This window comes from Littorina saxatilis, linkage group LG16 (assembly GCF_037325665.1).
Source record: "Littorina saxatilis isolate snail1 linkage group LG16, US_GU_Lsax_2.0, whole genome shotgun sequence".
Lineage (NCBI taxonomy): Eukaryota > Metazoa > Mollusca > Gastropoda > Littorinimorpha > Littorinidae > Littorina > Littorina saxatilis.
Genome location: NC_090260.1, coordinates 41,857,030 through 41,918,276, shown reverse-complemented (window position 1 = coordinate 41,918,276; position 61,247 = coordinate 41,857,030). Strand labels below are relative to the sequence as shown.

Here is a 61,247-nt window from a genome sequence, read left to right as displayed (position 1 = left end):
TTCACAATGCTGTGTACAGTTACTGTGTGTGTGTGTGTGTGTGTGTATGTCTTTGTGTTTGTTGTGTGTGTATCACAATATAATGGGCTTGACAACTGTTCAGGTTGCCTGTTTAATTTCTGCACGCAGATTCTACACACACCCACAGCGGCACCTCGATGAGGACTGACTATGGACTTGTGATGGCTTTATGCCCTGCTGCAACGAAGATACATCATAGTTCCATAATGGTTGGGTGGTTGTTTTCTCAGAAAGGTTTCAATTGTACACTCCCCCTTTTTTCTTCTTTTTCTTTGTGTTTCTCTCCCTATCGTTTTGTATCCTTAGTTCGAGATTATGACTTTATTCGGTTATTCTGCAGAAAAACAAATGCCGCTGCAGAAGAAAATTGTTTTTTCTGCAGCAACTTTGAATAATGTCATCATCCGCTGAAGCATTGTTTTTTTCTGCTAAGGATTTGTTTTGTCTTTCATATCGTATGTCACTAGCATCATAGTTGCATATTTTACATTTGGGAACTTTCAAAACTGATCCGGCGAAAGTATACGAAATTTGCGTGTGGAGTTCCTGGCCCGATCTAAAAGAACGAAAATTTTATATTTGAAATAAAAGTATAGTTTGGAGGGGGAAAAAGTAACAAAATAATTGATAAAGGCTGTATGCATGGTCAGTTTTACTTGCTTACCAATAGCCATATCATCTCACTTTAAACATACGAATCCTGGGACTGTCTGTTACATGTTTTCACACACACAAAATTCATAGGGAGAAAAATGAAGGGGAGGGGGGGGGGGGGGGGGGTGGGGGGGGGGGTGGGGGATAACAGTGAGGATGTACTGATCGGACCGTGCGTGGCCGATAAAAGGTCAGAGTAGAGCAACGCCCCATTGCCTCGCGCGCGGCTTCAGTAGCTGGCAGAAAACACACCACCTACTCGCCGTGTACCAATAAAAGTTGTTATATTTAGTCAAGTTTTGACTAAATATTTTAACATCGAGGGGGAATCGAAACGAGGGTCGTGGTGTATGTGCGTGTGTGTGTGCGTGTGTGTGCGTGTGTGTGTGTGTGTGTGTAGAGCGATTCAGACTAAACTACTGGACCGATCTTTATGAAATTTGACATGAGAGTTCCTGGGTATGAAATCCCCGAACGTTTTTTTCATTTTTTTGATAAATGTCTTTGATGACGTCATATCCGGCTTTTCGTGAAAGTTGAGGCGGCACTGTCACGCCCTCATTTTTTCAACCAAATTGGTTGAAATTTTGGTCAAGTAATCTTCGACGAAGCCCGGACTTCGGTATTGCATTTCAGCTTGGTGGCTTAAAAATTAATTAATGACTTTGGTCATTAAAAATCTGAAAATTGTAAAAAAAAAATAAAAATTTATAAAACGATCCAAATTTACGTTTATCTTATTCTCCATCATTTGCTGATTCCAAAACATATAAATATGTTATATTCGGATTAAAAACAAGCTCTGAAAATTAAATATATAAAAATTATTATCAAAATTAAATTGTCCAAATCAATTTAAAAAACACTTTCATCTTATTCCTTGTCGGTTCCTGATTCCAAAAACATATAGATATGATATGTTTGGATTAAAAACACGCTCAGAAAGTTAAAACAAAGAGAGGTACAGAAAAGCGTGCTATCCTTCTTAGCGCAACTACTACCCCGCTCTTCTTGTCAATTTCACTGCCTATGCCGTGAGCGGTGGACTACGAGTATACGGTCTTGCTGCGTTGCATTGCGTTCAGTTTCATTCTGTGAGTTCGACAGCTACTTGACTAAATATTGTATTTTCGCCTTACGCGACTTGTTTCATTTTTTTGCATCAAGCTGAACCAAGCGACCCTAATGTAATCATAGCAGAAGACATGTGATCGAAAATGTGTCATGTGACTTAGCAGCTGACAAGTCTGTCAAGAAAAGAAGCGTTCGTTGCGATTCGTAATGGCGACATTCGAGCGAAGTTCCTGTTCCTATTGAGCAGTTTTTCTTCTTTCATAATAATGGCTTTACTGGTTACAAGAGAGCACCGAGTCATTGCAGTATGTATATATATCTTGATCAAGTTGATGTCTTTTGTGCAGTACGCTTTATTTAGTTGTTGCTGGTCTGCGTTTGTGTTTTCCACAGGCACATGATCATCTTGATCTTGTGTCAGTTTGCATGCGCAGCCCGCTAAACACACCGCAAACCCCCCCTCCCTGTACGTTGGTCCAAGCGAAGTTCAGTTGTATGATTTACTCTTTGATTTGATTTGTTCTGCTGCATTAGCATTGCTTCGACAACGTAACCGTTCGCAGCTGTTGTTGTTTGTTGTTGCTGCTGTGTATGCAGATATGCATCCTGGCTGTTGGAACTGTTCTTTCTCAAAGGTGTTTTGGCAGTTTTTCTTTAGGAATTCGTTTTTGTTAAGTTTGTTGTATACGTACAGATTTCTAACTGTGTGCAGTTTTGATTAACAGTTATATTTGATATAATTACTACTTTAAAACACTCTTTTAGTTTAGATTTTTAATCTTTATTCTATTGTAGAAAGAGACTGAGGAGGAGGAAGAAGATCATTACCTTAGTTTGATTGTTATTTTGCAGGTTGTGAAACTGCAAAACAAGTAGGAATGATTGGGAGACTTCCAAGGGTGTAAAGCAAATGTCATGGAACAATTTGCACTCTTCTGTTTGACAGTGAACATGTGTGAGTATTTCAGTTTTCACTCTCTTGTAAATCACTTGAGAGACCAATATAATATTTTACACGGGAAAGGATAATCCTTCCAGGAAATATACCAACCTCAACGACCTGGCTGCTCTTTTTATGTGTAAAATGTTTAAAAAAAATATGAGATAATTTTGCATTCTGACACAGGTGTAACAAAAACCAATTGTGCACAGAAAGGAGCCTGGTTCAATTACAGCAGCACATACGTACAATTGTAGGATGCAGTATAACTTCTTCTTCTGCGTTCGTGGGCTGAAACTCCCATGTACACTCGTGTTTTTTGCACGAGTGGAATTTTACGTGTATGACCGTTTTTACCCCGCCATTAAGGCAGTCATACGCCGCTTTCGGAGGAAGCATGCTGGATATTTTCGTGTTTCTATAACCCACCGAACTCTGACATGGATTACAGGATCTTTTCCGTGCGCACTTGGTCTTGTGCTTGCGTGTACACACGAAGGGGGATAAGCCACTAGCAGGTCTGCACATAAGTTTACCTGGGAGATCGGAAAAATCTCCACACTTAACCCACCAGGCGGCCGCGACCGGGATTCGAACCCTCGACCTTCCGATTAAGAGGCCGACATCTTACCACCACGCCACAGCGCCCGTCAGTATAACAATTATCATGTAACAGGTTCAGCAGATGTTTTGTGATTTACGAGAGTGTTTAAAGAAAGGGAAGGACAGTCGATCTTCAACAAGTTTGAACTACATTTGGCCTACGATTTGATCTGCGATCAGCTCCTGATTGGATCGCGGGAATAAATCTCACGATTGAATCGCCCGTGTGACACCAACTTAAGTTTTCTTGCAGATCTGTGGTTTGTAATTCATGTAGTGAAAGCAACTAGTGTCAGTGCAGGGATGTTGCTACAAATTCATACCAAAAGGACAAATGTCCTAGATATATATTCAGCATCAATAGGACATTTGACCGCTTTCAGAAATTTCAATAGGACGTCAGGATTTTTTCATTTTCAAGAATGACACTCGCCGTGTTTCCCCCTGTTTTTGACCCTAATGTAGCACAGGATGCCGTTGAATAGTCAAATGTGTTCAGCTTTTGTTGAACTTTGGCAGGCTTTAGATTTTTTTTGGTGGCATAACTCAGTGCGCTTCGTCAAAATGTCTCGAACTGAAAGCAAAAGCAGAAGCAAGACTTAGTCAGTTGGAGTTGTCTCCCATACTCCTAACTTTAATGTGCTGCAGACGGGTGTCACCCAAACGCAAGATCCGCACTGCACAACTTCAGTGCACCTGTATGCGAGAGTGCTTGGTCGCTTTGGTCGCTTTTTGAAAATGTGTATCTTGAAAGGAACATTAACGAATATCGCGCTGTCCGAAGGAATTGATTTCTTATCGGACAATGCCAGCGCTTAGTTCAAAACCGTAGGACATCTGACCGCCATGCGGCTATGTGAATCGGACATTTGAGCCTCTAAATCGGTCTATGTCCGATGTCCGACGCCTAACGACATCCCTGCAGTGGAAGATTTGTCCAGTCTTTTCGGCCAATGAAGCACCATACATTTTATGCCGACAGAAGTCTTTTTGGGACAACATGATGATTGACTTCATTTATGTGCCAAAAGGCAAAGATATCGACAAGAATGAATGCTTTTGACATTAAATGAAACATTTATAGACAGTTTCCAACTCACCAGAGCTGCCAAAGAGCCTTCACTTGTGCAAAATGATGATTGTAATCAGACGGGTATCAGAAACAATCTCTTGGTAACCTGCACATCTCCCTCCATGGCGACGTGACAGCGCGCATTTGTTTGTTTATCGCGTAACAACACAGTTCAACTTTGTGTATAAAATATCATCAATGTGTGGCGTGTAATCTCCGAATCAGTGCGTTCCCAGGGTAATTCAGTGTGAGTTGAGGTAGCCTGCGCATCATGTGTGACGGCATGAACAAATTTGATAGCAATATTTTATACGGGAAGTAAATTTAATTGATTCTGGCTCAGTCTTATAGATTTTGAATGCAGTGTTTTGGTCGTGTATATGCTTTTCTACTTTGAAGCTCATTTGGAGCGTTACGCTGATCAAAGTTAGGTACTCAAAGTGTGACATCAGTCCTATGCAGGTTATGCCTTGAAACACACTCGCATTTCACAAAGACACTAATAAATGGCAACATTTCTGTTTTATTAGATAATATTTAAACAATAAGAACATAGATACGATTGTTATTAACAACATAAAACGTGAGGTAAGTCGGCAAAGACACTCCTAGTGTTCTTTTCCATTTTGGGTCGCCACATTTGCTACCATTTTCACAATAAATTTTAATATTACCATATGAGTTGTTCTTTGCTACTGGTCACAAGTGGGGGTCAGCTCACACGGACGCATTTTTCAATACATTCTAGGGGAGAAACTGGTCACAAAGCACCCAGTACATGACAGAGAGATAGGAGAATCGGCACAATCAAGAAAATACCAAATTCATTCAATAAATATGGAAATATTAAGATTTACTGTGAAAATGCTAGCAAAAATGGCGTCCAAAAACGGGAACGCACACTTGGTGCGTCTTTGAAGACTTACCTCCCGTTCTGTGTTGTTGTTAATAGTCGTGTTTGTGCTGTTTTTGTTTAAATAGTATCTTATAAAACGGATGCAGTCCTAGAAATGTTGCAAATTATTGTTGTCTTTGTGAAATGCGAGAGTGTTCTGAGGTGTAATCTGCATACGGCTGATGTCCCACATAGGGTACCCCACTTCGATCAGCGTTTCACTCCAAATGTGCTTCATAGTAGAAAAGCAGATACACTTCCAAAACACTGCATAACAGATCTACAAGACTGAACCAGAATCATTGAAATTTACTTCCTGTATAAAATATTGCAATTAAATTTGCTCACGCGGTCCCACATGCAACGCAGGTTACCTTCGCCTTCGATTCAAAGTAACTCCACGCTAACTGAATTACCATCGAAACGCGGATAATGAACTGATTCGGAGATTACACGCCACACATTTATGATATTTTACACACAATTTTCAACTGTGTTGTTTCGCGATAAACAGCCATAAACAAACAAATGTGGCGCCGTCACGTCGCTTCCGAAGGAGAAACGCAGCTGGTTACCAAGAGATTGTTTCCGATACATGTACCTGTCGGATTAAAATCATTGTTTTTCACGAATGAAGGCTCTTTGGCATATCTGGTGAGTTGGAAACTGTCTATGAATGTTTCATTTAATGTCAAATGCGTACATTCTTGTCGATATTGTTACCTTTGGGCTCATAAATGAAGTCAATGGTCGTGTTTTCCAAAAGTGACTTTTGTCAGCATAGAACTTACTGTGCTTTGATCATTGACTGAGAAGAATCTTCCGATGACACTAGTTCATTTCACTACGCGACTGCAGATCTGCAAGGAAACTTATGGCAGGGGAAATAAGCTTAACTGAAGACGAATAAGCGGAGTAACTGTTCTTCAACGGATTGCTCTCACTGATCTAAATATTTAGATCTTGTCGTCTGCTAGTAAGTAGTCTTCGGTCGTCTGAAAGTCACATCTATTTCGACTGTGTGCATCGATCCGTGTAGTGAAATGTTGATCTGTCATGATTTGGCAACATAACTTCGCTACATGTGCTTCGAGTGTATCTCCCCGTTAACCATTTGAAAACGTCTTTTAACAAGACCATGTTTCGACAGCCCAGACGGGGAGGATCCTCGATAGCTCACAGGGTATATAATGTTTTCCGCTGTTTTTTTAAAGAATCCTTTCAAATTTACTATTCCAAAAGTAGATCTACCTTATGACACGACTCGAGTGGCAAAGAACATTCTCTGCAATTCCTGTCTCAGTCCGTGCAGCCGTTTCGGGTCCTATCGTCATCATACAAACTTACACACAGACACACAAGAACCAGCTTTAAAAGTTAGATTATTTAAGAACCATGTGAACCAGTGATTTTTTCTTATGTACATCAGATACTTCTGCTTCTGCAGTATTTCTGCTTTCTGAAAAGCTATATTTCAAAAACAAAACTAAAGATTTGAATTTTGACCACTTTTCCCCCTTTCTGTCAGTAGTACTGAAGAACAACTCGCATGTATTGAATGATCGTAGTATTTTCTTTGATTGTGGTGATTTTACTATCTCTCTTTTATGTACTGGGTGCTTTGTGACCAGTTTCTCCCCTGGACTGTATTGAAATATGTGCATGTTTGTGTGAGCAGCATGACCCCCACTTGTCACCAGTAGCAAAGAACAACCTCATTATTATGCAATAGCAGATATTTTGTACAAATATTTGCTCTTCTTTTTAATAGATTTACTTTAAATATTTTTCAGAGTTCTAAATGGTTGGCTACACTGTAGCAGTGACTGTTGGGTGAAGGATCAACTTCAGCTCATTTTCTGACCTCATGGATGATCAACATGTATGCAGATTCTGCTGATCGCCTGAGCTTCCTGGGTGTGTACATATTTGTATCTATATTATTAAAAGGCCCACTTTGATCGCCTGAAAGTTTGTATGACACATGCAGTTCCTATACCCTCCAAGGATTGTTTAAACTAGAACGCAATACTAACTCTGGTTTAAGTTTAAGTTTAAGCCATGAAGCTCAAACTGCTTTCTTTCGCTTATGCCTCTTTGCTGATTTGTTTGCATTTTGGCATAAATTTAGACACATTTACGGCAAATCAGTAAGCTAAAATCCAGAAGAATCTGTCAAGAATCGCCTTAGCGAAAAGCATGCAAGTGCTTTACATAGGGCCACATTCAGAGACTGTAGAGTACACAGAGACCATTCATACTTCTTTGCGCCAAGGTAGGACTGGCTATGTCTTTAACACGGCTTTGTCAACATATTGTCATTTCTGTCCGGCCAACAGTGCTGCAAAGATTCATTGGATTGAAAAATGTGTCCGTTATCGTTTGTGAAATTTTTTTTTTTAATTAAAAGACCTGGAAAAAAGCCCCAGAACAGATTATATAATAATTGATTTTAAATTTTCGTTTTAAATCAGTGTCTTTTCACAAACTAGCCTTTGTTATTTTGAATGCATAGTTCAGTCTTAGAGTGAGAGAATGTGTGAGGCATAAATTGCTTTTGACAACAACAAAAGTTCCCGTTGAATCGAGAAGCTCCCCCAAAATCATTTTTATTACACATGCCTATTATAAGCCAGCATAGTGCAAGCAGATTTATTTGTGCATGTGCTTGTATGTACAAAGACAGATCATTTGTACAAGTGTTGGCTCTTCATTTTTAATTATTTTTTCAGGATCCTTAGTTGGGGGTTCCACGGTATCTGTGACTTTTGGGCAACATATCGAGTTCTGGTGGTTTTTTGACCTAATGGATCAACATGTGTGCAGACCTGCTGAGTACTTGAGGTAAATTGGTGCAATTAGATATATTGTTCTGCCTACCTGAGAGATACCACCCATGTGATAAATGAACCATCTCTTCACAGGCGTGTCTATCATGTAAATGAGGTTGGTTTAAACAACATGCCTGACAGGGATGTCATTTTCCACTGCTTATGCAAAATCTCCGAGACAAACTTCATTCTCATGGCAAGCCCAAAAGTGTTGCAAGAATGACTTAGCATCTGTGACTTTGTAATCATGAGCAGTGGAATATGAGGTCCCTGCCAGACTAGCTAAATTGACATGACCTCAATGATATTCCCACATGTGGGTGTATGGTTTAGTTATTACATGGGTTATCTCTCCGGTACATAGGATGAAAACAGAATACTACATGGCTTGCTGTGTGGCACCAGATTTACACTTATTGCTTTTCAAATGTTGAAATATTCACTTTTACTTTTGTAAACCTGGTAACACACAGTAGGCCATGTAGTGTTCTCTATTTGTATCATTGAAACGCTTCTGTCCGTCAATCACACTTTAAATTGCCTTACATTTTGGATGACATATATGCCACCCCTTTGGTATTCCTCTAATAGTTTTAGCTAAATAGAAAACTTAGTTTCAGCTAATCGCTATGGAGTATTCTTTCTTTCTTTATTTGGTGTTTAACGTCGTTTTCAACCATTCAAGGTTATATCGCGACGGGGAAAGGGGGGAGATGGGATAGGGGAAAGGGGGGAGATGGGATAGAGCCACTTGTTAATTGTTTCTTGTTCACAAAAGCACTAATCAAAAAATTGCTCCAGGGGCTTGCAACGTAGTACAATATATGACCTTACTGGGAGATTGCAAGTTTCCAGTACAAAGGACTTAACATTTCTTAAAAATTGCTTGACTAAAATCTTTACAAACATGGACTATATTCTTTACAAGAAACACTTAACAAGGGTAAAAGGAGAAACAGAACCGTTAGTCGCCTCTTACAACATGCTGGCAAGCATCGGGTAAATTGTTTCTCGTCCCAACCAATATGGGACTCCCCCTAACCCGCGGGGGGTGCTATGGAGTATGCAAACACTTGAATTATATGCGATGAAACACTCAAGCTGCTTTCTCTTGCTTATAGCTGAGAGCAGCACTGCAGCAGTGACTGTCGGGTGGAGGATCCAGTTCTGCCTGTTTCCGACATAATGGATCAACGTACATGAGTGCAGACCTGCTGAGCACCTTATCTTCTTGGGTGTGTATAGATGTATATACATTTATTGTATTAATAAATTGTCACACACACACACAGATATACTGATAAACACATTCACGCCTGCACACATGCAAGCACAAACACACGCACCAGCACGTTTCAAACGCCCACCACCACCACCGTCTCAGTCGGTGCAGCTGTTTCGGAGCCCTTAGTTTTATAAGTTAGATATGCACTGAAAGCCACAACACTTTTAAGTTAGCTTTCATTATCATTCTCTTAACTCATTGTCTCCCAGGTACGGATATATCCGTACCCACTCATATGGCTCAATCTGACCTGGTACAGATATATTTGTACACACAGTCACTTCCTGTAATGTCGATCTAACGCCTGCATTCCAGCACAGTTCCTACACAGTTACCACAATTCTGAGTGACCTGCTGCAGCACAGCTGGTCTCGGCTAAAGATAACTTGGTCAACATAGGTGGGGTAGAAAGTGTTAAAGTATGGCCCTATTTGCTTCAGTTAGCATGCTTTCTCATAGTCATACTGCTGTCATTGCAGGTTCCATTCCATGCTCTGGTGTGGGTGTCATATGCAAGAGAGCCTCCTGTTGACTTCCCGGCAGATATGTGCATGGTGAAGGACCTTGATACCACTTACAGACGTCAAAGCAGATACCATTAGAGAACAACCAGAACTGTTCAGCGGGTGCCATCGGCGAACATGAATACAAGTTACAGAACAGGAAAGCATATGTCACTGGCTAAGGGAACCGGACATCAGCTACTATAAACTTAATCAGATGCCTGTAGCAAATAATCTGGACACCAATCACAAATCAAACAGATGTGGAGGACAGAGAACATTGCATTTGATTATTGCCATATATGATTGTAACCCTGTTTGGAAAAAAGGGACATAAGCCACACTATATACTTTCTGGTTGCATGCTGAATACTCTCCATTGAACATTCAGTGAGTTTTGACTCACCTGGGCCAGAATGTATGTGTCGAGGATAGAGAACTGATAAGTCTCTTATCCCGGGGTTAGTTCAAAAACAACATGGCGGCGGTCGCACTTCAAGTGCTAAGAAACCGTGTTTTCACACACAGGAATAACCTGTTTGATGTATATGAACTGTTAAAAACTTTTCGGTTTTGCCGCGCTGATTTGTGTGACCACTGCCGGTGTTAAAAACGAATTTGAACTTCAAGTCGAAATGGCGATCCACCCAGCCCCTCCCTTTCCCTCCAACTTACTTCACTTGAATCCTAGAACAAATGTCCTTGTTGGACCGCATTTTGCCTTACCTAATGTGAATTTGCACAAGAAAACAACAACGCGAAGAAAACAATGGCACGAGAACAAGACCGGAACCCAGTTCAAAAAAACATTTCGTCACGCTTTTCATGATGTCAACGTCTACATTGATCATTTAGAACAGAGCGACGTCACCTTTCGAACGCGGATTCCTGAATTTAGAACAACCTTGACATTCTATCATGCGCAGAGATTCGGAAATCCCCATGCCAAAAATAGATTGAGGGGAATGCTTGGGTTAGTTATCTTTTCTGTAGTCTCGACTCATGCATTGCGCTAAAGTATCGATGATATCCTGGGGATAGATAGACCGAGCTAAGCTTTTATCCCGGGTTAAGATAGACCTGGACACATACATTCCGGCCCTGGTGACTAATCAGGCTGACTTACAATGGGTAGACAGAATTGAACATTGTTGTTTGCTTGGATGGTTTTCAAGGTAGAATTTACAAAGTTAACACACTGCTATGGTTTGATCAATTTCAAACATGACCACATGTGGCATTTTTTCAAAACCACATTTTTGACAAATATCGAGGATGTGTTGCAAAAGCATGTGTTCATATTTTTCTGAAATGTTTTTAAAGCTAGATCTTTGATACTTCACAGGCTATTGAAGTTGGATGACCTCTAGATGTGACCCATGTCAAGTTGACCCTCATAAACTTTAAAAAAAAAAAATAATAACAGAGAAATAGTATTATTTTCAATGTGTTTGAAGCAAGATCTTTGTAACTAAATAACTTTTTCTATGTAAAGTCACACACATACAGGGTTGGATGACATCAAGTCAGCTTGATATATTGCATTAATCAATTTCAAGGTCAGATTGGGGTAGAGTTCTGGTCAATAATAGTGACAATTATTGTCTCACTTGATTGTTCAGAGTTAGGTTCTTGTCACGTCCAGATGCAGGTTACAGGTTTTTTTCATGTACTGATGTTATCATGTAGGCATGGTCACTTTCAAAGCTAATCATAGAAATTAACTTGGCTGAAGGGGAGATAATTTTGATAAAATATGTGTTGTGCTAAAGATGAATTCCCACAAAGAAGAGTGCTATAATAATTAAATCTCTTTTGTGCATTTTATTGTTACTTGTTCTGGTTAACAGGGTTATAACAAAATTGAATTAAAACTGTCTCTGCTTTGGGACATTTACCAAAAATCAACAGCTTGGTAACTCACTGTGCAAGATAGACACCTTTTTTAAAATTATTATTTAATTGACAAATTGTGTCTTTTACATGTGAGTGGATATTTAGAAATGTTGTTACATAATTTTGATTATTAATGCTCGGCCGAAAAATTAAAATAAACGTGATGAACCTTTACTTTCTTGCCAAATGTGACAGAGTGACTGCAGCCACTGGCCTGATCATGCACGCACACATTCAATTCACACAAAACAATTGATTCAGCAAAAATTAGGGTCACAATTACGTCCCGTTAAATTTGGAAGGTTATGGTACTTTTACAAGAAAGTACTGCAGTATACTATAGTAAACTATAGTAAAAGTACTATAGTACAAATTTTACAGCTACGAAAATACCACGCTGTACTATAGTAAACTATAGTAAAAGTACTATAGTACAAATGTACCGCGGCGAAAATACCACGCTGTACTGTAGTAAACTATAGTAAAAGTACTATAGTACAATTGTACTGCTACGAAAATACCACGCTGTACTGCAGTTTACTATAGTAAACTGCAGTAAACTGTGGTACATGTACTGTAGTAAACTATAGTTTACTATAGTAAACTATAGTACAGTGTGGTACAAAAGCGTGCAAAATCCTATAGTACATTTAATTGTACTACAGTTTACTATAGTATACTATAGTACATTTACCACAAAGTACTATAGTACACAGTAATGTACTATACTATAGTACTATTTGTACTATAGTATACTATAGTACTTGTACTATAGTAAACTGTAGTTTACCATAGTACAATTCAATGTACCATAGTACTTGTACTATAGTAAACTATAGTATACTGTAGTACAATTCAATGTACCATAGTACTTTTACTGTAGTAAACTATAGTATTTCATAGTACTTTTACTATAGTATACTATAGTACAAAGTGTGGTACTTTTTTACTTGGGCATACTTCCCATGCAGACCATATGGTTTCTGCATGCAATGTATGTGCAATAGCTGTAAACCAGACCTGCACTGCCTTCGCACCATTCACATGATTTGTCAACATCTTTTTGTTCACTGCTTGACTATCAGCACTGACATGTGCATGCGCCCAAATATCGTGTTACATGTATCAAATATCTTTTTTCAAATGTGTGTGTGGGGGGGGGGGGGGGGGGGGGTCATTGTTGGGAAAATGTGAATAGCAGTATTTGAGTTTGTCATAGACATATTAATTTTGAATGTATGTTGTCTCTACAGATGCAGAGGTGGAAGCTGGAGAGGAGCTTCCAAAGTACCCATGGCATTGCAAGGCAATTCACAGAAGTCAACCCAAATACTGTAGTATAGAAAGTAAAGGACACTGCCATATGACTCCCTGATTATTCAAAGCAAGTCCAAAAGAGGTCCAAGATAAGAGGCTTCACTGCTAACAAGTTGGGAATTATGGATGGGCATACTTTACGCAGCGTGCACGTAACGGATAAGAGTTGATCATTGTGACCTTGGAACAGGTTCCTTGGTGCTTGCAGAACACTGGCTGTTTTTTTTTTAAATTTTGTTGAATTTTGTTTCCGTTTTTCTTGTGGAACTAAGCAATACCTGTTGTTTTGTTAGTGTTGTTTTGTTACATGTTTCATAAACGTTTGTGTAAAAAAAATACATTTTCTTCACGTTTTGTGTATTTTCTCAAAACTACTTTTTTGTCACTTCAAAAGCCTAAGGCTTTTTTTCTAATAAAGTTGCGTTGTTGAAACTTTGCATACATCTCGAGTGCGTTATTTCGCAGATTTTGTTAGAGCGTTTTGTTGAATTTTTATTTTCGTGAGAAGTTATACCATTTTTGGGGGCGGTTTTTCATAAAATTCAAGGTCACTCATTTTTATCACTGATATCTTTTGAATGACTGTAGATTTCAAAAAAAGCCTCTAACAAAAGTTGGGTATTGTGCTAATGTATAAATAACAAGCACCAAAACAAAATTCCTTTCGGTTTTGTAAAAGCCTTAGGGTTTTAAAAAGTGGCAGTTTGGTGGCCATCTTGGATTGCTACCAAGGCAACCGGTGATCCAAAAAAAAATAATTTTTTCATTTTCTCAGGAGATGGACTGAGTTCTTTAATTGTGCAACAATTTTTGACCCAACACTTATGAAACAAAAAAAATCACTTTTAACACCAGTGCCTGCCCTTAAGTTGAAATGTTAGTGCGTCATACCTTGATGGCATTGTGAGGTACAGCGTTACTCTATCTAACTTGATCAAATGGTCAGTTGAAACATTGCTGCATCGTACGGTAATAACATTGAAATGTTAGCGTATCATACCATGATGGCATTGTCAGTTACAGTGTTATCGTATCTAACTTTGATCAAATGATGATTTAGATATTACTGCTTCATACGGTTATACCATATTAAATTGTTAATCATGTATTTGCCTTGTGCGCAGTCATACACATGGTCCATCAAGTATCTACAGTATTGTAGCCGTGTACATCCTGACGTTTTCATGCTGTGTACCAATCTCCTATCACGTAACATTGACAGGTGCTAATTACTTCTGTTGTTTCTCTTTCTCTGGAGTTTTCATGGTCTGTTTGACAGTTGTACATGGCAAAGTCTGCTTTCGTAGATGCGTGTGTGGCGTGTCGTGTGAATGCGACGGATGGGTGTGAGTGTTTCTGCAAGTGCGCTTATCTCTGTTGAAGGTGTCTGTCAACGATGCAAAGTTCTTTGAATGACGTAGTTCAATTCGGTGACTGTGATGGGGAAAGTGAGTTGATTTCTCCTGTTTGATTTTCTGTGTACGGTGCAAGGCTTTTCTCTGGAAATAACTTTGTCGGCTTTTTGTTTGTGTTTTTTTTATTTTTTTTTTTAATATAACTGTGGAACAGTTGTGTCTGTTAAAACAGTGAGGGGAAACAGTATGACTGATTATGAGATCAGCCAAGCGATCACAGGGGAAAAAGGAGCTTGATTGGACGCTGCACAAAATGCAGTGAACACTTTTTTTGTTTTACTGAGATGCCGAGATGGTTTGGCTCAGCTAGTCGGTCGCATTGTTTTACTTCAGTGTTGCAAGGGGCACCACTCTTCCACAATGGTTCAAAGAAAGACGGACAGAGTTATTTCCCATCACCGCCTAGTGCAAGGGTGATGCTTGGACTTGGGGTTTCTCAGTTTTTGCTGTTGTGTGTGATACTACAGACTGTCTGTGGATTGTTTTTCTGCCTTGTGTTTTGACGGAAAGGGAGAGAGAGTTTTGTTCAGAGCAGGAAGAGTGCAACTGCCGTTGTTTTGAGTTGCAGTGGAATCGGTGTGTAGAACTGCACTGTTTCAAAGAAGAAAAAACTCGTCGGAGATAGCTTGTATTGGAAATCAGATTTATTTGTGTGTTGGTGTGTGTGTGATGTGATGTGTGTGATGGGTGTGTGGGTGTGTATGTGATGTGTGTGTGATGTGTGGGTGTGTATGTGATGTGTGTGTGTGTATGTGATGTGTGTGTGTGTATGTGATGTGTGTGTGTATGTGATGTGTGTGTGATGTGTGTGTGTGTATGTGATGTGTGTGTGTGTGTATGTGATGTGTGTATGTGATGTGTGTATGTGATGTGTGTGTGATGTGTGTGTGTGTGTATGTGATGTGTGTGTGTGTGTGGGTGTGTATGTGATGTGTGTGTGGGTGTGTATGTGATGTGTGTGTGATGTGTGTGTGTGTATGTGATGTGTGTGTGTGTGTATGTGATGTGTGTGTGTGTGTGTGCAATCCTGTGTGTGCATTGACAGCAATACCTAAGTACGTCCAGTCTCTAGAACTACTAACCGATGCCTTCACCAAGACGCTTTCTATTTCTGCACTATTCTATGCTATATTACGGTGTACCTGTACAGTTCCCACTTCATAGCTCTATGCTGCTACTTTTTCCTGTGCTTTCTAGTCCATAGAACGTTTAGATATTTTGTAGAGTTCTGTGACAAAGCAAGCAAGCTTGTGTGTATGAATTGGAAGAGAGGCTGTAATTCGTGTTAAAGATATTCACAGAATTGGCCTTAGCTCTTTTTAGAACTTACTTGTTGGATTGCTTCTGTGCTAGCTTTCTGCTAAGGTTATTATTTGATTTTATGTGGGTGTAAGTTTTTGTTGTGGGAGTAAAGGTACAAAGAGCATCATTTCATTGCTGCTTGTTTGAAGACGAGATAACGTCACACGATATCATGTTTGAAGATGAGATATCGTCACACAATATCATGTTTGAAGACGAGATAACGTCACACGATATCATGTTTGAAGACGAGATAACGTCACACGATATCATGTTTGAAGACGAGATAACGTCACACGATATCATGTTTGAAGACGAGATAACGTCACACGATATCATGTTTGAAGACGAGATAACGTCACACGATATCATGTTTGAAGACGAGATAACGTCACACGATATCATGTTTGAAGACGAGATAACGTCACACGATATCATGTTTGAAGACGAGATAACGTCACACGATATCATGGTTGAAGACGAGATATCGTCACACGATATCATGTTTGAAGACGAGATAACGACACACGATATCATGTTTGAAGACGAGATATCGTCACACGATATCATATTTGAAGACGAGATGACGACACACGATATCATGTTTGAAGACGAGATAACGTCACACGATATCATGTTTGAAGACGAGATAACGTCACACGATATCATGTTTGAAGACGAGATAACGTCACACGATATCATGTTTGAAGACGAGATATCATCACACGATATCATGTTTGAAGACGAGATAACGACACACGATATCATGTTTGAAGATGAGATAACGTCACACGATATCATGTTTGAAGACGAGATAACGTCACACGATATCATGTTTGAAGACGAGATAACGTCACACAATATCATGTTTGAAGACGAGATAACGTCACACGATATCATGTTTGAAGACGAGATAACGTCACACGATATCATGTTTGAAGACGAGATAACGTCACACGATATCATGTTTGAAGACAAGATAACGTCACACGATATCATGTTTGAAGACGAGATAACGTCACACGATATCATGTTTGAAGACGAGATAACGTCACACGATATCATGTTTGCCCCTGGAGCAAATTTTTGATTAGTGCTTTTGTGAACAAGAAACAATTGACAAGTGGCTCTAACCCCTCTCACCCCTTTTCCCTGTCGCGATATAACCTTCGTGGTTGAAAACGACGTTAAACACCAAATAAAGAAAAGACGATGTCATGGTTGAAGATGAAATAACGTCACACGATATCATGTTTGAAGACGAGATAACGTCACACGATATCATGTTTGAAGACGAGATAACGTCACACGATATCATATTTGAGACGAGCTAACGTCACACGATATCATGTTTGAAGATGAACACTGTGTAGCTAAATGACGCTACACGTTCTGTGAATGGTGGTGTGTGTTTTGTGTGAGTGCAACACAAAGGTTTTGATAGCATTGTGTACATGTACGCACAGAGTGTGTAATTCTCCAGGGTCTTGCCTTATATATATCTTCCAGCATGGTGTGTGTGGTGTGGCTGCTTGTGGCAGGGAGTAGGCCCCGCATTAATCATCACTTATTAACAAATAAAAGTTTGACAAGACCTATCATTTTGGTGACGAGTCGGTCAAGTAGCCAATCAATTCTGACGTTTGTGTGGAATAAAATGACTTGATTGATATTGAAACAAGAGGCGAAGCCATCAAGGCTCACGTAAGAAATCGACAAACAGTAACACAAACTCAATCACACACACACACACACACACACACACACACACACACACACACACACACACACACACGGCACACACACACAGAAAGAGCATAGGTGAAACTGTGCAAGAAAGCGAGACACTAGATCTAGATCTGTCTGTCTGCATGTAGCCTACTTACAAGGACACGACTGCCAACTAGTCTCGGCGCGCTCAAAATAATAATGACCGAGACTGTCAGTACTTCCTTCGCGTGACGTCTAACCCTCTTACGTCATAATGTGACGTCAATGTAATGTGACGTCTTCAAATGTTAGAGTTTCTACCACAGACATACACACGCACAGACGCACGCACGCACGCACGCACAGACAGACAAAGTTACGATCGCATAGGCTACACTTACGTGAGCCAAAAATGACGCCATAGTTTTAAGATGGCTGTGTCAAATCGTACTATTGTTGTCTGATGATTGGCCTGTTTAATCCTTGTAGTTATTATCACATATTCCTTTGACAAAGACTCTTCTCAGCTGTAAACTGTGAATATTTTGTGCCCCTCTGGCAAAGGCCCCCCCCCCCCCCCCCCCCCCCCCCCCGAATAAAGAATTATGTAGGGTGAAAAACAAGACTTTTAATTTTTATTTTTTACAGGTGAAAGATAAGAAAAAGAATTAGTGTCTGCATTGTAACATGTGAAAGGGAGATAATGTTCCAATAACGGCAATTCTTGCAGATTCTGTCTTGCCTTCTTTATAGACCAGTGAAGTGAGGACAGAGGTCAACATATGATCAGAGGTCAACATATGATGAGGGTTTTGTCAGGATTGGGGCCAATCCTTAATGCTGACCTACTTTCATAGCAATATGGTTTTGCTGACTAAATGATAGCTTCATTCACAATTATCAGTGGAAAGTCGGTCAACTATAATGTTACCTGCTTCAGGTTGTTTTGCTCACTGATTTTTCTTGTTCCTTACGTTTATTGATGGATGACAGTGCTAACACACCTGGCTTTTTTCCACAATGATTTTGGTACGCTTGTTGGTACGACAAACACCACTGGTACTGCAATTCAGAGAGCTTTCCTATAAGATACCGCTAATATGATTAAGTAACAACAAAAATTCTGGTTATACCAGTGATTTTTTATAACGAGTTTTGAAGAGTTAATAATAATATCACCTACCTTACTAATTGTAAAACTATTTTTATAAAATATCAAACCATGTACACCATAAATGAAACTGATATATACATATAAAGAAAGAAATATTAATATTGTCATACTTTTTACTTGCTAAATAACTCTCTTCAGCTTTTTCACCTAGCATCAAGGTAACAGGTTAAAAAAAAAAGGGGGTAGCCTTGTATCTGTTGTAAATGGAATGGACAGGAGTTTTCACAGGCTGATTGGTAGTGGGTGAAATATGATGTATAAAGCTGTCGTGTTTTGTTATTGAGTGGGACAAGGTGTCAACTGCTGCTTGTTATACCCTGATTCTTGATCACCTAGGTTTGGAGCAAGGCTGTGGTAGATAAAGAAGAGAATCACCAGGGTGCAGCTAAGGGAGAGAATCACCAGGGTGCAGCTAAGGGAGAGAATCACCAGGGTGCAGCTAAGGGAGAGAATCACCAGGGTGCAGCTAAGGGAGAGAATCACCAGGGTGCAGCTAAGGGAGAGAATCACCAGGGTGCAGATAAGGGAGAGAATCACCAGGGTGCAGCTAAGGGAGAGAATCACCAGGGTGCAGCTAAGGGAGAGAATCACCAGGGTGCAGCTAAGGGAGAGAATCACCAGGGTGCAGCTAAGGGAGAGAATCACCAGGGTGCAGCTAAGGGAGAGAATCACCAGGGTGCAGCTAAGGGAGAGAATCACCAGGGTGCAGCTAAGGGAGAGAATCACCAGGGTGGAGCTTGTTTGGCTGCTATGCTAACTTGGTGTTTCTGTCCCCAGAACTAGTGTCTATTTGGAACATGACGTGGTTATATGCTAGGATTGTTTAGCTGTTACCTGACATGACGTGGTTATATGCTAGGATTGTTTAGCTGTTACCTGACATGACGTGGCTATATGCTAGGATTGTTTAGCTGTTACCTGACATGACGTGGCTATATGCTAGGATTGTTTAGCTGTTACCTGACATGACGTGGCTATATGCTAGGATTGTTTAGCTGTTACCTGACATGACGTGGCTATATGCTAGGATTGTTTAGCTGTTACCTGACATGACGTGGCTATATGCTAGGATTGTTTAGCTGTTACCTGACATGACGTGGCTATATGCTAGGATTGTTTAGCTGTTACCTGACATGACGTGGTTATATGCTAGGATTGTTTAGCTGTTACCTGACATGACGTGGCTATATGCTAGGATTGTTTAGCTGTTACCTGACATGACGTGGCTATATGCTAGGATTGTTTAGCTGTTACCTGACATGACGTGGCTATATGCTAGGATTGTTTAGCTGTTACCTGACATGACGTGGCTATATGCTAGGATTGTTTAGCTGTTACCTGACATGACGTGGTTATGTGCTAGGATTGTTTAGCTGTTACCTGACATGACGTGGCTATATGCTAGGATTGTTTAGCTGTTACCTGACATGACGTGGCTATATGCTAGGATTGTTTAGCTGTTACCTGACATGACGTGGCTATATGCTAGGATTGTTTAGCTGTTACCTGACATGACGTGGCTATATGCTAGGATTGTTTAGCTGTTACCTGACATGACGTGGTTATATGCTAGGATTGTTTAGCTGTTACCTGACATGACGTGGCTATATGCTAGGATTGTTTAGCTGTTACCTGACATGACGTGGCTATATGCTAGGATTGTTTAGCTGTTACCTGACATGACGTGGCTATATGCTAGGATTGTTTAGCTGTTACCTGACATGACGTGGCTATATGCTAGGATTGTTTAGCTGTTACCTGACATGACGTGGTTATATGCTAGGATTGTTTAGCTGTTACCTGACATGACGTGGCTATATGCTAGGATTGTTTAGCTGTTACCTGACATGACGTGGCTATATGCTAGGATTGTTTAGCTGTTACCTGACATGACGTGGCTATATGCTAGGATTGTTTAGCTGTTACCTGACATGACGTGGCTATATGCTAGGATTGTTTAGCTGTTACCTGACATGACGTGGCTATATGCTAGGATTGTTTAGCTGTTACCTGACATGACGTGGCTATATGCTAGGATTGTTTAGCTGTTACCTGACATGACGTGGCTATATGCTAGGATTGTTTAGCTGTTACCTGACATGACGTGGTTATATGCTAGGATTGTTTAGCTGTTACCTGACATGACGTGGCTATATGCTAGGATTGTTTAGCTGTTACCTGACATGACGTGGCTATATGCTAGGATTGTTTAGCTGTTACCTGACATGACGTGGCTATATGCTAGGATTGTTTAGCTGTTACCTGACATGACGTGGCTATATGCTAGGATTGTTTAGCTGTTACCTGACATGACGTGGTTATATGCTAGGATTGTTTAGCTGTTACCTGACATGACGTGGCTATATGCTAGGATTGTTTAGCTGTTACCTGACATGACGTGGCTATATGCTAGGATTGTTTAGCTGTTACCTGACATGACGTGGCTATATGCTAGGATTGTTTAGCTGTTACCTGACATGACGTGGTTATATGCTAGGATTGTTTAGCTGTTACCTGACATGACGTCGTTATATGCTAGGATTGTTTAGCTGTTACCTGACATGACGTGGCTATATGCTAGGATTGTTTAGCTGTTACCTGACATGACGTGGCTATATGCTAGGATTGTTTAGCTGTTACCTGACATGACGTGGCTATATGCTAGGATTGTTTAGCTGTTACCTGACATGACGTGGCTATATGCTAGGATTGCTTAGCTGTTACCTGACATGACGTGGTTATATGCTAGGATTGTTTAGCTGTTACCTGACATGACGTGGCTATATGCTAGGATTGTTTAGCTGTTACCTGACATGACGTGGTTATATGCTAGGATTGTTTAGCTGTTACCTGACATGACGTGGCTATATGCTAGGATTGTTTAGCTGTTACCTGACATGACGTGGTTATATGCTAGGATTGTTTAGCTGTTACCTGACATGACGTGGCTATATGCTAGGATTGTTTAGCTGTTACCTGACATGACGTGGCTATATGCTAGGATTGTTTAGCTGTTACTAGGCTTGCAATATATCTGACAGATGTTTGTCCATTTCAAAAATGTGAAGGGTAGAGTGCAGCAGGTTGTGTCCTCTTGGGACAGTTGAATTGAAAGCACTTCAGGGGGTGACATATGTTGGAAAATTAAAGATGTTTTTATTGTTCGTAATTTTTTTCACTTCACAAAAAGTTTTCTTTTTCTTTTGCTCCAGAAGTTTTTCCTTTGCTTTCAACTTTGTGGAAAACGTCGGTACTGGGGCTAATGAGCAGAATTTGTATTCATTTTGACTTTTTTGGGGATAAAACACCAGTTTATTACTTAAGTCTTGTAAGTTCTATGAAAGTAGGAAGTACGTTTTAGTTTTGTAAGCGGTAATTTTGTTATTTCAAAAGTTGTGGCCAAATGTGTACATTGTTTGATGGTGTTTGTTTAGATGGCAAAGAGTGACAGAAAGGTTTCCCAAAGGTGTGTATATTTCTTGTGTAAATTATCTTCTTTTTCACTGGTAGAATCATGAATCTGCTGCGTGGAATTTCTGCAAATCAGGTTGGCGCATGAAATTACACTGCTTCACTCTTTCACACAAACTTCAACCTCTCTGAATTTGTGGTAAAACAGATTTCTTAATCATTTCAAATAACATTGACTGAAGTGATTCCTTCTAATTGGAGAGTGTAAGATGATGCTTGTTCCTTTTAACATGCTATTGCTTATGAAATATAAAGCACCCCTGACTGGCTTATTGTCAATCAAACAATGTATGGTGTGTGTAAACACACATCTACAGTCGACTCCGGATATTACGTCACCCCTCGGGGGATGTTTTTGAGCGACGTTATACGCGGTGACGCTGTATCCGGTTCATCGGTTATAACGTCACTTTTACGCGCGGGTGATGTTATATCCGGAGTCCAAGAGTTATGTCCCTTTCTAAAGTACTGACTGTTTTAATAAAACTGTGCAGAAATGGAAAGTGCATGCATTAGTGTTGTTTAAAAATTACAACAACATATTGTTGTAAGTTTTAAACTAACTTATTACAATAATCTTTAATTCACTTTCTCATACATCGACTCCGGATATTACGTCACCCCTCGGGGGATGCTTTTGAGCGACGTTATACACGGTGACGCTGTATCCGGTTCATCGGTTATAACGTCACTTTTACGGGGGGTGATGTTATATCCGGAGTCCAAGAGTTATGTCCCTTTCTAAAGTACTGACTGTTTTAATAAAACTGTGCAGAAATGGAAAGTGCAACATTAGTGTTGTTTAAAAATCACAACAACATATTGTTGTAAGTTTTAAACTAACTTATTACAATAATCTTTAATTCACTTCCTCATATATAGAATTGTGGACTATTCTCTTCTTTGCGTATTTCCAAAACCTGGCTACACCATGAATACAAAATTGTATACACAAAATGTTCCCCGAAATTCGGCAATCGTATCAACGTACAGTATTGTAGGCTACATGCTGATTCTGAGACAGATTGCTAGTGTTGGAGTGTCAAGCTCCGTCTGGTTCCATCGACAATCTCAGTCTTTAATTATAGTGTCCGACGTTATTAGCTTTAAGGACACACACACACTGACACACACATGGCAGTCGTTCATTCATATTCTGCTAGATCTTGACCTGTCCTTGATGTCCGAAGAAATAAAAATGACGAGAACTTCATGGGTCCTTATACGTAATTACTGTCTATTTGACTTATATTATTATTATTAACGAAGAAGTTTCTCGTCAACAGCAAAGTGGCTGCCCACCTTTACGCACAATCGTTCTGGTAGTAACAACTTTGGGTTTATAGTTACCCCCTTTCCCCCATCCACCGTCTCCACCACATCTAGTGAGCGGGACGTTATACTCGTTAGAGTACTACTGTATTATTATTATCATTATAAAGTCACTTGATATAACGTACGTCCATGGCTTTCCAAGTAGAGTCATAATAGTGCTTTAAGAGTGCAGTATCACTTTTCTCAATTTGTCGGTTCACTGCACTTGGTGTTTACCTTTACAATTTAGCCTGAGCGACCTACTCAGCCTGTCGACAACGACCAGTTGAAAGTGAAGCTCAGCCTCCTCGTCGTGGGCAGTTGTAGTCAGTATACTACGGACCAAAAAACAAACAAACGTCGTAGTCTGTTCTCATCCTCTCGACCTTCTCCTACCGTCATTTCAATAATCGATTTTTTTTTTATAATTATGCGTGATTGAAAAACAGAAGTATACAGATCCATTCGCACGCGCTAGCGCAGGAGTAACCATGTATGCTCGATATAAAACTTTTTAAATTTTTTTTTTATCAAAAACCAAGACAGAAACTTACAAAACGAATGAAATGCAACATTTTTCTTTTAATTAAAAACCTAGAACACTGAGGAACCTAAGTAAGGAACTCACAAAGCGAAATGAAATGAAACATTTTTCTTTTGATTAAAAACCTCGAACAGGAACTCACAAAACGCATGCAGCAAAAATGATTATGCCTTGAACCTAGTTTTCCTTGGGCCTCTAACAACGGGAAAACGGAAAAACTTAAACTTGTGACACGTGTAGGTTAAATGAACATGCCTTGACAGTCGTTCACCATGCAAACTGCTGCATATGGGGATTGATATGACGTTATAACCGACATGGATGAGTGACGTTATAACTGGGTGACGTTATATCCGGTGACGTTATATCCGAGGTTAAAATAGTCTTGGAAAGAAGGAATTGAGCCGGGACCGGTGTTTGGGTGACGATATAACGGGGTGACGTTATATCCGGCGACGTTATAAACGAAGTAGACTGTATCTGTTATGACGATGGAGGGCTTATTATACACATTATTATAGACATTATTATACACACTTCTCGTGCTTGCGTCTACCAGTGTGCTGCAGTGTTTCACACACGACTCATTGTAAAGAACAATCTTGGCATATCATTCGTATAGATACCTGCTCTATAATAATGACTATAGTGTATTGTTATAATGATAATTATCAACTATGTCAAATACAACTTGTGCTACAAATACAATGATCATTAAAAAAAAAGGTATGAATAACAGTGTGTGTTCTGTGCTTTTTATCTGTGTATGTCTCTTTCTGTCACACACACACACACACAACCACACACACACAACCACCCACACACACAACCACACAACCACACACACACACAACCACACACACAACCATACACACACACACCACACACACACACTCACAACCACACACACACACACACACACCACACACACACACACCACACACACACAACCACACACACACAAACCACACACACACAACCACACACACACAACCACACACTCACAACCACACACACACTCACAACCACACACCAACCACACACATACACACACACACCACACACACACACACACACACACACACACCACACACACACACAACCACACACACACACACAACCACACACATACTGCAGCTAGAACACGGCACACCTACTCCAGGACTCCCCACTACAGGAGGATTCACGACACAAAGCATGGCCCGGATGAGACCCCCCCCCCCCCCCCCCACCTGCACGAGAAGCTTTAAGGCGACCTAGCCGCTTCGAAGAGGACAGCAATATAATAATAATGATAAATATAATAATGTTCTAAACCGCAAGTCTCATCAGTTGGCTCCAGGCACTCTACAATTTCTGTCTAAAACAAAGGAGCACAATGTAAGGTTCATACCAAGCTTACACATAACGAAACAACAACAACACAAAGCACACTTGGCTGACATGACCAAAGGTAAATACACAACCACACACACACACACACACACACACACACACACACACACACACACACACACACACACACACACACACACACACACACACACACACACACAGACACACACAGACACACACACACACACAGACACACACACACACACACACAGACAGACACACACACACACACACACACACAGACACACACACACACACACACAGACACACACACAACCACACACACACCCACACACACACACAGACACACACACACACACACACACAGACACACACACACACACACACACACACAACCACACACACACACACAGACACACACACACACACACACACACACATACACACACACACCCACACACACACACAGACACACACACACCCACCCACACACACACACACACACAACCACACACATACACACACACACACACAACCACACACATACACACACACACCCACCCACCCACACACACACACACAACCACACACATACACACACACACCCACACACACACACAGACACACACACACCCACCCACACACACACACACACACAACCACACACATACACACACACACACACAACCACATACACACACACACACACACACAACCACACACACACACACACAAAGCCATACCATTGAAAAAGAGACCATACTGTACATAGAAGGTGGACAGGGCAAATTAATGCAGATACGGTGTTGTGGAGAGTGTGTGTTTGTTGTGAGAGAGAGTTTGTGTGCATCCATGCATGCGTGTGTGTGTAAGAGATGGCCGATATGTCCTTCGCCGGGGGTATGCAGTGCCTTGCCCTTGGCTGGTTTACGACTGTGCAAAAGGCATTGCACTTCTAACTATTGTTTCATTAATTTCTTTAGGAAAGCACTATAGCCAATCGTCAACAGGTCGGCTTTTTGTAAGGACTCAGAACCAATGTTTTGTTTCAGCACACATTTCCCAACTTTACAATTAATTCCAAGCCCCAACAGTTGCACGAAATAACGCTTCTTTGGTAATAGTTCAGAGTCTTTTCCCCTTCTTCAACAATCAACATGCAGTGTTGACAAAGGCACTTTTCTGGTGTTTTGGTGACGTCAGACGCGTGAAAGGATATTTGTGAGTACGGTTGTCTGTCTGCATCATCGTTGGAGTAGGGGTGAAGCATGTCATAGATGATTCTGCGCCTCACGCGTCTCACGTGAATTCGTTGTATCAGAGATTTCGTAGTACACCGTGTCGTTGTGTGGATTGGGCGATGAAGGGGGTTCCGGGGATGTGTCCCCGTGAGTGCTTCCAGGATCTGTAAACGTCAAAAGGTTTACCTTGCCATACTCCTTCGTTGAACCACACAAGCAACGTAAACGACGTAAAAGTTATTATAAAACAAGAAATTCCTTCGAGGTAGGAAAAACACCCCCGTTGGTCAAAGGGAAATAACCATTCTCACTGCCACTGGACCAACTGAGAAGGTTATTTCCCTGTGACCATTAATATGTCACTCTTCATCTTAATCCACCAATAACTCCCTAACCGTGTGTTTGACTGGTCCCAATTTTTGTAAGGACCGTCTCAGGAATGTATAGAACCTGTTCACCAAGTTTGGTGACGATCGGTCCGTTCATTCTTGAGATCTATATGCGAACACAAACAAACAAACAAACAAACAAACAAACACATCGAGTGAAACCTATACACACCCCCTATACCGGGGGTGTAAAAATTCTTTATCACCTTTTTTTCTTAGTGGGTACTTAGATAGCCGAATTTTGGAAATAACGTGAGAAGGTTACGTTTTTCCTTGTGACATTACAGGCCCGTCACTACCAGCGAGGGTGTGTGTCTCAAACACGTGGACAGGAGCACGTGTGGATAGTTTGACTCACTAAAAGCAAGAGTATTCACTCTTTAACAACCAATACAAACCCGACAGAGTTATTTTCGAACATTATAAGATGTTTGATGGCTTGTTGACAGACCAGCTTTTTTGTCGGTCCGAGGGGGAGCATATTGTCTTTTGTTTCATATTTATTGACCAAGGCCGAAGGCCGCGGTCAATAGATATGAAACAAAAGTCGATATGCCCCCCCCCCCCCCCCCCCCCCGAGGACCAACAAAAACGCTGGTCTGTCAACAAACCACCAAACATCGTTTTTGTCATCATTTTGGTAGTGAAAAAATAAGTGCACAATCAACCCAGGGAGCCATGCTTTGAAACACGGGTTCCGTGCTGATAACCACACGAGTCCCCGTTTGATAACCACTGGCAATCAAAGCTGGCGTGTGAAAGCAACTTTCTGTGTTTTTGAGTTCATTAAATGTTGGGATGAATATGTCAGGTTTGAGGATGCACAGTTCTGTAGGTTCATCTCGGTATTCCACCCCCTCGGCTTTCTGTTGTAAATATTAAGCTGAGTGATCGAATGTGGAAGCTACGTTTGGTCAAAGGTCACAGAAGATTTGCGTCGTGCAGCGAAGGAAAGAATCGCGATCTTGTTTCCGACTCAGTACCTCTTTGTTTTTCATTAGACCTGTCATTCTGCTTGCTCGGCTTTGTTAGATGTTTGCATATCTTGTTGGTATTTTCTTTGCTTTTATTATTGTTTTTTCTTATTTGTGCTTCGTTTATCCGTCTTGTGCACGGGTTAAAATGTGTGTGTCAGGGGTCGTTTTACTTGAACTTGACGTTCGTGTTTCTCCGAACGTCTGTGTATCGAAACACAGATACACGCACTCCATGACTCTGTAAGAAGACAAAACATATCGCTAGGTTTCATTTGTTTTTGATGAATGTATGACCTTTCATGAAGTAGTTTTGTTTTTTGTTTACTTTTGCCAGTTTGCCAGTGTTTTTGGATCTTTGCAAAGCAGTGTCGTGTCGTGTCGTCTGGGGAAACACCAATGAAAAGAGCCGAATAATCCCCGAGCGTTTCTATTCGGTTTGCTTTTGATTATTCAGGTATAACCTGCTTCCTGCAACTATGGTAACCGGGGATTTATTGCATGGGGAACACGAGATTTATTTCCCGGGTGCTTGACAGCTTGTGAATGAAAACTCGTGAAAATGATGACAACTTCTTTTGTGTATGTGACAGGGAGACTACCGTCGCCCTTCACAGCAGACTCTGCAGAGTTGTTCGCCTTAGAAGTTGCGAGCTATTTATAGCTCGCAAGGCAACACCTGTGGATTGTAGAGTTCTGTTTGTGATGGGGTCTGGCGGCTTTTGTCTCTCTGTATGTTCATGGATTCCTTTGCGAATGCATAACAGTTTTTATAGGGCTTAGAAATAAGCTCTAAAATTCTCAATCCTGTTTGATTGGACTTCGCCTCCAAAGGTGATTGTGGTGTTTCGGCACTCGGTTACGTGACATTTATATATTCCTAAATGATGAAAGATCCGTAATTCATACACCTGGCATTTCTTTTTCACTGGAACGATCAGCTTGAACTGCAGTTATTACAAATGCAACGCTGATGAAACTAAAACTGAAATAATCAAATCTCATGATTAGGCCGTCAACTAATTCACAAAATATTCTTTAAAAAAAAGTATTGTCATGGCTATAAGAACTAAAGTCGACAAAATCGTGTAGGCTGGATAAGACATGCTGGATCAGTTGATTTTCTCTGAACGGGAATCTAACATTTTGCATTCAGCGCCAACATGGAATAAGATACCTGTAACGGTGACCGTTGTGTCACATTTCGCTGCGGGTCTTCCTCTAGAGCGGCAATACCAGCTGAAACAGAACATGCACTGTTATTGAATTAAAGCCCCAGTCCGTCTCAAATGGTTTACAGACAGATTTAAATCTTCTCATGAAAAAAGCAGTTCTAACCTTATCGAACACACTTGCAATGGCATTTAATAGCTAATAGCATTAAATGACACAGTTCGTTGAATAGCTATACATTTAGCTCGCGTAAACCACACACCTGTTTTCTTGGTTTATCTAACCCCTGAGCCATCGTGAACCCGTGTGATCCACTTTCCTTTTTTTCTCTCACAATTTCGTAGTCAGTTTGTGATTTCAATGCGACTCGCTGTATCTGCAATAGCACGTTATTGTTTACCTCTGAATCTAAAACGCAACAAACGGCTGCGCAGAACATTCGTCGGCTACGAGAACCACGTTTTATTGGGACACACTTCCGGGCTATCATTTTTTAAACTTTCAAAACTTCGAGTTGTACTGATCTTGTCTTGGTGAAAAAAGAATTCTCTATGATTTAAGAATGTTTTTGTAACAAGCTGTCAATTTATTATTTAGATTTAAAAGTTAGGTCTTGCACCAGAACGCGCTGACTGTGCCTCTAAGAGAAAGTGCGGCTAAGATTTGTGTAATGTCTACCTGTATTTCATCAAAGACAGAAGTATTTAAAGTGTCAGTGAGTGTATGAAAGTGCTTTCTTTCTTTCTTTATTTGGTGTTTAACGTCGTTTTCAACCACGAAGGTTATATCGCGACGGGGAAAGGGGGGGCAGATGGGATAGAGCCACTTGTTAATTGTTTCTTGTTCACAAAAGCACTAACCAAAAAATTGCTCCAGGGGCTTGCAACGTAGTACAATATATTACCTTACTGGGAGAATGCAAGTTTCCAGTACAAAGGACTTAACACTTCTTACATACTGCTTGACTAAAATCTTTACAAACATTGACTATATTCTATACAAGAAACACTTAACAAGGGTAAAAGGAGAAACAGAATCCGTTAGTCGCCTCTTACGACATGCTGGGGAGCATCGGGTAAATTCTTCCCCCTAACCCGCGGGGGGTGTATGAAAGTGCTTGTCCATGTGATTCTTTATTTTTCTGAATCTTCATCGTGCGTGCGTGCGTGCGTGCGTGCGTGTTTGTGTGTGAGTGTGTGTGTGTGTGTGTGTGTGTGTGTGTGTGTGTTTGTTTGTGTTTGTGTGTCTGTGTACGTGTTTTTATTTGTTTGTGTGTGTGTGTGTGTGTGTGTGTGTGTGTGTGTGTGAGTGTGTGTTTGTTTGTGTGTGTTTGTGGGTCTGTGTACGTGTTTTATTTGTGTGTGTGTGTGTGTGTGATTGTGTGTGTGATTGTGTGTGTGTGCGTGTGTGCGTGCGTGCGTGTGTGTGTGTGTGTGTGTGTGTGTGTGTGTGTGTGTGTGTGTGCGCGTGTGTGTGTGTGTGTGTGTGTGTGCGTGATCTCACCAAACAACACCAACAACACCAATGACCAAGACGACAGCTGCGCCGATGACAGAACCAACCACAAGACCAACCAGGCTGTCGTTGTCTTTTCATCTGCCGGCTTCACTGCACCACAAGTTTGAAACACGTTTTGTTTAAAGGGACTCATATAGCAACGTTAAAAGTATAAACACTTTTTTTTACTGTTTTGAACATACGCACCTCTAACGCTCAAAGCATTGGCACTGTCTTATGCTCTTGATGTTTTGAAACCTGTTGCATAATGTAAGCCAGGTGGAAGTTTTTATTCAAGTTTTGTTTTTACTGCCTAAAGTTACCCCTTTTTATATTTAGTCAAGTTTTGACTAAATATTTTAACATCGAGGGGGAATCGAAACGAGGGTCGTGGTGTATGTGCGTGTGTGCGTGTGTGCGTGTGTGTGTGTGTGTGTGTGTGTGTGTAGAGCGATTCAGACTAAACTACTGGACCGATCTTTATGAAATTTGACATGAGAGTTTCTGGGTATGAAATCCCCGAACGTTTTTTTCATTTTTTTGATAAATGTCTTTGATGACGTCATATCCGGCTTTTCGTGAAAGTTGAGGCGGCACTGTCACGCCCTCATTTTTCAACCAAATTGGTTCAAATTTTGCTCAAGTAATCTTCGACAAAGCCCGGACTTCGGTATTGCATTTCAGCGTGGTGGCTTAAAAATTAATTAATGACTTTGGTCATTAAAAATCGGAAAATTGTAAAAAAAAAATAAAAATTTATAAAACGATCCAAATTTACGTTTATCTTATTCTCCATCATTTGCTGATTCCAAAAACATATAAATATGTTATATTCGGATTAAAAACAAGCTCTGAAAATTAAATATATACAAATTATTATCAAAATTAAATTGTCCAAATCAATTTAAAAACACTTTCATCTTATTCCTTGTCGGTTCCTGATTCCAAAAACATATAGATATGATATGTTTGGATTAAAAACACGCTCAGAAAGTTAAAACAAAGAGAGGTACAGAAAAGCGTGCTGTCGTTCTTAGCGCAAGTACTACCCCGCTCTTCTTGTCAATTTCACTGCCTTTGCCATGAGCGGTGGATTGACGATGCTACGAGTATACGGTCTTGCTGAAAAATGGCATTGCGTTCAGTTTCATTCTGTGAGTTCGACAGCTACTTGACTAAATATTGTATTTTCGCCTTACGCGACTTGTTTATATTCTCGTTTCAATGGCCAATTTAACTTTTGATGAATTATTACATTTCCTTATTGCGTGCCACTCGGAGAAATACATATGTTACGCTGGGTAATGTCAACGGCTTTGACCTTCACAAAATGAAGCGCTCTCTCACCTTGCAAGCACAACGGTCCTGCAAACCCGGACACACACCCTCCCAGACAGCGACCATCCTGATGATGACACGTGGTGTTGACCTAATAGTATCCACACCGTGTGCTGCACCCCTCTCCGTACTGTCCCGGCTGGCATTCTGACACGGTGAACACGGGTCTTTAAGGGATTGAACGCGGACCATTGGAAAGAAGTTCTTATGATTGTTACGTTTGGGCTTGTCGTAAATTAAACGTTCAAATAACCTACCATTCTTGTTGTATTTTCATTGCTAAATTGTGACCCTCCACCACGAAATGAGTCGCATGTCACCTCGCGCGGTTCTGCGCCAGGCTTGATATAAGTCCGAAGAGTGTCTGGTAACAGTGTGAGGGTCACCTTAGTCACAGGCTTATATCTCAAACATTTTTCGCTCTTTTCTAAAACGGTTTTCACCACTGGATAGAGCATAACAACCCCTTTAGGAAAATGTAAACATATGAAAATCATGCAAAGGTGACATGCGACTCATTCCGTGGTGGAGGGTCACAATTAACAAAGGAGTGCCCTTTCTTCCAAAAAGTAAAGCAGGCCCGTGATGTTTTTATCTAAAAGAAATATGGAATTGTTCTCTTCCTCAGTACGCATATTAAAAATGGAAACTTTGAAAGAAACTGGCAAAACAAGTGTTGTCCTTCTTTTATAATAATAATAATTCTCTTTATTTATATAGCGCCTTATCCGAAGTTCAAAGCGCTTTTATGCCGTGTGAGATGGAATTTTTTACACAATATATCACGCATTCACATCGACCAGCAAACCTCAAGCCTGTTAGGCGAATGTTCACCTTTATTCCAAGTCACACGGGTATTTGATGGACATTTTTATCTATGCCTATACAATTTTGCCAGGAAAGACCCCTTTGTCAATCGTGGGATCTTTAACGTGCACACCCCAATATAGTGTTTATTTCTTTTCTATGTTCTTTACATCCGACTCTACAACAGACGACAATAGACGAATTGTGAAAATGAGTCCGTCCGTGTTGTATGTGTAGTGAAAGAGTGAATACCCTTGATTTCTACTCGGACAAACATGGGAGGGGCCAATCACAATCGAGGGGTGTGTCCAAAACACGTGGACAGGAGCACGTGAGACTTTTATTGTCAGAGGAAAACGCAAGGATAATCACTCTTTCACAACATATACAAACGTACCCGACGGAGTTATTTCCGAAACTCGTCCATTGGCATACTTATGGGCTCCTAGTTTCTGTCCATGGTTCTTATTGAACTTGTCCTCGCTTTGCACTTTGCTCACGTTGATTTTGCTTGCCTTATACTAAACAACAATAGCGCTGAATGATCGTCATGGCGCTTGTGTGAAAAGCATACCATGTAGCGTGTTTAGCTGCTAAAGACTTTCTTTCTTTATTTGGTGTTTAACGTCGTTTTCAACCACGAAGGTTATATCGCGACGGGGAAAAGGGGGAGATGGGATAGAGCTACTTGTCAATTGTTTCTTGTTCACAAAAGCACTAATCAAAAATTTACTCCAGGGGCTTGCAATGTAGTACAATATATGACCTTACTGGGAGAATGCGAGTTTCCAGTACAAAGGACTTAACATTTCTTACATACTTCTTGACTAAAATCTTTACAAAAATTGACTATATTCTATACAAGAAACACTTAACAAGGGTACAAGGAGAAACAGGATCCGTTAGTCGCCTCTTACGACATGCTGGCCGGGGAGCATCAGGTAAATTCTTCCCCCTAACCCGCGGGGGGTTGCTAAAGACATTTCATGCGTATGACCTGAGAATACGAAGAGTACACCGCCAAAAAAGGATAAAGAAAAGAATGTAAAATTGTCCATCGACTCCACTTTGCAGTGGTGGTATGGATTATTGTTTTTGCTGTGGCTTTGTGCGCCCAGTCGCTGCCCTACACGCCACCAGGCGTGAAAGGCAGTAAGTAAGTAAGTTTGTGCGCCCAGCATCTATCTTTTTCTTTAGAATAGACGATTTTCGGAAGTAACTCCGTAGAGATTGTATGGGTTGTGAAAGAGTTAACTTTTCTTGCACAACTGCAGATACACAATGAAGGGACCAATCATTAGGGAGGGGTGTGCCGGAAACACGAGGAGATAACTCTCCCATGACCAATATTTAACCCAACGGAGTTATTTTCGGAATTCGTCTATTTGGGTTGGAACGTGGCGCCAGATGGTAACCGGCACGGTTGGCCTAGTGGTAAGGCGTCCGCCCCGTGATCGGGAGGTCGTGGGTTCGACTTTAAAATTGGCAATCTAGTGGCTGCTCCGCCGGGCATCTGGCATTATGGGGTTAGTGCTAGGACCGGTTGGTCCGGTGTCAGAATAATGTGACTGGGTGAGACATGTAGCCTGTACTGCGACTTCTGTCTTGTGTGTGGCGCACGTTAAATGTCAAAGCAGCACCGCCCTGATATGGCCCTTCGTGGTCGGCTGGGCGTTAAGCAAACAAACAAACAAAACCAGATGGTATAACCTATTCTGAATCCTATGACTCTCTTACTTGTTCATTCAGTTCAGTCAAAAACAATCAAACCTAGTAAATAATCCGGTTTTTTAAACTACGCTTGCTCTTTACATCTTTCTGTCTTTCTTCCTTCCTTCTCTCCTTTATTTATTTACTTATAATTATATTTTTATTTATTTATTTTTATTTACGAGGATTTATATCGCGCACGTATCTCACCACACAAGGCGACTCAAGGCGCATGTTACCTATTAATGCCGTGTGAGATGGAATTTTTTACACAATATATCACGCATTCACATCGGCCAGTAGATCGACTGCCTTTAGGCGCTGCATCCACCTTTCACGGCCTATTATTCCAGGTCACACGGGTATTTTGGTGGACATTTTTATCTACGCCTATACAATTTTGCCAGGAAAGACCCTTTTGTCAATCGTGGGATCTTTAACGTGCACACCCCAATGTAGTGTACACGAAGGGACCTCGGTTTTTCGTCTCATCCGAAAGACTAGCACTTGAACCCACCACCTAGGTTAGGAAAGGGGGGAGAAAATAGCGGCCTGACCCAGGGTCGAACACGCAACCTCTCGATTCCGAGCGCAAGTGCGTTACCACTCGGCCACCCAGTCCATATGCTTATTTAGTTATCTATGTGTTTGTTTGTGTGGTGTACTCACGTGAGTTACAAAGGTACCCCGTGTAACCAGGTTGACAGCCTGTTGTGCAGCTGCCGGTCACTGTGTCACACAGTTGTCCCCCTTTACACTGCCCACAACTCTCACTGCACCTCTCTCCGTACGTCTTGTTGTCACATGCTGTCCAGTGTGATATGCACAACAATTATGATTTTTAGTAGTCGAAGAAAATGTATGTCCATCCATCTGTATGTCGGTGTGTGTGTGTGTGTGTGTGTGTGTGTGTGTGTGTGTGTGTGTGTGTGTGTGTTTGTGAGTGTGTGTGTGTGTGTGTGTGTGTGTGTGTGTGTAACATCCCTGAAACATATACTGTCTGTTTCTGAAATGTATCTATGACATTTTATCTGTATAGAGAGTTTAATGAAAAACATCGACCAATAAAACAACCCCAAAACAGATACACTTTATTTAGCAAACCTCTCTTTGAATCAAAATAAAAACCTGCAATGAACATACACTGATATATTTCTGTATACTGTTCCTGCATAAGATTGTATGTACACTACAGTGTCAGGTTATACTTTGATGTAGGCTACATTCCTTTTTTTTCTTGTTGATTATATGACGTGTTTGTTCAATACCTACCTTCAGTACAAAGCGGAGGATAGAATCCCGGCTGACAGCTCGGACAGTGTCCAGTGACGGGGTGACACTGCTGTCCGTCTTCACACTGACCACAGGGCAGAGAGCAGCGGGACGGACCGTACTGACCATCGCCACACTCTAAAAATTATTATCTTTCATTGAATATTGGTTAAAGATGCAGTGCAGGTCACATCATTGCGGAAGCAAAATATTTGTCTTTTAGTCGCAGATTGCAATAGAAACAGGCAAAAGCTTTACACAACTATCACACACATGACTTACTACACATGATATACCTATAGTGTTGCCAGCCAAACGAATCTGTATATGCGGTTTGTAAGTTTGCATCTCCCTCCAAATAGTAATCAACATTTCCCGGGAACACGTTCTTGGACCGAAGCCGGTGTGCGCTATGCCAAAATAGACCATTATACCATTTGCTAAGTGCGCCTTGACGTAAACTACCCAACATAGCAAGCATTCTCCCTCTCGTCGAGACTAATAGACTTCCATGTAAGCTTTTTGTTTAGTAATTACTAATTAGTTCACGTGCGGGACCTGATGTGAGCCTGGCCAAGGACCACGCTGTCCTGCCCGGACAATGATGCAAATTAATTCATTCTTAAAGTTAAACAAATTGCAGTTTTCGACTCCTTGCAAGATTAATGCAACTTGGTATAATTTCAAACGGATATATGCCTGAGGCATCGCTGAAAGCCCTGGGGGCTCCGTGCACCTTGAAGTGTCAGAGACAGTCACTTTTCGTCGCCAAAAATAAATTGTGTCTCTGAAACAACTCCTGTTAAGTAGATTGCAATTAAGCGCAAATGAGTTGAATGTAAGTATACATATCTTGATTACACCGGTCTCCTTTCTTTCCACGTGGACACTCGTCACAGTGACCTGTGGTCTTGTCACACCGAGTGCTATTGTGACATGTCACAGGACAGTGAATACAGTAAGTGGCAGACTGCTTGTAATACCCGTCCTCACACTCTGCAACATGATGTAATTTATATTGTAATTCAATCAAGTTTGCGTTTTAATGAAACAGATCCTGTGATTGGTCAGAATGCCCCAACTCATTAAAAATTACCGGTCATTAATTGTCGATAACCACTCGCTAAAAAAGCCATTAACAACCTGCTGGCGAGGCGCATTGATACAGCCTAAACTAGTCTCGGTTAGCAACTTGTAGGAAATATGAAGGCCAACGAAATACTGAGACCATAAGGTATGCGAAGTGATTTCGTCGATTACGTGACGTAAGTTGAGGCATGAATTCTTCCGGACTACGTCAGTCAATTCCAAAGATCGCTTTTGTGATGCAAAGAATTTGTTTTAGAGTTTGCTGTCCAGAAACCCGTCAAAAAAGAAGGGAAAATGTGTGTGAAAGAAAACAAAACAGGAGCAGAGTGATACGATAGGAATACAGAGACATATTTCTTGGGACTTGACCCTTGCAGGTAGGTGGACTGAAAGTAGTGTGTGAACAGAACAGAACCAATTCTGTCTGTTTACAACCGCATGAAAGCAGGAAAGAGATCGTCGTCAGATTGAATTACAATAACATTAACATGCTTCCATTTGAAACTTCTCGGTCTTCATCGTGGATTGACGCCCTCCCAAAGTCTAATTGAAGCCCTCCGTCGCTTCGCTCCGTCGGGCTTCAATTACCTTTGGTCGGGCGTCAATCCCCGATGAAGACCTCGAAGTTTCAAATGGAAGCATGTTAATGTGTAATTATCCTACATACGTGAGAGATACCACTCATGAGATAATAATATCTTTAAAGCAACAGTTCAAGGGAATGAGGTCGTGTCAAACTAGTCTGGCACTGGCAGAGACCTGCTTTTCCACTGCCCGTGATGCGGTAAGTCAGCGAGACAAACGTCATTCTGGGAACACTTTTGCACTCTTGTTCTCCCTGGAAGGATTTTGATAACGAACACGTCACACTTTGCTTTGTAGAGTGAATGAAGAAGGTTTTAAGTGAATTGTTGTTATAATTAGTTGATTTATATAAATCGTACAGCGAGAAACACACGCTGTGCACTATATTTTGCTGGAAGACATTTTCTTTTCTTGAATTAAATGGTATTTGTCGTACGTATTTTTACTATTGGTCAATATTTGACTCATTGTATTGCGGTAGAGTTGGACTCGATGAGAGGTGATGGCGTATGTGTATATGTTACAGTTAATCTGTGAAACCAGGGAATACGTGTATTAACTAAACTATTTTAGGTAATACATGAATTAACTGGTTTTTTAGGCAGTTAATTCATATATTACCTAGTTAATACAGGTATTCCCTGGTTTCACAGATTAACTGTAACATATATATGTAGAGCGATATCCGGAAAACTACTGGACAGAAACTAATGAAACTTTACATGTGATTTTTTTCTAAATGATGTTTCCCACACGTATTTTTCATTATTTGTATAAATGCCTTTAAACATCTCATGTCAAATTTGAGGCGGCACTGTGGCGATATTGTTGAAATAAATTCATTGACGTTTTGGTCAAGCATGCATTGACCGTATTTCAACTTGAAAAGTCAAACAATGAATTACGAGAATTCCGTTTGAAAATTAAATTGCAAAAACAGATCAAAAGTGACGATATTGTGTTTGTTTATAAATCCAAATATACATATTTGTGCTGTGTTTAAAGTGAAAATGTGCTCAGAATTAAAAATAAAATCTGTTTTATGCAAATATACCACTGAGTCAGCGTTGTATCGGTCTAAGGGGTTCGACCAGGCATTAGCATCGGTGATTTGTCGTCCAGAGCGTTATATCTATTTAGGCGAATAGATTGATTGTATGTTTTGAATATCGCTTTACGCAACTTGGTGTTTTGCTGGGATCAGTTAGAGTCGAGAATCACAATTGCCTCAGAAGAGGGAAAAAAACGGACGATGTGTGAATGATAATTTTTGGATTTGTTCCACTTTCCCAATACCAATTTTCGTTTGATGATTGTGTGAACAGTTCTCTACATCGTTACCTGTACAGCCAGGAAACACGAGATTTGTGTCACAGGCCTGACATGCCCCTGAGTCCCGGTCACAGCGTGCACAGCCTGGGGAGCAAAACATGTTGCACAGACTTCCGTACCGTCCACTCGAGCAGGCTGAAAACAGAGAATGATAGTGGTTTCTTGACAAATCATTGGGACAGAATATTTCAGAAACGTGGAGAGGTGATATTCTTCCAACAATCTTGGAGAGAGATCATAATAGGCTCCAAGCCAGCTAGGCCCTCAGGATCCAGCTTCAGTAGGCTAGAGATATTCATTGGGGTCTACTGAACACGTTTTGACAAGTTCGCCACGAAAAAACTCATTTACACTACTACTTATGCTCCTTTGTTTAAGGGTACCCCCTCGAACGCTAAATCTATCTGTGAAAACACAACAATGCACAGCTGCAATGAATGAACAGAGAACCACTTTAGCGGGTTGCGGCAATAGCGGGTTGCGGCAATAAAGGGCCACGGCAACAACGGGCCACGGCAATAACGGGCCGCGGCAACAACGGGCCGCGGCAATAGCGAGTTGTAACCGGCCAGTACAGCACCTGCTGTTCATATGTAGCAAGCAATAATGCCAATGGCATTATAGATTCTCTATCCCTCTTATTAAAAGAATAACATTTAATGCAGAACATAGAATCAAACACGAAGGTACCGGAAGGTTCCAGAATCAAAGGGAGGTTGCTCAATTATCTGGAACTTTCTCCAGAAGGGGAGGTAACTTATTCCATAAAAAACAAGAAACAATGCTTGCAGGAATTGAATTGATGGTGACCAGGGCCGGACTAGGCTAAGAGGAGTGGGGGGGTTGCCAATGGTGGTCCAGGGGGATGTTCCCGCTGGCGGGGTCAAGGGACAGAGCCCCTTGTGGGGGTCAGGGGGCAAAGCCCCCTGAAGCTGATGGGTATAGGTCATGTTCTGAGATAGGAAAATGGTCGCTCCTTGCATGAAACGGCATAAAATAAACAATAATAAAAAATGTTTTAAATAAGTGAGGTACATGTTTAGGCTAGGGGTTGGGGGTGTTGCGCAACCCCCATAACTCCCCCCCCCCCCGGTAGTCCGGCCCTGGTGACAGTCTGAGTGGGAGCATATGTCTTCAAATGCTTATTATAACATAAAGTTTTTTAAATGTCCTTACGTTTTCAATCCACATATTTGCAAAGGAGGTAAGTCCTTTCCGCAAAAAAGTTTGATTTAAAGTTTTGTTTTTATATTTTTCTTTCATTTGTGGTTCTTTGATATCCTGCATCCCCGGGCGAAGCCGGGCCCCGACTGCTAGTATGTATACATTATATTCACTGCTTTTAACAACCAGCTAACCAGGAAATGATGAGGGGGAATGGGTGTTGGGGGGGGGGTATTGTTCCAGGGCTATTCAACCTCTGGTCTCATTGCTGCAATGCATACGTCGTTACCGGTGTTGGCGTCGATCACTGTCACATTAAACCAAATGTATGCAACACAGTGAGAAGCCAATGGAGTGAACACTATTGAGCGATTACGACGGCGCCAGACGAAATCAATAATGTCTCAAAGACCCGACAATGGGTCCCTTCATGATAATATTATCTGCATGACTTTACACGCTTCGTTTTTTTCAGCATGCACGGTAGGGCTGATTGCAGTTATACATAACAAAATCGTTAACTCCTGTTAGAAAAACGTCACCACTGCCTTTCATTGAGAAATGACCAGCCAGCGTACTTTGATTGAATTAGCCCACCATCCTGGTTTCTCAGAATCACAAGGGAGCCAGGCAACACGTCAATAGCTTTACAGGAAATCGACAGTCGACCAGGCTTGCACGCTTCCGTGAATGTTTGTTTGGTGGTGATAATGGGTCGTCTCTATGGTTTCCTCATAACAATCGTTGCCGGCTATGGACAACGTTTGTGAGGTCGGATGTTAAACCATGTGTACCACGAAGGAATAGAAAAACATAATGTATCATTGACGTGTTTGGCTACACACATGTTATTCACGTTCCTGTTGCTGCGGTATAGGATGTTCACGTTCGGGCGAGGGGGCAGGTAGACATGTCGTCAGTCGTCTGTCGTCTGCTGCATTCCCTCCTTGTTAATTACAAACTCATTACACTATAATACATAATGCAACCGAACACACACCGACACACACACACCGGCATACGCACGCAAGCACGCACGCACGCACCCACCCACACACACACACACACACACACACACACACACACACACACACACACACACACACACACACACACACACACACACGCGCGCGCGCTGATCTACTCTAACATATACGCCAGAGATGTGCACCTGGGTTTCAGTTTCTTGATTCATTGTTACCTTTCTCAGGTAATGAACCTCCACATTATTGAAAACAGCCTATATTGTGCGAGGCCAGTACAAAACATGCTGTTTATATGTAGCAAGCACATAATGCCAATGACATTAGAGATTATCTATCCCTCTTATCAAAAGAATAGCATTTAATGCAGAGCATAACATCAAACACGAAGGTACCGGAAGGTTCCAAAATCAAAGGGAGGTTGCTCAATTATCTGTAACTTTCTTCACAAAGGGAGGTAACTTATGCCATGAAAAAACAATGCTTGCAGGAATTGAATTGATGGTGACAGTCCGAGTGGGGAGCAATGTCTTCAAATGCTTATTATAACATAACGTATTTATTTTAAATGTCCTAACGTTTTCAATCCACAAATTTGCAAAGGAGGGAAGTCCTTTCCGCAAAAAGTTTGATTTATAGTTTTGTTTTCATATTTTTCTTTCATTTGTGGTTCTTTGATATCCTGCATCCCCGGGCGAAGCCGGGCCCCGACTGCTAGTATGCATAATTTAAATCCACTGTTTTTAACAACCAGCTAACCAGGAAATGATGAGGGGGAATGGGGGTTGGGGGGGGGGGGTATTGTTCCTTGGGTATTCAACCTCTGGTCTCATTGCTGCAATGCATACGTCGTTTCCGGTGTTGGCGTCGATCACTGTCACATTAAGCCAAATGTATGCAACACAGTGAGAAGCCAATGGAGTGAACACTATTGAGCGATTACGACGGCGCCAGACGAAATCAATAATGTCTCAAAGACCCGACAATGGGTCCCTTCATGATAATATTATCTGCATGACTTTACACGCCCCGTTTTTTTCAGCAAGCACATTAGAGCTTATTGCAGTAATAAATCAAAAAAATCGTTAACTCGTGGTAGAAAAACGTCACCACTGCCTTTCATTTATAAATAACCAATCAACATGCTTTGAATTGAATTAGCCCACCATCCTGGTTTCTCACAATCACGAAAGAGTCGTCATTTGCATTCAACGCCCAGACCGTATTGCCGACAATTAACGAGCGGTGCATGAGGTCGATAGCTTTGGATCACAGAGCTGACTCCTAGGCAACACGTCAATAGCTTACCAGGAAGTCGACAGAACAGTGGGGTTTTTTGTTACCTACTGCAGGTGAGGGAGGGGCTTCCGATAGGTGGCAGGGGCGCACAGGTTGGCCAGGCAGGGAGAGGAAAGGGGCGGAGCATAATTATGGTGGGGTTATTTTGAGTCTTTATAAAAGCGTATATTGGCTGAGTAAGGAGGTGGTGGGGGGGGGGGGGGGGGGGGGGGGTCCTGATGTTCTGTGACATGAATATTCAAAGCAGCCATTCACCGAGGCAACTATTGTGCTGCATGTCAAATGACGCATGCCGCGAGTTTGATGAGTAGAAATGGGGTAGATTTCTCCTGAGCCCCTACTACATCGACAACGTAAAAGACCAATTGTGACTTTTATTAATTGTTTGTTGTGTGTGTTTGTGTATGTGCGTGCGTACGTGCGTGCATGCGTGCGTGTATATATAATTGAGGTCGCCTCGGATATTGCAACCAAGCCTAATTTATCGACCAGGCCACACCCTCTTCACGCTTCAGTGAATGTTTTTTTGGGAAAATGGGTCGTCTCTATGGTTCCCTCTTAACAATCCTTGCCTGCTGTTGACAACGTTTGTGAGGCTGGATGTTACACCATGTGTACCACGAAGGAATAGAAAAACATAATGTATCATTGACGTGTTTTGCTACACAAATGTTATTCACGTTCCTGTCGCTGCGGTATAGGATGTTCACGTTCTGGGGAGGGGGGAAGATAGACATGTCTTTTGCCGTATGCTGCTTTCACTCTTTGTTAATAACTATCTCATTAAACTATAATACATATTACGACCGAGCACACACCGACACACACACACACCGACACACACACACACACACACACACACACACACACACACACACACACACACACACACACACACACACGCCACAAACGCGTGCGCTGATCTAGTCTAATGTATATGCCGGAGATGTGCACCTGGGTTTCAATTTCTCGTTTCATTTTTCCTTTCTCAGATAATGAACCTCCCCATTATTGAAACAATGCAAGGCCAGTAAATCACATGCTGTTCATGTATAGCAAGCACGTAATGCCAGGGAAGTTAGCTATTCTCTGTCCCTCTTATCATAAGAATAAATGCAGAACATAAAATCAAACACTAAGGTACCGGAAGGTTCCAGAATTAAAGGGAGGTTGCTCAATTATCTGGATCTTTCTCAAAAAGGGGAGGTAATTTATTCCATAAAAGCAATGTTTGCAGGAATTGAATTTATGGTGACAGTCTGAGTGGGGAGCAAATGTCTACAATGCTTATAAGATCATAAAGTATTTTAAATGTCCTAAAGTTTTCAATGAACACATTTGCAAGAGAGGTAACTCGTTTCCGCAAACAAAAATGATTTACAGTTTTTCTGTCATATTTGTCTTTTATTCGTGGGTCTTTGATAATTATGTTTATCCCATGACCTGCCTCTTTGTCTCTGTTAGCTGAGGAGGTGATTATTCTGAATTATCCATCGCAACCATATGAATTATCCATCACAACCGAGTCTCGATATCAACTGTCATTGGTCATTGTCTTTGATTTCAGAGTACAATTGAATAATTTATAAAGGTCATCTGCCTATTCAGAGTTTACAGATGGACTACTTTTTTCCACATACGACTGAAATATTTTATGGTGTCAAAGTCAATATCACGTATATGTACAGGCCTACATGTGTCAATATTGAGAAAATAAAGAATACTTCATACGATACGCACATTCTGCATGGATTTAAAGAGCGGAGTCGAGATATTTCGCTGGCTGAAGCGACTGCATGGTCAAAGGCATGTTCAACGAGTATCGCGAGTGGGATCAAGGGACGATACTCCCTAATTTTTACACAGACAGCCATCTACACAGAACCGTGAGAGAGAGAGAGAGAGAGAGAGAGAGAGAGAGAGAGAGAGAGAGAGAGAGAGAGAGACAGAACGAGAGAACTGGAGAGAGAGAGAGAGAGAGAGAGAGAGAGAGAGAGAGAGAGAGAGAGAGAGAGAGAGAGAGAGAGAGAGAGAGAGAGAGAGAGAGAGAGAGCAATCAAAACACAACCCAGTGAGTCACCTGGTAGTTCGAAAACTCAATCTGAAACTGACAGTCGATTGTCGAAGGCATGCCTGCGGTGCATAACTCTGGAAAAGTTGTCGTAGCTGGGAACCCGTTGAGATCCATTCCAACGCCAAAAAAATAATCAGAAGAGTCACCATGAAGTCAAATCAAACGTTAGGTTTTCTCATTTGGTTATTTGCTTTGGCTTTAAGTATTGCTTCGATTGGGGGCGGGGACGTAGCTCAGTTGGTAGCGCGCTGGCTTTGTAGCCAGTTGGTCGCTATTAGCGTGGGTTCGATCCCCACGTTCGGCGAGAGATTTATTTCTCGGAGTCAACTTTGTGCAGACTCTCTTCGGTGTCCGAACACCTCCGTGTGCACACATGCGCACGAAAAAGATCCCACGTTCACAGCGAAAGTCTCAGGGAATGGAAAACAGTACGACACGCATGCATCATACTCTCGTCTCTGATTATCATGATCGTATTTCGATAATAATAATAATAATAATAACGATTACTTATATAGCGCGTAAACCTCGTGGTGACGAGCCCAGAGCGCTTTACACTTACACAATCATAATACAAACAAGGAAAGAGAACTAAATCCGAATAAATTCAAACATGGTCACACACACCCACACACGCACGCACACACACACGCACACACACACACACACACACGCGCGCGCGCACACACACACACACACACACACAATCTTTGTTTCGTCATTGTCAATGTTCAGGTAACCCGCAATGTCATTCCATGTACGCATACGTTATTCTAGTACAACACACACAGGCACATACACATCCTCATGAACGCCACACTTTAGTAGATAATACACGTGGCAGCGCCGATGACTCACCGATCATGGGATCTCCTTCAGAGGTCTAACTTAAACATGTGTGTTTTGAGGGCTGTTCTAAAGGCAGATGGTGACTGGGAATCCCTAATGCTCCGGGGGATTTTCTCCCAGACAAGAGGTCCCTGGTACTTGAAGGATCTCTCAAATCCATAGTTAGTTGATTTTCTGTTTCTTTTTGGTTTACTAAGTACATTGGTATCTGTTGCAGAGCGAAGAGAGGAGAGGTTTGAATATTTTGATAACATCTCAGAGAGATAAGCAGGTCCTGTACCATGAAAGAAAGAGAAACAAATGCATGCAATTTTGTATTGAATACGACTTCTTACAGGCAGCCAGTGAAGGGATCTCAAAACAGGTGTGATGTGGTGTCTTTTAGGGGTCTTTGTGATTAATCTAGCGGAGTTGTTCTGTACTTTCTGCAGTTTTTCAATGAGATAGTCAAATGAACCAGAAAGAAGGGCATTTCCGTAATCTAGCCTTGAAAGAACGAGAGAGCAAATGAGGGTTTTTGTAGCATCGGAAGAAAGGCAGTGGCGGATGGAGCTAATTTTTCTCAGTTCATAGTAGGCATTTCTACAGACAGTGGAGACTTGTTGTTTGAAGCAGAGAGTTTCGTCGAAGATGACACCGAGGTTTCGTACTTGAGAAGCCAACTGAATATCAGTTCCAGCTATAGAGATTTGGGCAGGAAGGGATACTTTGACGAGACAAACCCAATGCTGGTGTGTCGAAGAAGACAGCCACAGCGGGCTTGTTCGAATCAAAGTATCACATCATATCTTCAACGTATTACCCACGTTCGGCGAGAGATTTATTTCTCGGAGTCAACTTTGTGCAGACTCTCTTCGGTGTCCGAACACCTCCGTGGGCACACATGCGCACGAAAAAGATCCCACGTTCACAGCGAAAGTCTCAGGGAATGGAAAACGGTACGACACGCATGCATCATACTCTCGTCTCTGATTATCATGATCGTATTTCGATAATAATACTAATAATAACAACGATTACTTATATAGCGCGTAAACCTCGTGGTGACGAGCCCAGAGCGCTTTACACTTACACAATCATAATACAAACAAGGAAAGAGAACTAAATCCGAATAAATTCAAACATGGTCACACACACCCACACACGCACGCACACACACACGCACACACACACACACACACGCGCGCGCACACACACACCCACACACAATCTTTGTTTCGTCATTGTCAATGTTCAGGTAACCCGCAATGTCATTCCATGTACGCATACGTTATTCTAGTACAACACACACAGGCACATACACATCCTCATGAACGCCACACTTTAGTAGATAATACACGTGGCAGCGCCGATGACTCACCGATCATGGGATCTCCTTCAGAGGTCTAACTTAAACATGTGTGTTTTGAGGGCTGTTCTAAAGGCAGATGGTGACTGGGAATCCCTAATGCTCCGGGGGATTTTCTCCCAGACAAGAGGTCCCTGGTACTTGAAGGATCTCTCAAATCCATAGTTAGTTGATTTTCTGTTTCTTTTTGGTTTACTAAGTACATTGGTATCTGTTGCAGAGCGAAGAGAGGAGAGGTTTGAATATTTTGATAACATCTCAGAGAGATAAGCAGGTCCTGTACCATGAAAGAAAGAGAAACAAATGCATGCAATTTTGTATTGAATACGACTTCTTACAGGCAGCCAGTGAAGGGATCTCAAAACAGGTGTGATGTGGTGTCTTTTAGGGGTCTTTGTGATTAATCTAGCGGAGTTGTTCTGTACTTTCTGCAGTTTTTCAATGAGATAGTCAAATGAACCAGAAAGAAGGGCATTTCCGTAATCTAGCCTTGAAAGAACGAGAGAGCAAATGAGGGTTTTTGTAGCATCGGAAGAAAGGCAGTGGCGGATGGAGCTAATTTTTCTCAGTTCATAGTAGGCATTTCTACAGACAGTGGAGACTTGTTGTTTGAAGCAGAGAGTTTCGTCGAAGATGACACCGAGGTTTCGTACTTGAGAAGCCAACTGAATATCAGTTCCAGCTATAGACATTTGGGCAGGAAGGGATACTTTGACGAGACAAACCCAATGCTGGTGTGTCGAAGAAGACAGCCACAGCGGGCTTGTTCGAATCAAAGTATCACATCATATCTTCAACGTATTACCAATACCTGTCCCAATATAAACCAGTTGGTCTAAGCGGACGTTAAACCCTAATAGTCATTGCTTCGATTGATAGCTGAATCTGCTTGCAACCGTGCTGTTCAAGACTGTTCGAACTGTCGTCTGTTAGACGGGCTTGTGTGAATCCGAGTCGAGTCAACTGCGGGGTTCAGCGACAAATGAAGGAGTGGCATCAAAATGAAAAGAAGAAGACGAAAAGAAGTTGGAGATACAGTTAAGATATATGGGGAAGAGAAGAGGATGTGAGGTGTTAGATGTAGCCAACCTTAGGTGTTCAAACTCAAGACCGGGACAAAGTAGAAAGCGATGTACCGCGACCGACTCTCAGTGCCGACATACAACTTCCAAGCTTTATTGCTTAACGTCTACAACAGGCGAAGTATTGAAGCTTTGGCTCACCTAAACCCGACGACTGAATATGTAAGTGATCCACGTGTGAAAACCGAAACAGAACAGCGCGATGACAGCCAACATTTCTATCCCCGACTGACAAACACGGTAACACTGCATGCGAACTGACTTGGATCAACGATCAAACCAGCACGGCCCGAACTGAATTTGTTGCGCTGCCATTATCGTGCGCAATTCTGGTAAAAATATAAACCCGGTATGCCGAATTGAGTATAACGAAAGCCGATGTCAAATATACACAGGGATATTTTAAAATGACTTATGCGCCAAACGATGTAAACTCCAAATGTGTTTTTTATCAGAAGGTTGTGTCAATTATTAAAGATTCCCGTTTGAGTAACGTCATTATTGGCTCACGTAAGTGTAGCCTATGCGATGATAAACTTTGTCTGTCTGTGCGTGCGTATGTATGTATGTATGTGTGTATGTCTGTGGTAGAAACTTTAACATTTCCGAGTCTATGGATTACGTCAGTCTCGGTCAAAAGTGTTCGACGTGTGTGATAGAAACTATTTGAAGACGTCACATTATGACGTAAGAGGGTTAGACGTCACGCAAAGGAATTACTGAAAGTCTCGGTCATTGTTATTGTGAGCGGGCCGAGACTTCTTGGCAGATCCAGGGTCTCGCTTTCTTGCATAGTTTCACCTATGCTTACTGTGTGTGTGTGTGTGTGTGTGTGTGTGTGTGTGTGTGTGTGTGTGTGTGTGTGTGTGTGTGTGTGTGTGTGTGTGTGTGTATGTGTGACGGAGTGATTGAGTTTGTGTTACTGTTTGTCGATTTCTTACGTGAGCCTTGAAGGCTTCGCCTCTTGTGTGTGGTGATTTTAATTGTGTTCTTGACAATGAGTTAGACATAGTGAGCGGAGAAAGGCACGCTGAAAGAGCAGTGTCACAACTGAATGAAATGTTTATCGCATGTGATTTGTTTGATGTATGGAGATTATTTAACCCTGGTATTAAAGAATTCTCTTGGTCAAAGAAGAATCCGTTTATTGCTGGGAGAATTGACTATGTATTTACATGTGCAACACTTTTTGATAGAACTACGGAATGTTGTTTATTGTCTGTTCCCTTTTCCGACCACAGAGGTTGTTCTGTGCAACTCAAATTATCTGAGATTGACAGAGGCCCGAGTTACTGGAAATTCAATAATTCTCTCCTCCAGGATAAAGATTTCATTGATGGTATGAATAGAATGATTGAAAATCACGCATATGATTTTATAAACGATACTGATTATCAAACCGTATGGGAGCTGTTAAAATGTGAAATAAGAGATTATGCAATGCAGTACGCTCAGAAGAAAAGCGTTGAAAGAAGAAACGGTATTGTTTTGTTGTATGCTGAATTAAATGATTTGGATGCAAGGTTAGCGAATGACCCAGATAACTGTGGAATGCAATGCGAGCGTGAGAACCTTAAGTTAAAAATAGAATTAGTTGAGCAGTGTAAAGCTCGCGCAGCCCAAGTACGCGCCCGTGCGAAGTGGGTAGAACAGGGAGAAAAGAACACAAAGTATTTTCTCAACCTTGAAAAAGCCAGAGCAAATGCGAAGATAATGGACAGTATACAGTGTGAATCTGGGGAAGTGATAACTGACCAGCGTGAAATCTTGAACGCGCAAAAGAATTACTATGCTGATTTGTACAGAAAAAAAGTAAACGTTGAAAACATGGACGAGAAGGTGGATCAGTTTTTATCTGATGTGACAACATTACAGATTTCAGATTTTCAGAGAAATGAGTGTGAAGGGTTAATAACTGAAAACGAAGCTCTCGCTGCACTTAAACAAATGAAATCTGGGTCGGCCCCTGGGGTTGATGGTATTACTGTAGAATTTTTGAAAGTGTTTTGGACCCGCATCAGAACATTGTTAATTGCGTCTTTTAATGCAAGTTTTGACGATGGAAAATTGTCTTCCACGCAGCGCAAAGCTGTCATTACCCTTATACACAAGGGAAAGGAGTTGCCTAAAAATGAATTAAAGAACTGGAGACCCATCTCCCTTACAAACAGCGATTATAAACTGATAGCCAAGTGTTTGGCAAAAAGGTTAGAAAGCGTTATTGGTGATATTGTTCAGAAAGATCAAGTCGGTTATATTAAAGGCAGAAAAGTATCTACAATATTAAGGTTAATTGATGATGTAATCGAACAATCACACGAGTTAAATCAACCTGGCCTGTTGGTCGCAATTGACTGTGTTCAAGCGTACAATAGTATTTCAAAAGAGTTTATTATTAAAGCCTTTCAAAAATTCGGGTTTGGGCCAGAATTTGTTCAATGGGTGACTGTGTTAATGAACGACACGGTTAGCTCAGTGCAGTATTGTGGATGGTTGTCTGATTTTTTTTATGTGAAAGCCGGGATTCGTCAAGGGTGCCCGTTTTCATGTTTGGCCTTTGTACTGGCCATTGAATTGTTGGCATCAAAAATAAGACAGTGTAGACGTATTAAAGGAATTTCGTTATGGAATAATGTTGATATTGCAACCGTTATTAAAATTGCTCTGTATGCAGACGATATCACCCTTTTTTTAAAGGATGAGATTGATATGTATTATGCACTTGATATAATGAATGACTTTTCGAGCTTTTCAGGCTTAAGGATACATAAGAGAAAGTCTGAGGCGATGTGGTTGGGTAGTAGGAAACATTGTGACGAAACATTTTATAATTTTGGTTGGAAGAAGAAGTTGAAGATTTTGGGTGTATATTTTTGTAATGATAAGAGTGCTTCTTTGGTAGAAGATAACTGGACTGGAAGAATAAGGAATATTAAGCGATTGATTTGTGCATGGGAGAAGCGAAATTTGAGCATTGTAGGGAAAATATGTATTGTGAAAACGTTTTTAATTTCACAATTTGTGTATATTATGCAAGCGTTTGTATTACCTGATTGTGTTTTGAATGAAGTCAATACCTTATTGTTTAGATTTTTGTGGCGAAAAAGAGATTGTAATCGGAAGGCCTTTGAAAAGGTGAAAAGAAGCGTTTTATGTTTTGAAATTGAAAAAGGTGGTTTAAAAATGATCGATATTAGGCAAATGCAAATTTCTTTTTTATTACAATGGGTTTCACAACTAACTACATCAAATGAAAATGATAATTGGAGTTTTACTCCAAAGATGATGTATTTGCGTTTTGGAAAGCATTTTGAATGTTTCTTATCGAATGTAAACAGTGCAAGATTTAAAGGGTTAGACCTAGTGAAATCACACTTTTGGAAAGCAGTATTAAAATATTGGCTGGATAATAACCACTACGATCGTGGGACAATCGGGCCGGTTTTATTATGGAATAATGCATGCATAACGTATAGTGGCAAAGTTTTATTTTTTGAAAGTTGGATACAACGAGGTGTATTGGTATTAACTGACATTGTACGTTCGGGAGACATATTATCATATCAAGATATATGTGATTTGATTGGATATTCGCCAAACCGAATTCTTCAATATAATGTTGTAAAAGCTGCTGTGTCATTATTTATGAGGAAAAATGTACATATGACTGATGATGTTTGTATTACCTTACCACTGTTTAACGGCAAAAATGTGTTAAGTGCCAGAGAATATAGGAAAGAGATTATCAATATGAAAACAGATGTACCATGTTCCGGAGGATTTTGGAAGAGAAAGTTTAATGTAGAAATTGATGAACGATCTTGGATAGTTGCCTATCAGTCAACACAAGAGACTAGATTAAGAGTTTTACACTGGAAAATTATGCACAACATTTATCCGACCAACATTCTCCTGTGTAAAATGAAAGTAACGGAAACTAATAAATGTAATTACTGTTGTGATGTAACTGATTTCATTGAACACTTCTTTTTTGAATGCCCGGTTGTATACAAATTCTGGAAGTTTATTGAAAAATTTATATTTCGTACTTTAGAAATTAAGGTTGTTTTGAAAGTTAGTGATGTTTTATTTGGTATGCATTTTGTAATGGTGAAAAAGGCAACTATGTATAAATTGAACCACATTATCTTAATCGGAAAGATGTGCGTTAGTATATATAAAAAAACAAATTCGTTTTTACCGTTGGAAAGTATTTTTGATAGGCAGTTACAGATAAGAAGCATTTTTGTGTGAGTGTTCGAAGAACAAAACGTTAAAGAAAAGTTAGCTTGTTGTACTCGATAAGTTGTATTTAATTCATTGTATGAGATATTGTTAATTGTTGTATTTAACTCATTGTATGAGATATTGTTAATTGTTGCTATTTATTTGAATAAAATTGTTTGAAAAAAAAAAAAAAAGACTTTCAAAATGTAAAAGCAGATAGCAGACCTTTTTATAAGCAATATGAATGACTGAATGTCCACATACAAGTCGAATGACGCCGTTCATTATGCTGACAAATGGGAACTAGCTTTGCGCATGAATTCATTGACATGAATTTCGACTGCGGAGGCTTTTGGCAAGCTGAAAACAGGCACGGGCAGGTTTTAGTGGAAAAAGTAAGTGTTTTTAATGAAAACGTCGGAGTAATGGGATAAATAGCTTACACACCTCGTCCTGAATATCTTGCATATTTTCCCGAGGGTCGATTTTCAGGTATTACCGAGCCTTTAATCAGAACTCGGAGTGTGTAACATATTATATATCCCCGGGCGAAGCCGTGCCCTGACTGCTAATATGTATACATTATATTCACTGCTTTTAACAACCAACCGTAACCAGGAAGTGATGAGGAAGTATGGGGGGGGGGGGGCTTTGTTCCTTGGCTATTCAAATCTCTGGTCCCAATGCTGCAATCGATATGTCGTTACCTTTGATGTCGATCACTGTCACACAAAACCAAATTTATGCCACACAGTGAAAAGCCAATGGCGTGATCACTTACACGTTTTCGATTCCGATTGTTCTTGCCTTGAAATAATAATTTGGAAACCATTGACTTACTGAACTGATGCAGTCGTATTTCAGTGTAGTCTGCTACGTATATATTCTAAATGCTGATCTAGCTGGTACGTTATCGGAATAACACTTGTGTTTTCTGTTAGCTGCTGGGAATTGTATACTAACTCATCATTTGGTAATGTGGATAATAAGCTACGGCATAATTATGAGATAAATCTTCGCAAGTCGAAACTGAAAAATTAGACACAACGGGTTCTATTTTTAAATCAGTGGCAACTGTGGCACAGGCACATGCAATCTGTCAGAACAAAACCCACTTCTGCTTTAATTGAGAAGCAGGAAATTTATGGTATTTTGGCATTGTGGAGAATATAAGCTACATTAATTCTGAGGATGAGAGTACAGTCTCGCTTAGGCAAAGGGCGGAAGAATACGCTATGTGGAAAAATTAGCGCACTCCAAGAGTGCGCTAACAGTTTTAGCGCATCGCCATTAGCCAATCAACTGGTTCACATCAGTCATGTGACACCAGTACTTACTGACAATTAATGTTATCCACGGAAGTATATGTGTTTTGGGTTAATAATTGATTTATGGGTGTGCTATTGGTGTGCTTATCGTATGCTACGTATAGAAACTAGTGGTTTTGGTTAATGATTACAGCTCATTACGTGCAAGATTCTAAACAAACATTTCCTCATCTTATAATTAAGAGTGTACGATGTAATTGATATCATATTAGTATAATCGTATACATGATACTATTGTATCGCATTTTTACTGATCACATGACAAAAACAGCTGTTGTCATTGGTCACCTAGGAACTGTATATCAATTGATATCGCGCAGGAAGTTCCCAGGTAATTTGATATCGTGCAGGAAGTAGTTCATCAATTTTAATTTTGAAGAGAAAAATCTCACCTGAAGGAAACAAATGTCTCCCTTTTTTTTAAAATCACAAATGTATAAAAGGAAAGTAATTGCATCAGAAAGATTAAGCTGTGCAATGAATAAAAACAAACGTTTCCCACCCAGCTTTAACAGAGAAGTAGTAGAAAAGAATGTTACAATCTTACCGACTGAGGTAGGTGGAACAGCCATAAAAGCTGACCTTGAAAGTACCAGTAATCAGAAAACTGTGAGATCTCTTGCAGTGTTTCAGCGCACATCACTCACAAAAAGGGAGGAAATGAGCAGCCGATTTAAACAGTTCGCACCTGCATGAACCATTGTCCACCCTTCTTAGTCGTAGCCATACAACATCAACCGAAAAACCCTCAGCATCTTTCACACAGTCACAACGCCGTCGAAGGACGCCATTTTGGATGCGTCGTCTGCACTCAGCGGGACTGAGCTTCGACAACATTATTATGCAGTCCGTCGACACCGACAAATACCTGGAAGCTTTTTTGGGCACAGAAAATGAGCCAGAGGACTTCACTGATACTGCCTGGCGCACTTCAGTTCCTGCCATCGTTCAGAATTGCCAAATCGCACAGTCAAAAAGTCTACGACTTATGACTCGAAGTAACTGGGACATTCTTCGCTGTTCTTTTCAACTCCACTGAACTTGTTAGCCTTTGTTTGTGATCTCTTTCGACCGTATATTATTATTCTTTTTTCATTTTAAATGCCTTATATTGTCTGAGAAAAAAAAGAAACAGTTACTGAAAAATAAAAGTAAGAGCAGCAAAGAGGCGAAAGCAAGAAAAGACAATCCAACATTTCCAACATTAGATACATGGCGGTAGCCTCCCTTGCGTTTGTCCAACTTCTTGAGACTCGGTTAATTATGGGGGCCAGGAGGCCCCCATTCATACGGATAGTTTCGAGGTTGACCATGGGCAGCGCCATTTTGTTGTGAAATACGTCATCAGTTTGTGTACACAGGAAGTTGTGACATCCGTCACCCTATGGGAGGTGTGAAGGCAACATTGCTCATCAGTAGAAAGTTGTGAAATCCGTCACCCTATGGGAGGGGTGAAGGCAAAATTGGTTATAACTGAGTTTGTGTAACACAGGAAGTTGTGAAATACGTCACCCTATGGGAGGGTTGACGGCAAAATTGTTCAACAAAAACATCATAGGTCGAACTGTGCAGGGTCAACCGCAAAAAAAAAAACTCTAACCATTCATTCTATTCTGCATTTGACCGACATTTTTATTTCTTATTTTCAGCACAGGTGTAGGAAAAATCATGAACCAAAATGTTATTTATTTTCTAATTTAACATTTGTTTTACAAATGTGACCATGGTCTTTCAAACATACAGTGACATTAAACATTGTTATGTTAAAAAAAAAGAAAAAAGAAAAAAAGCTTTTGTGCACAAATCAGAAAATACATTGTACATTTTACCTACAGGCCAAACAGTGTCTGTGGCGGCAAAGGACCCAGCAAGTTGCACTGATCTATATTTTTAGATCAGTGGCAAGTTGTCAAGAACAGGCGCTTGCATTTGGATGTGTCCACTGATAGTAGGTTTGGTTGTGATCAATCAGAATGATGTGGGAATAAAAATGTATGACAGTTTGGTATGATGACATGTAATTCACATATGCTGAAATGTAATATTATACATGATATAATATTATTATGGCTGTTGCCATGACCATGAACCCCAAGAAAGGTTTAATGTTATGTAAAATCAAAATACCAAAATCAAGCACCTATTAATCTGGTCTACGGCGCGGGAAGATTGAGGCCTTCGTAAACGTTCAACGTTGGCCAATAATGATTTTAACAATGTTGTGTCGTTTTGTATTATGTTTTATTTTGTTGATCAATTGATCAATATGTCTTCCCAACATATTACAAATCAAACAGAAATAAAGTCTTAGAGAACTACAATAATTATTGTTGCCGTCAAAACCTTGCAAGGCCTCAACCGTTCTCACGAGATCAGTTACATTTTTTTTTCTCTCTGTGTATGTATGTCTTTGTCTGTGTCTCCCCCTGAGTCTCTCCGCTTCTGTCTTTCTATGTCTGTCTCTGTCTATGTGTGTGTGCGTGTCTCTCTCTCTCTCACTCTCGCTTTCTCTCTCTCTCGTCTGACTCTTGGCACACAGGTCAAAGCAGAGATTAACTTGAGTGCACGTGTACCTAGCAGGAGGGGGGTGATTTCTTGAATTAGCTGAGGGCGGTGGTGAACATGGGTCTCAAAGCAGAGGTTGGGCTATTTTTAGACCGTCAACACAGACAGTCAGTACAGCGTCGTCAATCCCCGCGTGAAGGAAATCGCTCACCTTCCAGTCCAAAACGTAGTGATATTATTGACACGCCAGATTAGCGCGGTAGCGTATTGTGCTAAGCAGGAGAGCGCGCTTTTCTGTATTCTTGTTAACTTCGCAATTTCCGGAAAACATCCACTTTCACTTTGAGACTGTTCTGTTTACATTCGACACTATCAAAACCACTTTGCATTGCAATACTGAAATAATTTTTTCTGTGTTCGAAAGCTACAGCCAATCGTTATTATATCCCCTTAGGTACAGTTTTATAACATTATTGGCACATGTAAACAATAGGAATTAATTAATGAACGCTACGAAAAGGGCAGCCTTTAACCTCCCTGTTGTCACTCAGCATTTTTTTAAAAATTCTCATCCACACTTTCAGCACTCCCCCCACCCGCCCTCCCCATCTCAGATGTAATTTGTAAATGACGTTTTCAGCCTTCAATCCACTATTAAACATAGTAAGTCAAGCTTTTCAAACCTTATTAATAATTGCTTTGATGTTTTGCTGATGTTCAGTTTATTATTTAATGAAGATCTCATGGTTCAAAAATTCATATTGTTTTTTCAAAAACGTGCGTGTGTTCCATTTCAAACTAACCTCACTGATGTGAACTCCATTATTACTGTCACATCTGTTTTACAAATTACACCCATAATCCAAACCAACGCGCGAACATACACACACACACCACAACTACACACATATGTACTCGTTACCATTAGCCAACGCTCGTCACAACACTGATAGACTACGAAGCAATATCTTCGATCATCTCTGCGCTGAGTCGGTCACACTTTTGCTCACCCCTGCCAACAATCTCAAACGTATCCTTTTTTTCAATCACTACAACATTATCATACAGCTTTTTATGTCTCACTAAATTATAAATCAGATGTATGTGGTTGTTTGTTGCCTTGAATGCCCCAAGGGGCACAAATGAGTGTTTCTTCCATACTAATTAGCCTCATTTGCCAAAACCATATAGGAGTTATCCGTCCTTATAGAGTTAAAAAAAATTGTTATATCAATCCCATGCTAATTTCAAATACAGCGTTTTGCTATTCACTTCAATATAATAGTAAATAATAATCAAGAAATAACGAAGTCTTTAAACCACAATTTTCCAGATATTTACCCTTTTCATTTTGTTTCAATTCACACTACAAAACATACACTTCGCCTTTTACTATTCAGTCTCAAGTCTAAATAATAATAGTATAAATCATAACTAATTTTCTTCACACCATATCATAGACATAATGTTGCCTCACATGTTCTTTGTACAATCGTTGGTTTTCACAATAAATATTGCATTACTGTAATTGTCTTCTTTGGGGGCCCGGGTAGCTCAGGTGGTAGAGCACTGGACTTGTGATCGAAAGGTCGCTGGTTCGAATCCGGGCCGGGACGGACACGGGTCAACTTTATGTGCAGACCCAGAGACGGTATCCATTTCCCACCCCCGTGTCACCACAATGGCACGTTAAAGATCTTGGTCAAAAGTGCAGATGGCTGATACCACCTAAACACGCATACATCAAAACCCGTGATAAACCAATTTATGTCCAATATAGGCAATTATTAAGACCTGACGGACAATAAGCTCCTTAAAATTTACTTTTGTCTTTTTTTTTTTTTAACAATGTCTTTCCAAAAACAAAACTCAAAGACCACAAAAGCTATTGCAACCTACTCCTATCTCTCGTCTCTCTTCCTGGGTACAATGGTACCTAAGACTTACATTCAAATGCTTACATTTCCGTGCTACCCACATTGTCAAAATACCAATAATTATTCAAAACAAATGTTAACTACTACCTAACTTCATTTCAGACCAACACCCATTATTATACACACATTTTCACATTTAAACCATTAGTCGGCCCCCTGTCGATATTTATCGACTAAGTTCCTTGTGGTTCCTACTGTTACAAAATCGAAAGCGATAAAATCGTTATCGTTAGATTTGACTGTGATATCAACATTGATCAGTCTGAATGTCTCGAAATGCTGAATCATATCAGATCTCGGCTCATGCCTCGATCTGATATGATTTCAGCTTTCTCAACATTCAGACTGATCAATGTTGATATCACAGTCAAAACTAACGATAACTAATAATCCTGCATTGTATCTGTTGACGCCCGTTTTAACCGCTTGCTTCCCTTTATACAGTAAACCGGTGTAACACGAAAATTTTACTCCACGAAAAATTTACTCCGGAGTAAATATTTCGTACGAAATTCTTACTCCGAGTACACCTTTCGTACGAGAAAAGAACTCCCCAAGACACGAAAAAATTACTCCCTCCACGAAATTTGTACTCCCCATTTTGTTTACTTCCAATAAAAATCTCGTACGAAAAAATGGGATGCGGGTAAGGGATAATGCCAATAAGTGATCTCGCGCACACGAATGTCGCGCTACCCTCCTTCCACCCCTTCCACCACCAAGACTAACAGGGGACAAGGGAGTAACAATTTCGTACACCTGGCATGGGAAGTTAAATTGCTCGTGTTGGGGTGAAGTAATTTATTCGTTATTTATTCGTCAGGGGAGTAACATTTTTGAACGAAATGTTTACTCGGAACTCACCTGTCTTGGGGAGTAATTTACTCGTGCAATGGGGGAGTGCTTTTTTCGTAAAGGGAGTAACTTTTTCGTACGAAATGTTTACTCCGAAGTAAAAATCTCGTGGGAGTAATTTTCTCGTGTTACACCGGCAACAGAACTCGTCCCGAGCGAAATTCTTCAAAATCGACAGAGAGTGAGAGAGTGAGAGAGAGAGAGAGAGGACGGGGGAGAGAGAGAGAGAGAGAGAGAGAGAGAGAGAGAGAGAGAGAGAGAGAGAGAGAGAGAATATTGGGGTACAGGTTTTAGATTGTATAGGTTCAAAGGCAATATGACGCGTTGAATAATGAAGACGCTTATGACTTAAAAAAAAGAAACGCACACACACACACACACACACACACACGCACACACACGCACACACACACACACACACACACACACACACACACACGTTCATACACCCTCATCTCGATTCCCGGTCAATGTTAAAACATTTAGTCATAACTTGACTAAATGTATCAACAACAAAATAACATAGGAATCCTGCGACATGCATCAACAGCAATATTCTTTTCAAATTGAATTGTTAAACGTGGGTTTTTTTTTTTTTTTTTTTTTTTTTTTTTTTTAATAAAAGGCACGGTTGGATCCACTTTTACAGAAGGTATAACTTCTAGATTCACTGGCGTGTTGTGCTTGTTGCTAGGGCACATGAGTTGGGACGTGAATAAAAAACCGTTTCAGCCTCAACGAGCAGGATATCTATCAAAAGGCTTTGAAAAGAAAAGATTGACGATTGGGCGCTTTCTATGCCACTAGTTCGATCGGTGACGGGAAACGTCAAGCGTCTATTCATTCGCCATAGCGCAGCATTTCACGCTCACCCCTCTGAGACCTGTACCGATCGATAAATCTATTCACTAACTAGGAGATTATGCAACAGCAACATTAAGCCTCAATGTGTCCATGGTTACTGTCGTCCTTTGATGCAGCACAAACAACAACTACACCATCAGCACCAGGGGACACGCTAAACAGCAACAACACTCACCATATTAACAGGTAGACCTATAGCCTAAACCTACACGCCGTATCCAAACTGAAACAATTTCAGAAACACGTAACTAAGGCAACCAACATCGCTGCAACATCAATAGCGTGAGTCATTGAGACCTACCTAGAACGGAAACAACAGAAACGTTATTTATGTAGAAGTGCAATGTCACAGCACTGCATACCCCCAGCGAAGGACAAATCGCATCTCTCTCTCTCTCTCTCTCTCTCTCTCTTCTCTCTCTCTCTCTCTCTCTCGCTTTCTCTCTCTCTCTCCCTTTCTCTCTCTCTCTCTTTATCATCACGTGCTGAAGTTTTCTGACCTACTGTTATTGGTAAACTTTTTAACTTTTTAATTTTTAATTTTTCAATTTTATCATTGTGTGTCTGTGCGTCCCAAGGACAGATTGTAAGAAAAGGCGTAGCCTTAAATCTTAATCCTTGTTAAATAAAGTTCAATTCAATTCAATTCTCTCTCTCTCTCTCTCTCTCCTTGTCATTGTCCCTCTATCTCTCTCTATCTCTCCCTCTCTTTGTCATTGTCTCTCTCTCTCTCTCTCTCTCCTTGTCATTGTCTCTCTATCTCTCTCTATCTCTCTCTCTTTGTCATTCTCTCTCTCTCTCTCCTTGTCATTGTCTCTCTCTCTCTCTCTCTCCTTGTCATTGTCTCTCTATCTCTCTCTATCTCTCTCTCTTTGTCATTGTCTCTCTCTCTCTCTCTCTCTCTCCTTGTCATTGTCTCTCTCTCTCTCTCTCCTTGTCATTGTCTCTCTATCTCTCTCTATCTCTCTCTCTCTTTGTCATTGTCTCTCTCTCTCTCTCTATCTCTCTCTCTCTCTCTCTTTGTCGTTGTCTCTCTCTCTCTCTCCTTCATTGTGGTCTTTCTAACTTTCTCCGAATTTGTTTTAATGTAAATTTGACAAAACAAATTATTGCAACACATTTCGCACCCATATCAAAGCCTTAATTCCCGTGTAATTTCATTAAAACTTTGTATGCCAGTTAAGGCCGTTCACTTACTGTCAGGATCACTTTTTGGATTAAAGATTTCTTTTACAGGGATCACGTGACCGCCGCTTAAGTAAGGGTACCCTCAAAATCGACTAGACAAAAACGGAAGGGCCTAATCAAAAATCGGAAAACAAATCACAATACACAAAACATTGCAACTTTGGCATACGAAAAGAAAGTCAAATCAATTATCTACCCTGAACAGGTTGATTTGTTTAGCTAGCTTGCGTATTTCGTGTGCTATGCTATGCCGGTGCCGATCGCAAGACCGGCCAAAAACGGGACTTTTTGCGTCATTTTTTAGGGGTGTCACAACAAAAACCGCTGCACTTTAGCAATGACTTGGTGGATTGCTTTGAAACTTTGAAAATAATTCATCAACCTACTGAAGATACTTCGAGCGGACCGTTGGAGATATTTGTTTAGATGTTATGCAAAGTTTCGGAAAAAGTTGTTAAACTCGTCATAGGATTGTTCACTTGTCAAAAAAATTCCTGACTTCGCATGTCTTTAGACAAATGATTGATAGACACACTGCGAAAGTTTTATGTGCGTATAGGCACTGACGTAAATTTGCTAGGCTTGTAAACACGCTTGATATTCAAAGGGTGATTCTGGTGCCACAGCGATGCACAGCCAAGCGTGACCGCAGCATGCTTTGAGAGAATTAAAGCGAAACAGCGTGAACGTTCAATTTGTTTCTCATGTGTTACCATGACTAGCAAATGTACGCCTGGGGTTACACGCACATGACGTTTCG

At 40.8% G+C, this 61,247-nt stretch overlaps 2 protein-coding genes and 1 long non-coding RNA gene across 3 annotated transcripts in view; 2 read left to right on the top strand and 1 right to left on the bottom strand.

Annotated features, from left to right (window-relative positions):
• Nucleotides 1-162, top strand: part of LOC138950008 (uncharacterized) — a 20,614-nt gene extending 20,452 nt beyond the window's left edge. Inside the window, exon 9 of the mRNA XM_070321789.1 lies at nt 130-162. Within this exon, the coding sequence (XP_070177890.1) occupies nt 130-162 (33 nt within the window). The remainder of the gene's footprint in view (nt 1-129) is intronic.
• A 1,445-nt stretch (nt 163-1,607) lies between these two features.
• On the top strand, nt 1,608-10,224 carry LOC138951081 (uncharacterized). The gene is made up of 6 exons (XR_011450979.1): nt 1,608-2,054; nt 2,602-2,704; nt 7,053-7,176; nt 7,992-8,103; nt 9,212-9,325; nt 9,855-10,224. It is a non-coding gene; the product is annotated as an uncharacterized lncRNA (long non-coding RNA).
• A 15,898-nt stretch (nt 10,225-26,122) lies between these two features.
• Nucleotides 26,123-38,916, bottom strand: LOC138950115 (scavenger receptor class F member 1-like). Its single transcript, XM_070321871.1, has 8 exons — nt 38,794-38,916; nt 36,633-36,774; nt 35,779-35,918; nt 35,176-35,313; nt 31,999-32,136; nt 30,658-30,762; nt 29,159-29,220; nt 26,123-26,782 (listed from the first exon to the last, which is right to left on the bottom strand). The coding sequence occupies exons 1-5, from the start codon at nt 38,882-38,884 to the stop codon at nt 32,081-32,083; spliced, it is 567 nt and encodes a 188-aa protein (XP_070177972.1). The 5' UTR covers nt 38,885-38,916; the 3' UTR covers nt 26,123-26,782; nt 29,159-29,220; nt 30,658-30,762; nt 31,999-32,080.
• Nucleotides 38,917-61,247: the final 22,331 nt, after the last annotated feature.

What these genes read in the sequence shown, in the direction of transcription:
- LOC138950115 (XM_070321871.1), bottom strand. Translation starts at nt 38,884, where the DNA reads ATGTTTTGCTCCCCAGGCTGTGCACGCTGTGACCGGGACTCAGGGGCA. An exon ending in AAAGGAGACCGGTGTAATCA is followed by an intron (nt 35,919 to 36,632) that starts AGATATGTATAC and finishes ATAATAATTTTT; the next exon opens with AGAGTGTGGCGATGGTCAGT. An exon ending in GGGGTACCTTTGTAACTCAC is followed by an intron (nt 32,137 to 35,175) that starts GTGAGTACACCA and finishes TCACCGTGTCAG; the next exon opens with AATGCCAGCCGGGACAGTAC.